This window comes from Ovis aries, chromosome 2 (genome assembly GCF_016772045.2).
Source record: "Ovis aries strain OAR_USU_Benz2616 breed Rambouillet chromosome 2, ARS-UI_Ramb_v3.0, whole genome shotgun sequence".
NCBI classification, from domain to species: Eukaryota; Metazoa; Chordata; class Mammalia; order Artiodactyla; family Bovidae; genus Ovis; species Ovis aries.
Window position 1 is genome coordinate 15,653,636 of NC_056055.1, and position 72,089 is coordinate 15,725,724.

The window sequence follows — 72,089 nt, forward strand, 5'->3', positions numbered from 1 at the left end:
GTTCACGTATTTTGTCCATGCTGTCAGTAATTTTGTCTTATAATTCTGAAAGAGGGCTCTGTGTAGCAAGGATATAAACTTTTCACTTGTTACATATTGTACATATACTGCGGATATTTTCCCCAATATTTGGTGTTTCCTCCTTTAATTTCATTTATAGGATTTGTTCTTATACAAATGAATTTTAAATGTTTATATAGTTAAAAAAATCTATCCATTATAAACTTTGTATTTTTGCAAAGTATTTAGGAAATCTTTTTCCATTTCAAAATTATAAAAATGTTTATATATTTTTCTAATATGGTTACATTTGTTATCTTTAAATATTTGAATCACTTGGAGTTCATTTTGTATCAGTTAAGGCTCCAGTCGTGTGTGTGTGTGTGTGTGTGTGTGTACTTTTTTTTTCCAGAATGGCAGCCAGTAGTTCCAGCACCATTTATTGAAGGATGTATACTTGACCTGATTATTTGTCTATTTTTTGGGTAATACAGTTGAATAGTAAGGTTCACTATCAGAAGGCTCTCCCTGGCCTTCCAGCTGGCAGATTGACCCCAAGCCACCAGAGTGGAGATATGTACTAGTAGGAGGCTCAGTTGCGGCAAAAAGTGAACAGGTGAGTGCTGGAATTACAAGCACAGGAGGGAGGTGAGGAGTGAGGACTGACTGCCCTCGTTCCCTCCCGCTGGTCCCCAATATTCACTTCATCTAGCTGTCTTTCTGCATCTGTAAGCTTCAGCAACTGTCAGGGGAGGGAATAATTAATCCCGGTAGCTAATCCTGGAGAGTCTGGAATCAGGTTACTGTATTTAAATCCTGACTTCACCACTTCCACCAACCTTGTGATCACTACTTCCACCAACCTTGTGATCTCGAGCAAGTGTCTTCATATTTCTGGTCTTCAGTTTACCCCGAGAAGTGGGGATCATAGTAACACCTATTGCAGAGCACATGGAGGAGGTTTTAAGGAACTAAATCATATGCAGCTCTTAGGTCGGTGACTGGCACAGAATAAACTCACAGAGTCAACATTGTTATCAGTTAATTTTTAAGGAAAGTCGTGACCATCTAGTGGAACAAGACATTAGTCCTCCCTTGGCCTGGGTCTGAGCCTGAGCAGAGCAGTTAGAGGAGTAGGTGGAACTTTCAAGCCAATGGGAAGGTTTTCAGGTCAAATGGTTGAAGGCACTGGTCTAGACGATGTTTTCTTTAGGGAGCCTCTATTCTTTAAGGCATTCTTATGCAATGAAGCTTACAAATGAAGGACTAGCGTATTAATTAATGTTGCCATGGTTTGGGGCTTCCCTGGTGGCTCTGATGGTAAAGAATCCACCTGCAATGCAAGAGATCTGGGTTTGATCCCTGGGTTGAGAAGATCCCCTGGAGAAGGGAATGGCAACCCACTCCAATTTTCTTGCCTGGAAAATTCCATGGACAGAGGAGCCTGGTGGGCTACAGTCCATGGGGTCGCACAGAGTCAGACACAACTGAAGGGACTTAGCAGCAGCAGCAGCAGCTAATTAGTTTATAAAGTTTTGGTCAGAAGTGGAGCCACTGGTGTTTGTCTTTCCTTCTCATATTTTTCAGAGAATGAGATAATAGCTATAGTTGATTGATTCCCTCATAGGCAGACCTTTAACAATTATTTCATATAATACTCTGTAATATATCCAAGGTTGTCATTATCATCCCCAAGGTCAAGAAGAGGAAAGGGAGCTTCCTCCAAGTGAGGAGGTAACTTGCACGCAGTTGTCGTAACTAAGAACCAAGATTCAACCCAGGTCTCTCTAACTCCAGGACTCAAGCTCTAAACTCAATGAAGAACACATGGATACTGAGCTGGAATTTTGGAAGCTGGGAAGTCCAGCTTGGCAGATGGGAGAAATTACTTTCTGAAGGATTTAGTGCCTTCTATTTATTTACAAAATGGTCATGCCTGGAAGGACTTCGGAAGGAATCTATCCAGAGTCTTCATCGTACAGATGGAAAACCTGGAGCCCACAGCAGGATGCGTCTGAGCTGATTACACATGGAGCTCTCCTCTGAGCCTTGGTCTCCTCACTCTGTACAGCAACCTCCATGTAACCTTCATGTGGCCTCAAGATAGAAGGGGTATCATGCTTGGTGCTACACAGACTGCTTATCATCCTGGCCCAAAGAAGCTTGCCAATCATCAAGGGAGAAAATTCATGCCGACAAATAACAGTCAAAAAATGAAGATCATGGCATCTAGTCCCATCACTTCATGGCAAATAGATGGGGAAAAAGTGGAAACGGTGAAAGATATTGTTTTCTTGGGCTTCAAAGTCACTGGAGATGGTGACTGCAGCCATGAAATTAAAAGATGCTTGCTCCTTGGAAGAAAAGCTATGACCAACCTAGACAGCATATTAAAAGGCAGAGACATCACTTTGCTGACAAAGGTCTGTGTTGTCAAGGCTATGTTTTTTCCAGTAGTCATGTATGGTTGTTAGAATTGGACCATAAAGAAGGCTGAGTGCTGAAGAATTGATGTTTTTGAACTGTGATATTGTAGAAGACTCTTAAGAGTCCCTTGAACAGCAAGAAGATCAAACCAAACAATCCTAAAGGAAATCAGTTATGAATATTCATTGGATGGACTGATGCTGAAGCTGAAGCTCCAATACTTTGGCCACCTGATGTAAAGAACTGACTTATTGGAAAAGACCCTGATGCTGGGAAAGATTGAAGGCAGAAGGAGAAGGGCAAGACAGAGGATGAGATGGTTGGATGGTATCACGGTCTCAATGGACATGAGTTTAAGCAAGCTCCGGGAGATGGTAAAGGACAGGGGAGCCTGGCATGCTGCAGTCCTTGGGGTCGTAAACAGCTGGACACAGCTTAGCGAATGAACAACAACAACAACAAGTAAAAAGGTGAAAAGCACTTTGGGGTCTTTGGAGCACTTTGTCCCTCTGACCAGAATCAGGAAAGACTTCTTGGAGGAGTTTGCATAAGAGCTGGGTCTGCAGTAGAAATGACAGGAAGGGCACTCCAGATGGAGAAGGGACTGCTAGTAATGAAAGCTAACATTTATTGAGCCGCAGCATGCAGACTCCATGATAAACACTTTATACTTATTAATTCCTTTAAATCCCACAGGACACTATAAGGTGGGTACCATAATTATCCCCATTTTAGAGAAAGGGAAATTAAGACACATAAAGGATAAATAGCTTGTCCATGGACATATGACTAGGAACTGGGAGGCTCCAAGATGAGAATACTAGCCGGAGTGACTCCTCATTTCTTGATGCCTGAAGGGAGGACCCAGGGAGGAGCACTGGGAAGTGGACACAGGATGAAGGAGTAGGATATCGGTTCTTTTTCTAGGACAAGTCAACTTCTAATTGACCCTTGGGTTTTCCTACCATCTAGGGACTTCCTGAGATAGGCAAGGCGTACTCAGTTAATGAGAATCAGGAATCCAGACCCACTGGCCTCTCTGGACCTTCCCGAAGCTACCAAGACTGAGCTCAGAGACTCTGGTCGAAGGCCACAGAAGCCATCTGGCTCATTCTAGGGCCACAATGTCCAAGAACCCATCCTGACCGATCTTTTACCAGCTCCAGGGGTTTTCCCAATGCCAACCATGGCTGTGGCTCAGACCCCCTGGAGACAGCGAGGTTTGGAGATAAGAGCACAGAATACAGCCAAAGCCCAAGTCCAGCACTGAGAGCTGTGTGACCAGCTCTGACCCTGGCTGGATTTCCGGGAGCATCTAGCAGGGGGGATCAGCCTGACTTCCAGGCTTCTTGGGAGGAATCTATGAAAACACACTGATGAGGGCGTGCACAATGCCTGGCTCCCAAAAGTGCTCAGGCAATGCTAACTTCTTGCCCTTGTCCTTGAAGCTCCTCATCTTCTTGGAGCAGGCTAAAAATTGGATAGACTCACCCCATTCCTCAGTTTCTTGTTGTCCCTTAAAACAGATCCACAGGCCCTTGGAATGCTGACAATATGACTGCTAATCACTAGAATCAGGAGACCACAGACACTGACATGGGAGGTACCGAAGGTCTCAGCACCTTTGTACACTCCCCCGTCAGCATCTCCTGCTCCAAAGTGGCAGCAACCTTCCTTGGACGGCACCCACTTCTTCAAGGCCAGAGTGGCTTTCTTCAACTCCCTTCCACCCCAGACCTTCTCAAGTTACCATTAGAGTTCCATTCATCATGAACTGCTCATGAACACCTATCCAAGATTCTTGACATGAGCTAACTCAGAGTCAAATGGGAAAGCAACAGCGGTGTCCATAGACAGATGACGGATAAACGAAACATGCTATATACATACAATGGACTGTTAGCCTTAAAAAAAAAAGAATGAAATTCTGACACATGCTCTAATACAGATGAACCTGTATGAAGACAGCAGACTCCGTGGAATAACCCTAATGCAAGAGGACAGATATTATATGATTTCACTTACGTGTGGCACCTAGAGTAGTCAAATTCATAGAGGTAGAAAGAAGTTACCAGGGGCTGAGAAGAGGGGAGGATGGGGAGTTAGTGTTTAATGGGTACAAAGTTTCAGTCTGAGAAGATGAGAAAGACCTGGAGATGGAAGGTGATGATTTCAAAACAAGGTAGATGCGCTTAATGCTCTTGAACTGCTCACTTAGGAATGGTTAACATAGTTTGACATCAATAAATAAACACTCACAACATCCTTTAAAAAGTGGCTAAAGTGGAAGTTTTATGTTTTATATATGCTGTGCTGTGCTTAGTCTCTCAGTCATGTCCGACTCTGCAATCCCATGGACTGTAGCCCGCCAGGCTCCTCTGTCCATGGGGATTCTCCAGGCAGAATACTGGAGTGGGTTGCCATGGCTTTCTCCAGGGGATCTTCCCAACCCAGGGATCAAACCCAGGTCTCCTGAATTGCAGGCAGATCCTTTACCATCTGAGCCACCAAGGAAGTGTCAGCCTGCAGGTACAGGAAAAGTAGAGTCATTCATTCATTCATTCATTCAACAAATAACTTCTAAGCCCTTATCGGGCGCCAAATGCTGAGAGGTATGGGTATAGATATGAGAACACAGACAGAGTGAAGGAAGCAGCCTGGAGTCCTGCTCTTGCGTAGCTGACAGCTGTGACATTCTAGGGAGACCATAAGAAAGATAACCAAGACAAAGAAAACATATGTCAGATGGTGACAAGGCCGCAAGCTTGGCAAGGGGAATAGAGATTTCCAGGTGCGGGAAGGAAAGATCGCAGTATTTTAAGGGCCTGTTTTGCTGAGAAGTCAGTACCTGAGCAATGACTTAAATTGAGAAACTGCTATTTGGGTGCCTGGAAGAACATTCTGGAGACAGGATAGTGCAGGTGCAGAAGACCCGAGCAGGGAGGATGCCAGGAGTTTTGGAGGAGCTCCTAGGAAGCCAGAGTTGGAAGGGAGATTTTTGCAGGTGGGGAGCAGGAGACGAGGTCAAGAAGAAAACAAGGAGCTGGATTGTCTCAGGCCTCGTAGAGGATGGCAAAGACTTAATGAGACATAACGGTTGATTCCTGCGCTGTTCAGTGGGGAAGGGGCCTCACCAATGCATTTTTAGCCTTCTTCTCACAATAGCAGGATGCTTTTTTAAATTATTATTATAGTTCCTTAATCTGTAAGTGAGCAAGTGAGTGAAGTCACTCAGTTGTGTCCAACTCTTTGCAACTCCATGGACTGTAGCCTACCAGTCTCCTCCGTCCATGGGATTTTCCAGGCAAGACTACTGGAGTGGGTTGCCATTTCCTTCTCCAGGAGATCTTCCCGACCCAGGGATTGAACCCAGGTCTCCCGCATTGTAGGCAGACGCTTTACCGTCTGAGCTACCAGGGAAGTCCTACAATGGCAGGATGGATGCATGGGGCTGTCATGAGCCTGCTTGAATTCCTTGCCCACAAGGTAACTTTCTGGTCATACCCTGGCTTCCCACAGACAGGTCCTCTAGGGCGAGAGACTGCTGGCAGCCAGGGTGTTGTCCTCACTGTGACACCTCTACTTTTCATTGTAAATTGACATAATGTATGGTGTGGTACGGATGGTATGGTACGGTATGGTACAGTACGGTACGGTATGGTGTAAACCAATATGATACAATGCTGCAGCTGCTGCTGTTTTGTCACGCAGTCATGTCCAACTCTTTGCAACCACATGGACTATAGCCCACCAGACTCCTCTGTCCATGGGGGTTCCCAGGTAAGAATACTGGAGTGGGTTTTATGATATAATACACTACCATATCTCAGAGCTTGTATAACATGACTCCAGCCCCCAGAGTTGAAGCCACCCTTGTAGGTGGACTAATCCAGTCTCTAAACCGACCAGGCTCCTGAACTAGGTCCCACGGTCACAGTGTCCTCTCCACGACCGTGCCACTTGGTGAGGCTGCTCAACAGCCAGTCAGCTGCCCTTCTCTTAGCGCTGTCCTGATCTCACCACTCAACTTTTGACCCAAACCACTGAGCCTCAGTTTACTCAGTTGTAGAATGGGCATGATACTTTCAACCTCCAAGGGTGGCTGTAGGAACTGAACGAGATAAAAACCTCTGAGAGCCAGCAAGTCTCCTGGCTTCCCCTCTCACCCTCCCTTCCCTGACACTCATCCCTCTTTTGTTGGGGCACTCTCAGCAGGGTCTCTCCAGCCTCCCAGCTTTCATCCTCATGCCTATCGGTGCATTGTAGACAAGTAGGATGCTTCAGACTCCCTGCACATCTCCCTCTGGTTAGAACGCCCTTCCTCTTCTCTGCCTGATGAGCAGCCAGAGGTCCTTCAAGCTCTAGCTGCAATGCCACCTCTCCTTTAAAGCCTTCCCAGGCTCTTTCTGGGGCTTCTCAGGTGATGCTTGTGCTAAAGAACCCACCTGCCAAAGCAGGAGATGTAAGAGACGTGGGTTCAATCTCTGGGTCGGGAGGATCCCCTGGAATAGAAAGTAGCAATCCATTCCAGTATTCTTGCCTGGAAAAATCCCATGGACAGGGAAGCCTCGTGGGCTACAGTCCATAGGATCACAGAGTCAGACACAACTGAAGAGAATTAGCACGCAGGCCCCCAGGCTCTTTTTGTTCTTCCTGCCTGGTTGATTCTTCCGTCTGCTTACAGCACCCAATGCTTTACTCTATCACAGCACTTACTGCTGCACTGGTTTAACTACCTGGGTTGTTGGCATTATTTTTTTAATCTAAACTAAAGCTCGAGCTCCCTGTTGACAAAGAGGGATCATCTTCTCTTACACCATGTTTCATTAAGTTTTGCCTGCCAACAAATTTTTAGATTCACCATTATTTTGTGTACCATTAAGAAAGAAAAATATGCACCACTTACGTCTTGACACCTTGGCTTCTTGGGATTTGTATTTTATGCATCATGAAAGAATTCTTCTGAACTTACTTAGAAATAGTGTAGATATCATTTATCACTTCTGTGCATATCACATGTATTTGTCATGAAATCGATTGGTTAAGGTATTACCACTTGCATTATGACTAATAAGTGTCCAATAGCAACTGTAAGAGCCATTGAGTGTAACACCTACCCCAGTTTTAAAGATGCAAAAAAATGAAAGAAAAAAACACATGCTACAGATGTGAGAGTTGGACCATAAAGAAGGCTGAGCATTGAAGAACTGATGCCTTCAAACTGTGGTGCTGGAAAAGTCTCTTGAGAGTCCCTTGGGCAGCAAGGGTATCAAACTAGTCAATCCTAAAGGGAAGCAACCCTGAATATTCATTGGAGAACTGATGCTTAAGCTGAAGCTCCAAGACTTTGGCCACGAGAAGCAAAGAGCAAACTCATTGGAAAAGACCCTGATGCTGGGAAAGACTGAGGGCAGGAGAAGGGGGCGAAACAGGATGAGATGTTTGGTTGGCATCACAGACTCAGTGGACTTGAGTCTGAGCAAACTCCAGCAGGTAATAAAGGACAGGAAGGCCTGGCCTGCTGCAGTCTATGGGGTCGCAAAGAGTCGGACATGACTTAGGGACTGAACGACAGCAAAAAACTTGAAATACAGATTATCCCTTTCTCCTAGACTAGTGTCTGGCACCCAGCTGATGTTCAATCAATGTGTGTAGGTTTGCTATAGCTTTGTGACATGATTCAGGCCAATCTACAGCAACAGTGGTCATGTCTATGCAGCCCTGGACCTCTCAAGTGTCCAGGGCTTCTGGAAGGACAGGCTGGCACCAAAGTGTACCAGAGCTCATTTGAGGAGGAGTTGGAGGCAGGGGAACCTCTGAATAGTTCCTGGTTTCCCTGTGGATGATTGGACCAGGAATGGAGTGTTGCTGGGCAGAGAGGAGGTGGACATGAAGGCCTTCAAACCCCCAGAAGTTCAACAGGGTCAGGCTGAGACTATGAACTTTGGAGCACAAAACCTTAGCTGATAGAAATATTTTTATCTATATATAAAGTTCGGACCCCGTGTCCAGAAACAACAATAAATCTTAGGCTCTTCCTATCTCCTGCTGCCCCACTCTCAGTGATATACAAGCTGGAAAAGATTTTTATTTTTGGATAGTGAGAGACAAGGCAACAGAAAGTTATAACCTAAAGAAAGTAATAACATGTTCTGGCCAGAAATGCCCCACTGTGTCTCCATGTGAATGTCATTGTGTTTGAACAAGTTGAACTGAATTTTATCTGCTGATTTTGAATGTGCAATGCACAGGCACATACAGAAATTACATGAGGGAAGAACAGAAAGACCCCTATTGCTTGGCATCATATTTTAAGCTTAGACAAACTTGGAAGGCTGTTCTCAAGCCTCTGACATTTGGCTGCCCCGAGTCTCACTCTGTGCACAGAGGAGATTGTCAAAACTCAGGTGGGTGCAGTCAGTCCACATGCTTGATGTCACAGAGAATAGGAGAGCCAGGAGGAGGAGGTTTGACTGTGTCCTGGGAAGAGACCCAGAGGCATAGGCAGAACCATCCCATGCCTGCTGGGGGACTGGGTTTCTAGTGTAAAATGGGGCCTGTGAAGCCTCCCCTCTGGGCAGAGTTCACCAGGCATTTAATAACCCATGTGGCCGGAGGACTGCAGAGAGTTCCAGGGGGCCCCCACGGCACCTGGAGTCAATCCTTTAGTTGCTGGATCACAGGAAGGACCAGGGGACAGTGTGGTGGGGGACACTAAGGACAACTGCTATTTATTTACAATATTGATAAAATATTGCAACAAGCAACTGGACTGTCTCTGTGTGTGTCATATGAAGAGCACCCTATCGGTGAACTTTCTGCGAAGATGAAATGAAATCAGCAGGTGAATGAATGAGTAAGTAAATGAATGAATGAGTGATTGGGCACCATGCCCTGTGCTTGTGAATCGAGACTCCAGTTCTCTCATCCAGTAAATATTAATTGAATGTCCATAGCGTGCAGTTTTCATGTCAGATGCTGAGGATGAAAAGCTGATTCAGAAAGAACCCTTCTTTGGAAAGTCCTTCTTGAGGCAATAAGTGATGGGTGGGAAGGGCATCTCTTGTGGCACGAACAGTATAAGCAAAGACACAGAGGCAAATGCAAAAAAGAGCAAATCAAGCAAGCAAGCAAATAAAAAGCACCTTATCTTGTTCTGGAAGCAACAATCTGTCATCGTGATCAGTATAAAGTTTGAGGCCAGAAGCAGTAAGAGATAGGGCTCTTGGAAGCATAAATAATGGCCAGTCTTGGGAGGGGTGAACACTGCTATGTGGGAGTGTCAGGGATGAGCGGCAGCAGGTCACTTTCACACTGAAATAATCACTGCACAGCAGTGTGGGGCCTGGCCTCCAAGGGCTAAGGCTGGAGGCAGGGAGGCCAGAAGGGAGCCACTGCAACAATCCAGGTAAATGAAGTGGCAAAATAAAAATGGGGAGGAGAAACTGAAAATATTAAGTTTGGTGTATTTTTTTCTTTTAAGTTGAAGAGTGAGAGAAAGAAATGGGGCCAAAACTTGATCAGCAAACCTAGGGTTGAAAAGAAAGTGACATATGACCAAAATATAGTCAATCCTTTATGATAACTTGGTATGGAGTGTGATCTATCAAACTATCCAATTATTATGTTGAAAACCTAATATGGGTTATTCCTGGCGGCTCAGCTGTAAAGTATCCACCAGCAATGCAGGAGATGTGGGTTCCATCCCTGGGTGGGGAATATCCCCTGGAGGAGGAAATGGCAACCCACTCCAGTATTCTTGCCTGGGAAATCCCATGGACAGAGGAGCCTGGTGGGCTACAGTTGCAAAAGAATAGGTTACAACTTAGGACTAAACCATCACCACCACCCACACCTAATATGCTATTATAATGTTGTATGTTATATAATAAACATTGAAACATAATAGTATAAGTTAACTATACTTCAATTTTAAAAAAAGAAGAAGAAAGAAAAGAAACACTTGGAGGGTACATAAAGTAAGACAGGGTTCACAGAGAAGGAGTAGCCGAGGGAATTCCCAGGTTCCTGCACTGAAGACCCAAAGGTGATAGTGTCCCCAAGACCAGAACCGAGGAACAAGTGGGTCTGAGGCGAAGACATGAGAGAGAGTCAAGGTGGAGGAATCTAGAAGGTCCAAGAGGAGGGCTTTGGTGAGCAGGCTTTCCCACAGGCTTTCCCACAGGTTTTCACAAGGTCTGCTTTGACTCACACTCTCCGAGCCTCAGGACAAGAAACAGAAGTCTATGGATTCCAGTCACTTCACCATCATCCTCGAGCTGACATTTTGTATTTTAAAAAGTTGGCTAAGGATTCTGCCCAGCATGTCTTTTTTTTCTCCCTTGATTATTGAGATGTAGCCTACATACAGAGGAGTGCATGAATCAGAAGTATACACTTAGACAGGAGGATGGGGTGGGAGGGAAGTTCAAGAGAGAGGCGTCATATCTCTGATTCATGCAGATACCTGGCAGAAACACACACAATACTGTAAAGCAATTGTTCTCCAGTTAAAAATAAATAATTTTTTAAAGCTAAAAAAAAGTATCCATCTCAACAAGCATGTCATTTGGATTGTATTAAAGAGCTTAAAAATACTCACAAGTGCACACACACAAAGACATATATGAAAATAGAAGCCAGTCTCCTCTCTAAGAATTTTCATTCCAGAGGGAAGGACTCTGCAGTTAATGGGCATGCAAACACCATTAAGCCCAAACACCCTACTTCATATGGAATGCAAGACCCTCTGGCATCTGACCCCTGCCCCCTTCCCCTCCCTCACTTGTTGCCACCACCACCACCATCCCCTCCCCAAATTAAGCTCTGGCCTCACTAAGCCTCAGTGTCCCGGATCCCAACCCCTCATCCATCCATCCACACCCACTAGGATTCTCCTGCCTTTCCCACTTACTCAGGGTCTAGCCAGCAAATTCTCTCCTGGGCTTTCAGGCCCTTCCAACGTCTGAAGGCCTCCTCCACTAGTCTCCTATTTCCGTCCCTATTGCAGTTCATTTCCACTGATACTTTTTTTTTTCTCCCTAAATTCTATCAGTACAATTCCAAGGCTGTATCTCCAGACTGACGTTGAACATACCTTAACTCTGTTTGGATGCTGTTACCATCATTGAGCTCTCAAAAGAAACAAGAAAAAAGTCTGTTTTGAAATAGACTCACAGCCTTAGAGAATGAATTTATGGTTACCAGGGGGGATGGTGGGAGAGAAGAATAGATTGAGAGTTTGGGGCTGACATGTACACACTGCTAGATTTAAAATAGATAACCAACAAGGACCTACTATAGAGCACAGGGAACTCTGTTCAATATTCTATAATAACCTAAATGGAAAAAGAATTTGAAAAAGAATAGATACATGTATATGTGTAACTGAATCACTTTGCTGTACACCTAAAACTAACACGACATTGTTAATGCTGATTAACATAACCGATTGTTAACATAACATAATGCTGATTAACATACAGTCCAACACAAAATAAAAACTTCTTTAAAAAAAAGTCTATTTTGACTTGTGGTTGCCAAGGAAAGAGGAGTGAGGAGAGAAGGACTGGGGGTTGGGGATTAGCAGATGTAAAGTGTATTATGTATAGGATGGATAAAAAGGTCCTAATGTATATCACAGGGAACTATATTTAGTATCCTGTGATGGAGCATGATGGAAAAAAATATGAAAAAAGAATGTATACATAGGTATAACTGAATCACTTTGCTGTACAGCAGAAATTAACATGACATTGTAAGTCAACTATAGATGAATAAAATAATTTTTTTAATGTCTCTTTTGAAGAAAGCAAGAAAGGAAAGAAGACAAGGATGGAGGGAGGGGAGAGGGAGGAAGGGAAGAAAGAGAGAAGGAAAGGAAACAAAGGAATGAGGAAGGAAAGAATATACAAGAGAATTCACTTTTATTCTCAGTTCAGAGCCTGGCAAAAAATGTGTTGGCTATGAAAGACCAGGAATCAGAGGCCCGGGCTGGAGTTTGAACTTTACAACTGACCAACTGTGGACGATGCACAAGTCAGTTCACCCCTCTTCCTGATTCCTTCCACTTTGCAAATGTCCGTGATCCTCAAGCCAGGAATTTAAAATCATAATAAACAGTATGTTTAGTGATCTCATTTGTCTGCTGCCACCATTCCTCATTCGGTCTCCACTCGTGTGAACAGAGACTGATGCAAAACATATTTCATTTTTACCCCCTGAAATATAAAACTGGGACAAAGAGGGAGAGAAACAAGAGATGCTGAATTCTTTCTACACGCAACACAATAAAGTCGAATAATACACGTTTAGTCATCCCACAGGGAGCCAGATCAACAGCTTGGTTGGCGACACTGTGCTGGCCCCTGTCTCTTCACAAGGGCAGGAAATGTGTACATTCTCAAGGGCCAACTGGTCAACCACCCCCCCCCACCCCCCCCCACCCCCCGCGTCAGTCATTCTCTTTAATGACGCTCCTCCATCAGACCCCATTCTCTCGAAGACAATTCATTTTATGAAACGGCCGCAGCTGCCATTAGAAGTGGGCGAATCCAGGCATGTGTTTGGGTTCGAGATCTGTCTTGAGTGATGTTTCAAATACTTTAGGTTTGGCAGAAGCCAAGACACATTCTGTCAAGTTCTTTTTCCCCTTCGTTTCTTAAGCCCGTGTGGATTCGAGAGAAATGTGGCCATCTGATTCTCATTCGTTTTTGCCTAACTCAACAACAAAAATTGTCTCAGAAGAACTAGAAAATGTCCAAGTGGCAAATACAACCTCTTTCACGGAAGCCTTCTCAGGATCTCTGTCAGTCCACCCCGACAGCTTGACATTCTCCAAACAGGCCAAGCATTTTCACTTCTTTGTGCCAGTTGCACGTGCTCCCTTTCACCCTCTCCTCTGCTCATCGACTCCTGCTCCCCAAGTCCCATGCAAAGACATCTCCTTCATGAAGGTTTTCTCCACCGTCCAACTTGTAGACACTCCCACGGTCCCCTGAACTCCTGCAGGACTTCACCTGGAGCCCAAAGACCCTCTATTCTGTGCTGCTTCATGTTACAGTGGTTGTTGAACCACGTGAATCAAGCCCTCACTGATGTTGTCCTGGACGTCAAGCTCTCAACCTTAATTAAAGGCCTTCACAAGAAAAGGCAGACAAGGACTGGCATTTGTGGGAAAGCTGTTGCCAAAAACATTAATTATTGTGTCTATCAATGTCCCTAGGTGGGCTTCCAGGTGAGAAGTGAACTTGAGGCTTAAGGACCAGAAATAACAATGGGCTTCTTCCTCTATGATAATGAGAGCTGTGTTCCCTTTTTCTCCTGGCTGCCAGGAAGCTAAGAAGCAGCTCCGATGTTTGTTCATAGCAACTGTATCTCATGCCAACTTCCTTTTTTTTTTCTTTGTGGACTTCATTTTCAATTTCTACATTATTAACGTATAAAGGAAAAGAAAATCTATCGTCCACCATCCATCACTTCAAAGTCTCCGTAGAGTGGCCAAGTGAAAATAATAAAGAGCTATTTGTGATGGTTTCATCTAGAAAATAGCTCTAATGCTTACAGAAGGTTTAGCTTTTAGTTTTAGGTTGTTAGGTTGGGCCCTTTTTACCAGGTGCAGTCAGTCAGTCAGTTCAGTCTCCCAGTCGTGTCTGACTCTTTGCACACCAGCCCTCCCTGTCCATCACCAACTCCTGGAGTTCACTCAAACTCACGGCCATCGAGTCTGTGATGCCATCCAGCCATCTCATCCTCTGTCGTCCCCTTCTCCTTCTGCCCCCAGTCCCCCCCAGTATTAGGGTCTTTTCCAATGAGTCAACTCTTCGCATGAGGTGGCCAAAGTTTTGGAGTTTCAGCTTTAGCATCAGTCCTTCCAATGAACACCCAGGACTGATCTCCTTTAGAATGGACTGGTTGGATCTCCTTGCAGTCCAAGGGACTCTCAAGAGTCTTCTCCAACACCACAGCTCAAAAGCATCAAGTCTTCAGCGCTCAGCTTTCTTTACAGTCCAACTCTCACATTCATGCATGACCACTGGAAAAACCATAGCCTTGACTAGACGGACCTTTGTTGGCAAAGTAATGTCTCTGCTTTTGAATAGGCTATCTAGGTTGGTCATAACTTTCCTTCCAAGGAGTAAGCATCTTTTAATTTCATTGCTGCAGTCACCATCTACAGTGATTTTGGAGCCCCCCAAAATAAAGTCAACCACTGTTTCCACTGTTTCCCCATCTATTTCCCATGAAGTGATGGGACCAGATGCCATGATCTTTGTTTTCTGAATGTTGAGCTTTAAGTCAACTTTTTCACTCTTCTCTTTCACTTTCATCAAGAGGCTTTTTAGCTCCTCTTCACTTTCTGCCATAAGAGTGGTGTCATCTGCATATCTGAGGTTATTGATAGTAGTTAATAAAAAATCAATTTTTAACTTAAAATTAATTGTTAAAAACATAATCATTTATAATTCTGACTCCCCCAGAACACAGCCCATGTCATTCATCTCCTCTGACTTCTCCTTCACATCAGAGCACTCTGTATGTAACCAGCATCCACCAAATATCTGACAAGGAACAAAGTTCTCCCAAGTGAATTTCTGAAGCCAAAGAGAAAGCCCTGGACTCTGTATCTCTAGATTCTCCTGGTTTCGAAGCCCAGCTCTGGCTGACCACAAAGCCTTGAGACAGACAGTTACTTGGATCCATCTGAGCCTGTTTTCTCATTTGTAAAATGAGGCTTCAACTACTTCTGTTTCAGGATTGTTTTGAGGACTGACTGGGAGATGAGCTGCTTAATATCGCTAATTCCCTTCCTTTTATGTACAGGCACTCCTGGGCAAGAAAAACAACATTGTATGTTTTAAACAAGAAACTGGCCACCAGAAGTTGCATTGTTGGGGAACACAAGAGGAGATTATGTGGGCAGTTGTCATTAGCTGGATAATGCATGCACTTCAGTTCAGTTCAGTTGCCCAGTCGTGTCTGACTCTTTGCGACCCCATGGACTGCAGCACGCCAGGCCTCCCTGTCCATCACCAACTGCTAGAGTTTACTCAAACTCATGTCCATTGAGTCAGTGATGTCATCCAACCATCTCATCCTCTGTCGTCCCCTTTTCCTCCTGCCTTCAATCTTTCCCAGCATCAGGGTCTTTTCAGATGAGTCAATTCTTCACATCAGGTGGCCAAAGTACTGGAGTTTCAGCTTCAACATCAGTCCTTCCAATGAACACTCAGGACTGATCTCCTTTAGGATGGACTGGTTGGATCTCCTTATAGTTCAAGGGACTCTCAAGAGTCTTCTCCAACACCACTTCAGAAACACAGAAATGGGAAAAAATGAGATACAAAAGAGAAGCCAAGCCTATGGGCTTCTTCCAAAGGAGGAAGTGGCCTTTACTTGCTAATCATAGAAATCAACAATTTAGACAGAAGAGATTCTGCTCAACCATTAAATGACAGACAGAAGTGACAGAAGAAATAAATAATCTTTTGGTTTTTAACATCTAAATTGCTCTGATAAATGTCAAGGGCCTACTGTATAGCACAGGGAACTATATTCAATATCCTGTGACAAACCATAAGGAAAGAACATGGAAAAGAATGTATGTATATGTATAACTGAATCACTTTGTTGTATAGCAGAAACTAACACAACATTATAAATCAACTAAACTTCAATAAAATAATTATTTTTATAATACTAAGAAAAAAGAAAGAAATTGCTGTAGAGTTGTGGTACAATGGTTTTCATCAAAATGGAATACAAGTACCATTGACGGGATTCAAGATGATTTTATATGGCATGAGAGAAGCATTTATCCTTTTAATCATGTGTTTGTTGTATATTGTGTTATAGAACATTGAGCTAGTACAGCCAAACTGTGATATTATACAAATTATTATGGAGTGCATTTTCAAGTTTTACAATATTTTCTAAATAAGTGGATGTACAGAAAAATACTGAACGTGTCAAGGCTGACAGAACATATCTATGCTAAACAATTTTAACATAGTTCTAGAATTACTGGAAGTGTTCAGTTCAGTTCAGTTCAGTCGCTCAGTCATGTCTGACTCTTTGAGACCCCATGAGTTGCAGCGTGCCAGGCCTCCCTGTCCATCGCCAACTCCTGGAGTTCACTCAGACTCACGGCCATCGAGTCAATGATGCCATCCAGCCATCTCATCCTCTGTCGTCCCCTTCTCCTCCTGCCCCCAATCCCTCCCAGCATCAGAGTCTTCTCCAATGAGTCAACTCTTCGCATGAGGTGGCCAAAGTACTGGAGTTTCAGCTTCAGCATCATTCGAAGTGTGGAAAATACAACTTTAACCTGTGGGTTTTCTTGAGCAGCTATTTGGGCCCCTCAATTTTTGCCCCCAAATGACTTTCCAAATGTTACCAGTCTCATCTACCCTCTCCACTTTGACTCCACTGGACTTCACACCAGTCCATCTACAGACCCTGCAGTCTCCCACCTCCACATCTTTCTCTGCCTCAGTGTGCCTTCTCTTCGCTCCCTGGCAGGGCAGCCTCAAGCAGAATCAGCCTCTGTCTCCTCTGGGCTCCCCTGCAATCTTGTGCACAACCCTTGCTGTTGCAACACTCAGCGCTTTGTTTTACAGTTTCTTTCAGGGGTGGTCCTAGGCAGTGTCTTGGGTTTTTAAAATTATTTTTTCCTTTATTGCAACATGATTGATGTGCCATATTATGTCAGTTTCAGGTGATTTGACATTTGCATACATTATGAAGTGATCACGATAAGTCTGGTACCGTCTGTCCTCATACAAAGTTATTACAATAGTATTGACCGTATTCCTTATGCTGTATATTACATCCCTGTGGCTTATTTATTGATATAACTGGACGTTTGTCCCTCTTAATGTCTTTCACCTATTTTCCCCAACACGCCCCTCCGGCTTTCTGTATCCGTGAGTCTTTTCAACTTGTTTTGCTTTGTGTTTTAGACTCCACATAGGCTATACCGTTTGTGCCCTGAGACCCTGGCCCAGAACACTAAATAACTCAAAAAATCAATAACTTAGAAATATCATTGAGCTATGCTAGGTTCAGAAATTCAAAGGCATAAGTGCTTGTAATTGTCAGGGATCATGGTCCACAGGAGGACATGACTTTCCTGTCCCCACTGTACTCCTTGTATACCCCAGCTAGGCCAGTTTCCTTTTAAAAGCTTTCCTGTCCCATGCCTCCTCTTTCATAGCAGTGTTTGCACTTTGCTATTATTTTTCCTTGTTATTTGATTAACATCTTTTCCCAACAATAGACTATAACCTTCCTATGGGCAGGATCACATATACCTTTGTTCACCATTAGCCTTCTTCTTTTTTTTAATACTTATTTATTTGGCTGTGTTGGGTCTTAGTTGCTGCATGTGGGACCTTTGTTTCATAATGTGGGGTCTATCACAGCAGTACATGAACTATAAGTGGGCTCAGCAGTTGTGGCCCGTAGGCTTAGTTGCCCAGAGGCATGTGAGATCTTAGTTCTCTGACCACAGATCAAACCCGTATCCCCTGCATTGCAAAGAGGATTCTGAGCCACTGGACCACCAGGGAAGTCCTCCACTGGGCTTTTTCAGTCAAAGCCCAGCACTGAGGCAGACACATAGCTGCCGCTCCCTACACATCAACTGAATGAATGAATGAATGAATGAGCATTTCTCCCTACATACACACACACATACACACACACACAGAGAGGTTTCTAGCACCTACACTGTTGTATAGATCACTGAGTAGGCAGATGGGTGACATAAAGACCAGTGTAAATCCTACTGTTTGTTTTTCAGACAGGTTACAGAGGAAACACAATGTTTGCCAACTAGACGGGGAGAAATTCAAATGGTAAACGGAGCGTTCTCATTCACAGGGCTCCATGAGGGCTTGACAAACAACATGAGCCAAAATAAATGTGTCGAAAGTATACTCCAGCAAAAGAGTATTGATCGTGTCTTTTTAAGAATTTTCCCAGCAAGAAGAAAAACTGTAAGGACAGGACTTTGAAGAGGACCCAGGCAATTAGGGAATATGGTCTCTGCGCTGACAACGTCTCAGAAATGGGAGGACACTGGGGCCACAGGGAAAAAGCAGAAGAAAGAATCGATGTCCTATTAAAATGAAGGCAAAGCCACTCCAAGAATTGCTTTTATCCAAACTGACAACAGATTTTCTAAAAGGATCAAAGTTACTTGACCAGCACAGTTTTGAGCAGAGTTGTGTGGAGGGTGAAGAAGAAATGTCTCAGCTTTGCGAGCCACCAGATTTACTGCTTTTTTTCCTTCTTATCTGAGAATATCTCAGCTGAGACCATCCAGAAAAAGTCAAGAACGGACCCCACCATCGCAATTAATCCTGATACTTCAGAGCCACAGGGGCCTTACTCTGCTCACTCTCTCACGTGCAGCTAAAGAGCCCAACATGCAGACAGAGCCAGTGACTGACCTCAGCCCACGTGCGTGCATAGCAGGGCCTGGACTGATGAGTGAGTGAGTGAGTGAGTGAAAGCTGCTCAGTCGTGTCTGACCCTGCGACCCCATGGACTGTGGACTGCCAGGCTCTTCTGTCCATGGGATTTTCTAGGCAAGAATACTGGAATGGGTTGCCATTCCCTTCTCCAGGGGATCTTCTCAACCCAGGATTCAAACATGGGTCTCCTGCATTGCAGGCAGATTCTTTACCCTCTGAGCCACCAGGGAAGCCTGTGGACTAGAGGGCCAGCCCATCAGTTTTGTGGTCAGGCTCAGGTCCCTCCCTATCCTGTTCTGTGACTACCCCAGACCAAACACCAAGCCTGCACCTGCCCCAACCCTCGTGACTGGCTGTGAAAATCTGCTTTAAGATCAGCCAGTTGGGGGCCAGGTGTTAGCTCATCTGTGGTCTTTGCTGCAGTGCTTTTTCTATCCCAGGACATCCCCACTCAGTGCCACCATGTAAACAAGCAGTGAGCCTCTTGGTAGTATCTTCTCTTAAATAACTACCAGTTTCAGGCAACCTAATCAGATCCCAGCAGTCTAGAATACGAGACAACATATGTTGATTGGTCCTGGAGCTCCTTGAGGGCAGGAACCATGTTTTACTTATCGGTGCAGCCCCAGTGCCCAGGCTAGCGTGTGGCTCATGGCAAGATAGCAAAACGGGAGGATGCCCCCAAATCGCACAGAATCTGAAATTGAAGCCAGTGAGAACCACATTAGAATCCTTGGCCAGAAACTTACAAAGATGCCTAACCTCTGTGGACTTCAATTTTCTCATTCATAAACTAACACGTAAAATGCTAAATACCTAACAGAATTGCTACAAGGACAGAAGATGATGTGTGTAAGTGTGCAGAGCATCAAGCCACGGGATGCTCTGTCAGTAGTCCTTACAATGACGTCCTTCATCATTGTAGGTGCAAGGAAAGGATGAAGTAAGGCAAATTGTAATTGGTTCTTTTCTAGGAGACAAGCAAGGAATAAAGAAAAGGAACCAACAAATGAGTTACTCACCCTGTGAGTGGTCAGACTTTCCTCCGCTATTTATTGTCAGAGCTCAGGGCCCTGCTTTAAAGCCAGCCCTGCCTCATCCCAGCTTCTGCTTCATCTCCACTGAAGTCATAACGCTGGGCTCACTCTCTGTCTATTGACACAGAGAGCCTGTGAGTCACAAATTCAACAGGATGACTTTGCTGCTGTGTGATTGACTGGAAAATGTTCCCTCATTTGAAGGACTTTTTTTTTTTTTTTTCAAGCAAATGGACATGCTTATTTTTGCAACATGGAGTGCAAGCTCTCTATTTATTTGACATTGGTCTCTGTGACATTCCAGCTGGCCAAGGGAGGACGCAGGACATTCACAACCTGCCTTGCAAAGTGACACATATTTTTCCCTCTCCTTCTCCTTCTCCCTTCCTGCCGACTAGTATATCTAAAGCAAACAGTCCCAGCACAATAGTTAGATTGCACTTCAATTTGGTGTTTACTTGACATTTACACATGGGCCATGCTGGACAGCTCAGTCATTTCATTCCAGAGGGAACCTGGCCAGCAAGCATTGGGATCCACTTGTGCTCAACCCCTAGCAACACAAGCCCTGAACCAGCTAGATGATGTCTTGAGAGGTGCTTGTGCTGCTGGGTTTTACTCTTACACGGGGATGCAGAAGATGTGGTTTCGATCCCTGGGTCAGGAAGATCCCCTGGAGGAAGAAATGGCAACCCACTCCCTCCTTCTTGCCTGGAAAATCCCATGGACACAGAAGCCTGGCAGGCTATAGTCCATGCAGTGACACACAGACACACAGACACACAGACACACACACACACACACACACACACACACACACACCCCTGGGGTGAGGTGTCAGAATGTCTTCAGTCATCCCGGGAAACATCTCCATGATCCATTTAGGGCAGATGGGTCTTGCTGATACCACCCTTCCTCGCTTTAAACCCAGCACACACTTTGCCTCCTCATTCACTCTAAGACAAATGTAATCTAGTTCCCTGTGCTAAATCTTCTTAGGACTGGGCACAGGTTACTCATTTGATTAACTTCATCTCCCGTTTGTTCATTTCTTCCTCTGCAGAGTGAAATGAATAATACCTACCTCACAGGATTACAGAGGGCCCAACATAGGCAGGGTACCTGGGGTAGGTGCGAGTGCTTAGAAAGTGCACTGAGGCACTTCCCTGGTAGTCTGGTGGTTAACACTCCGCCTGCCAATGCAGGGAACAAGAGTTCGATCCCTGGTCTGGGACGATTTCACAGGCCATGGAGGAACTAAGCCCATGCACCACAACCACTGAACCCATGCTCTAGGGCCTGCAGCTGAAACTACTCAGCCCACGTGCCACAACTACTGAAGCCCACGCGCCTAGAGCCCGCGCTCCACAAGAGACGCCATCTGCAGCGAGAAGCCTGAGTACCGCAACAAGGACCCAGCACAGACAAAAATTAATTCATTAAAGTTTTAAAAAATTTAAAAAGAAAGCACACTGAAAATGTTGGTTCTCATCCCCTACTGAGGTCCACACTGCTGGTTGCAGAAGGGAAAGGGGCTCAGGGAAGGGCAAGTTTTAGGGGTTCCTGTCAGTGTAGTTTGATGCAAGCAAGGAGCTGGGACTTGGCTGGGAGTCATGCCACGTGTTCTGTGTCCCACCTCTGCCAGTGTGTGGCACGAGCATCACCTCTGCTCCCTAGGCCTCTGACTCCGTACGTGCAAAGTGGAAGCCTCCGATTGCATTCTAACATTGTCTGATTTCCACACCCTCAAAGTCTGGAAGCAATCCAAACCAACTGCCCTACAAGGTTGACTAGCCTCAAAGCTGACATATGTAGATGCCTGGATTTCAAAGGAGTAGCAGGGAACTGTACTCAATATTTTGTAATAACCTATAAGGAAAAGGATCTGACAAAGAATATATATGTATATAACTGAATCACTTTGTTGTATACCTGAAACTAACATAACATGATAAATCATCTATACTTCAATTAAAAATAAATAAATAAAAGCAAACGAACTTATTTTACAAGCAGACACAGACTCACTGTCTTGGAAAACAAATTTACGATTACCAAAGGGGAAACGTGAAATGAGGGTAGGGATAAATTAGGAATCTGGGAATAACATATATACACACTACTATAGGTAAAATAAATAATCAACAAGTACCTACTGTATAGCAGAGGAAACTCTACTCAATATTTTGTAATAACCTATATGGGAAAGAATCTGAAAAAGAATGGACACATGTATATGCATGACTGAATTATTTTGCCGTACACCTGAAACAAACACAACATTATAAATCAACTGTACTCTAATATGGAGAAGGCAATGGCACCCCACTCCAGTACTCTTGCCTGGAGAATCCCATGGATGGAGGAGCCTGGTAGGCTGCAGTCCATGGGGTCGCTAAGAGTCGGACACAACTGAGCGACTTCACTTTCACTTTTCACTTTCATGCACTGGAGAAGGAAATGGCAACCCACTCCAGTGTTCTTGCCTGGAGAATCCCAGGGGCGGGGGAGCCTGGTGGGCTGCCGTCTATGGGGTCGCACAGAGTCGGACACGACTGAAGCGACTTAGCAGCAGCAGCAGCAGCAGCATACCCTAATATAAAATAAAAGTTAAATTGTAAAAACAATAACAAACAAAAAAGCATAATAATAAATCAAAGAGTAGCAAGAGAGTAAGATGCCAATACTCGGTGCTGGGCAGCAGGTCACATTGTCATGTAGCCTGCCCTTTTGTCATCCTTGTTTCTTTCTGTCCTCAGCTGTGCCAGGCTTCCCCTCATCCGAGTTCTTTTAGATCAATTTGTCCAGCAAATAAAGTTCTAACCCTTGGTTCAAGTTGGGGGAAAAGTAGTCACACTGTTGTATGGGGTAGGCGAGGAATCTTAGGGCTTGATCGACTGGATGGATTAGTAGGTGGATGGATGTAATACACCTTGCTAATGGGAATGGAAATGCTGATGGGAATGTAAATTGATGGAAACATAACTTTTGGGGGAGCTATTTGATAATGAGTAATAATATCAACCTAGTAAAGCAATCGCTATAAATCGAGCCTAATGAAACAAGCACATTTGTCTAAGATTGCAAAAGGAAGTTCTGGAATAGTGAAAAATTGAAACAATCTACATGACCATCAAAAGGCAATTGATTAAATACCAATATTAGGAACTACTATGATATGTTTAAAAATAAGAGGTATATCTATGTATTAACATGTACAGCTATGGTAAATTGCTAAGTGAAAACAAAAGCAAATTTGCAAAACTGTATGCAAATGGTAATTGGTATTTTAAAAATAAATTTTACTACTTTTATATATGCATAAAAATCTTGAAACTTTGTATACCTTACTGTTAACCACAGTCATATCTGGATAGGTACAATGTGAATTCATTTTTCTTGAATCTGCATTTATTGATTGATTTTGTGAGTAAGCACGCATTAATTTTTAAAATCAGAAAAAAAACCTTCAAAAAATGAAACAGAAGGAGCAAAAGGTTTTTTAAGAATCAAACATGGTGTATTAAGTGTTTTCTGATGCTCCTTCTGACACCCCATTTAAGTGACAGTAAAGAATTAAAAGACAAAACCTATAAGGACAAAGACCGTGGGAGCTGGGAAGCCACCAAAATATAGCCACAAACTTAGATCAGAGGAAGTAGAAAACCAGGCAGATTGATTTCAAGGTGCAGGACCCTTGGAGGGCTCAGGAAGTAGAGGCACCAAGGTGTTACTCAGAAGTAGGGAGCATCTGGGGATGGAAACGGGATTACTGATTGAAAGCCTATATAAGTAGTTGCTGGGAAATCCATTCATCTATCCATCTATCCATCCACCTATTCATCCATCCATCCATCCAATCAATCAAGCCCTAAGATTTCTCCCCTACCCCATATAACAGTGTGACTACTTTCCCCCCAACTCGAACCAAAGGTTAGAACTTTATTTGCTGGAGAAATTGATCTAAAAAAACTCTGGATGAAGGGAAGCCTGGCACAGCTGAAGACAGAAAGAAACAAGGATGACAAAAGGGCAGGCCATATAAGAAGTGATACCCCAGGCCTCTTTCCCCATGTGGACTCCAAGAACACTGGCTTCCTCACTCACTTAGCTGTACAAGCCTGGGCTAGTCACTTTGCCCACTCGACTTAGTTTCTTAAACTGTAAAATGGAGTTCACTTATTAAACAAATGTGTGTTGAGCACCTATTACAGGCCAGCAAACTGCATTACATTCTGGAATAACAGTAAGTCGGTCAGGGTCCTTATCTCTTGAAGCCTGCATTCCAGTGCATCAGTGGCACTGCTAACCTCAGAAAGTTTATCAGTGGGGATAACTATGTTAGTTTCCATTGCTAGAGTGGAGAACCTAACACCAGCGGTGCCTTTCACACCCGATGTCTTGGTGTTCATAACAGCTTTGTGAGGTAGGTGCACTCACAGCCCCATTTCACAGGCATGGAAAATAGAGGGCAGCTAGATAACACACCCAAAGCCATCCAACTAAATAAGAGGTAACTCAAGGTCTAGGAATCCAAATTCTTGGGTGGAAGTCCCAGCCATCTTCCCCAGCATGTTTGCACTTTCATCACAAGTCATTCTTTCATCTCCCATAAGACAAGGACTTCTGTCCAAGACCCCTCCTTTACTGAGTTGAAGCAAGAGGGGGCAAAGAATCAAACTTAGATAATGACACTCTAATCCACATTCACATAGACTAAAGAGTCTGTCATGTCTTTAAAGAAACTCAAAGGAGTTTCTATTTTAATAGAAAACTGAGTTTGCTGAATGAAACACAGAACACTGAAATTCAGCAGTTCAGTGTTTCCCATAAACACCTGACTCTGAGAACTCTGTTGGGTGCAGCAACCCGAGGGCTTCCCAGGTGGTGCAGCGGTAAAGAACCCACCTGCCAGTGCAGGATACACAGGTTCGATCCCTGGGTTGGGAATATCCTCTGGAGTAAGAAATGGCAACCCACTCTAGTATTCTTGCCTGGGAAATCCCATGGACAGAGGAGCCTGGAAGGCTACAGTCCATGGGGGTCGTAAAGAGTGAAGACATGACTGAGCGAGTGCGCACAACAACAATAATCTGAAAAATTCATCAGTAACTGACAGCATAGACTGAGTGAGTCTCTGAATAGTTTAATTTGTTAAATCTCTATTATAATGCTGGGAATTCCTATAAGGTGAGGTAACTATTCTAGGGCTTTTTCTTTCAAGACGCTTCTGATCATCCCTGGATCTAAGAAAAGCCTGTGTCTAGATTTGAGCTAGTGACTTTGAAAAACACATCAAGCACACTAAGAGATATACGAGTGCTGCCAGAAATTTATTTTGACCTTTGTTAAAAAAAAAAAAAATACTGACACTGGCCATCCTCCCAGCACTCTTCGCACCAGCCAGGACATTAAAATTGATTAACAAACACAATGTCTGTGAGAAAGAGTCAGCTGCAGGATAATCAAATGTATTGTTATTATTATTTTTTTAATAATTTCTTTGGCCAGGAGTACATAATATCAAATTGGCAAAAATAACTTATCCTCTTGTCCAGCCCACAAACTGAGAAGAAAATTCAGCACAGAATTGTTTCTTGTTTGCATTTCTCAGGGTGTGAAGCATTCGTTTTCAAACCCTCAAAATCTCTACACTTTCCATAGTGCAAAAGATTGCCCTCCCCCTCAAAAAAAAAATTGCCCTCCATTCGGATTTAAACCAGGGAATCTTGTTTTCCTCAGAAGGGCGATATTGTATTAGTCTAAGAATCTAAAGTTTAGAGACTTTTTCCCTCAAAGTTGTATTGAGATACAATTGCCATACAGCCCACGAAGGCTTCTAAATTAAGGAGACAGAATCTTCTAGAGTATAATAGGCTTTTCAGGCGGCGCTAGTGGTAAAGAACCCAACTGGCCATGCAGGAGACATGAGACTTGGGTTTGATCCCTGGGTCAGGAAGATCCCCTGAAGGAGGGCATGGCAACCCACTCCAGTAGTCTTGCCTGGAGAATCCCAGGAACAGAGGAGCCTGGCGGACTATGGTCCATGGGGTTGCAAATAAGTGGACATAACTGAAGCTACTTAGCATGCAGAGTATAATAATATTCTGCTTCTCTTTTCAACGCCAATTCTACATGAGGAAATTGTTTATCGGGCCGGGAAAATTTGGTGAACCAAGTCAAGGAGAAAATTCCAGCAAAGGTTTTCTCTGCTGATTTGCCTTTGTGGGTTCATTTACGCCTTTTTCTTTTTTTTTCTTGGCATGCGGGATCTTAATTCCCTGACCAGAGATTGAATCCGTGCCCTCCGCATTTGGATAACAGAGTCTTAACCACTGGACCACCAGGGAAGTCCCTGATTCGTTTACTTTTAAGTGCTAGATTTATTTCCAAAAGCACACAGTAGCAGAGAATTCTTCTTGTGGCCTTAAAAACAATCATAGTTGATAAAAGATGGTAAATGTTAGACCCTAATTATTTGTTAAGAGAAATAGTACTACTAGGCACCTTGCTCTTAAAAGATATTACTTGCTGCACTTAGGCATTTAAAAATAACCTAAAAAGAGATTTTGGTTTTTTGTTTGTTTGCATTCTCTTAATATATCAGAACAAGCTGAAGACACTGAAAGGCTGAATTTAACATATTGCTGTCAAAATAGCTCAAGTCTTTTAAGATAATCCCATTAAGTGCAGATTTCTTTTTAAATAGCTTAAACCCAGCCTCACATTTTTGGGCTAAGAATGTAGCTTAAGTGATCAAACCTAAAGGTTCATGAAAATGATTTTAATTAAATTTCTGAGAATTGATTTTTAAATGTCTGTGATTCATTTTCTGCTCTAAAAACTTCAAAACCCAGTGTTTGGGTTTTGAAAGGCAATGGATTTGGCTCCAGAAGAGTGGCCGCTTTCTCTGTTTGGTTTTGGTTTGGCTTTTGGTTATTTGTTTTTGTGTTTTCTAGTTTGCTTTATTACAATGCCTTGGGCCGAGCTGTTCCCTCGACTTTTGTCCAACTGCTTTGAGAGGACATAATTATGAAGGACTTTATTTTTTCTGTCCTTCATAGAATTTTTCAAAGAAGAGAAACGGGTGGAGGAAGAGAAGGGACTGGAAAGCAGAGGGCTGAGGCAGTGAACTCTCCACCAGAGACAAGTTACTGACAAGATAAGGGCAGGGCCAAGGCAGGCTCCCAGATGAGTCCTTTCATCAGGGCAGTTTTGCTGGCTCTCTTCATGCTACAGCGAACCCTCACTGGGCATTTGTCCTAAAGATGCCCCAGCAGAACAGGACCCACAAACAAGTAACCAGATCATCGCAGTCCACTGGGAAATGGCATGGCAGAGAGGCCACATGGCTTCATTAGAGCTCAGAGGAAAGAGGATGACTCCAGACAAGGACTCACAGACCAAGGGACAATTAAGAGGCACTAGGGAGTCTGAGCCTGATGAGAGCCTGAGGGGAGAAAAGGCGTTTCAGACAGGAAAAACAGATGAGGAAAATACACATTGTGTATTCACAGACTTGAGAGAACATCCAGTTAAAGTTGAGGGAGGGTGGAGTCAGTCTCTGGAGATGCTCCTGTTAGCTTGTCTAGGGCCAGTATGAGTTTGCTACTTTAGGCTAAGGAGTTTGGTGTTGCTCTTTTAGGCCAAGGAGGGTAGTTGGGCAGAAGTGATTTGAACAAAATGGATTAAATCTAATTCCAGGGAGACTATGATTTTTTTTTTTTTTTTTTTTTGGCGGCAAGGAATGTGGGATCTAAGCTCCCTGACTAGGGATTGAACCTGTGCCCCTGCAATGGAAGCATGAAGTTTTAACTGCTGGACTGACTGCCAAGTCCCTCCAGGGAGGCTATGGAGGAGGTGGAAGAAGAGGACAGCAGTTTGGAGGCTTACAAGAACAATTAAAAGTGACAGATGAGCCCATGGGCAACTAAGACCTCATGCAGCCAAATAAAAAAAGAAAAATGTATACATATGTATAAATGAATCACTTTGCTGTACAACAAAATACATTGCAAATTAACTATACTTCAACAGAGTAGATTAAAAAACCTTTTTTCTAAAATTAAAAAAAATAAAAGTGATAGATGAGGAGGGCTTGAACCAAGGCAGCACACCCTGACAGTAGGAAAAAAATGACTGAGATATTTAGGAATAGAAAGGGCTGAACTCTGTGCAGATGCCTGAATGCCCAGGTCAAAGAAAATGAGGCATGAGTTGAGGGAAATAAGAGCTTGGGAAGCTGGGGAAGAGTGATGAAATAAAGCGGGGGAAAAATGATAAGAGTCTGAGTGGATTAAGGTTCTTGACCATGAAGGGGATTAATGAGTATAGAGTTGAGACTTAAAGGGAAGACAGGCTCTCTGTTGATGGACTGCTGACAAAAGTACATTATTTATTCATTCAAGAAACACTTAAAGAGTACTACAGTATCACTGTACTAGAACTTGGGAATATGGTAATGAAAAAACAACAGCTCCTGTCCTCATGAAGTTGAAGGTGCCCTGGAGAATCCTGGTGATAGAAACACATACCTGTATTGGTGTTAAGTCCTACACTAAACACCTTACTTGGATGATCCCGTTTATAATCCTTATTATTTTCAGCAGTAGATACTATTAATATACCCATTTTGTAGAAGAAAAAACAGAGAAAGTGAGGTCAAGGAACTTGCCCAGCTAGAAAGCAGCAGAACCAGAACAGAAACCCAGGAAATCTACTGTTACAGCTCACTTTCTTAACCTCTGCACAAGACTGAGGTGAAAATGAGGCTGGGAGTTTACCAGGACACGAGAGTCACTCAGAGGCTGGGAAAAGATCTGCCACGCTGAGAAAATGGCAAGACCTTTTCCCAGTCATTTATCTGTAGGGATTTCATTTCAAAGCGATGGATACTTCAAAGCATCTCTTACTTTCACCTTCTGAAAAAAACAGCTTTTCCTGAATCCTGTGGCATTTACATACAAGCTAGGGTGCTGTCAGATGCCCAGATTCTGGTGCCCAGCTCTGGGTGCCAGGTCCTTCCCTTGAAACACTGATGTAGCCTCTTCAATCTATCACACTCCTCTGTGGCTCCACATTAATCCCTTAGCACTAGTCGTTTCCATCACATCTTCTGCCAACTAATGCAGTTTGTGCTGGAGGAAAAAAAAAAAATCTATTTTATAACTCCAAGGACATTAATAATTAACTTCCATACCACAAAACTTGTAATATCAGTTTGCTGAAATAAAGTCACCAGTAAGTATTTAATTCTTCTTTCAAGGGTGTCTTCCATTATTATTTCAGAGTGCAATTTAGTCATCAAACATTTACTCAGCCTCATGTTTATAAATTATATAGGCCAGGGATTTAACTCTTCTGGACCTACCTGTTCTGAAAAGAGGCATGGTCATAACCCTGATGTCACGCCAGGCACCTGCCTTGAAAGGAGATGACTTGTGAACTTGAAGTTCCTTACCTCTTTTAGAAATGCTGGAGCAAATCTAGAGAGTTCCCTTTATGATGCAATCAGAGGAATAACCAGAAAGCTGCCTGCCACAAAGAGGCACTGGCTTTCCTCCTCCAGAAGGCTGTTAGGAAAGTTTGCCTTTTTTAATTGAGTTTCAGAATCCTGTCTTGATTATATGACATAATAATAGTGGCTTTCCTATTCATCTGTGTAATATTGTTTTCTCACTGTGGTGGTTACTTTTGTTGAAGGGGAAGGCCTACTGCCTTAGATAAATAAGAGAAAAGCAGAAAGCTCCTCACGGCACTGGTTCCCCAACTAGAAAATGCCAAGTCCTGACTTACACATCAAGAGGGTGAGGGTTGCCAATCAAGGACTTATCCAAGTTCAATGCAGTTTAAGAATCTTGGCTTTGATGGTAAAGTGGATTAACTTTTCCGTGTATCTTCAAGCCCCAGTATCCCAAGAAATGTTTGCCATCACAATGAAAGCTACGGAGGAGGAGGTTGCAGGTATTTCTTTCTTGGTTCCTCCTTTTGAAAAAGGCAATATTTTCAGAGTTAAAGTAAACTGGCTGGCTCCTATGGGGGTGGGGTTGAAACTCTCCAGGCCGCGGGAGGAGGGTCGGGGGTTTCCCTGCGAAAACCTGCCCTCCCCTCCGGTTACAGGCCCTGGCAGCCATTGGCCAAAGACCGGCTGGGGGATCCGCAAGGGCTTCCAACTCTCCGAACCGAGCGGGATTCCTGGCCTTGGCATAAAGGGCTGAGTGGATTCATTCGGGGCGCGATGCATTCCAAGAATGCTTCTGTGGTTGGCAAGGAGTAGGAAAATCAAGGATAACAAATATTCTAAGGAAATCTAATAGGTACCAGGAGCGTAGGACTCAAATAAACAGGTGACTTAAAGTACGAAGTAACTGGATCTCAGTGAGGGTGACCGCACACTGCCCAGGGCTGGGGCATCTCCTTTTTCTCTCCTGGGCTGACACCCGGCCGCCTTTACAGACAAGGGGGCTTGGTGCAGAGGGCGGGCGGAGCCCAAGGCGCGCCTGAATCCAAACAAAACACCTCGCAAGCCTACGTTTAGAAAGCGATACCGAACACCACACTCACGTTTAAAAAAAAAAAAAAAAAGGGCACTGTTTGCAGAGAAGATGACGGCGAAAACATTTCCCGGCTGGAAAATTACTGATCACAAACTAAGGGGGAGTGGGGGTGGGGAGGCCGAGTTATAAGACTGAAATAACGATTGCCGTTTCCTCTTCTCTTCCTGGTGGGCAGGGACGGCTGCTGCGAGCTGCGTGGGCCCTTTTCCAGAACCCGGGTCCCACCGCATAGTTCCACTTTCTGGCACGGGGCCACTTTCCAGCTGAGCCCCTTTCGGTAGGTCTGACTGCTCTAGAGCCTGAGCCAAGGGAACGAGTTGCCGTTTGACCTTTACCTCGCCACTTCACCTCTTTATGACTCAGTTTTCTCATCCATAAAGTGGAGAGTTGCGTGCTTTGCAAAGTGCTTTGAGATTCCCGGTTGAAAGGTGTCCCCGCACCTCACGCCCCTCCCCTCTCTCCCCACTTCACATAGCGAAATCTCTTTCAGTCCCTTCCTCGCTCCTTCAGCTATCAAAACCGTAGCTCTATTTCCCATTCCGGCCTCTTTCCGCCCTTTTCAGAAGGGGAACACCTCTCTCGCTTTCTCAGTCTCCAGGTCCTCGCCACGCACTGGAGGGCACCCACCTCCCTTCTACTCCCAACCCCCGGGCAGACGAGCCCAAGAAGGACCATGCGAGGCCAGGCCAAATGCCCGCACTGGCGCTCGGGGACTACAGCAGGGCTCCTGCGTGCGTATGACGGACCCGAGCTGGATGAGTCACGCGGATAATCGCGCTCTTCTCCAGTGCGCAGACTGCGCGGCAAGCGCGCACCGGAGCGGGGGTGGGGTTGCGCTACCGTCCCCCTCTCCCCTACCGACCCCTCTTGGCCGCGAGCTTCGAACTCAAGGAGCGACCCATGGCGACGCCGACTGTCCCAGTCGCCCGGGGACCGGACCTGCGCCCCGTACCCAAATCCCCGCGCCCGGCCCGCTGCCGGCACCGCCGCCGGCGTCAGCGCGGCTCCTGCCCGCCAGCTGCCGGGCTGGCGTCACAGCCCGCCGGGCCCCGCCTGCGCCCCTCCCTCCTCCCCGCCCCCACGTGCGCTGAGTTTGTTTATTTAGCTGCCATGGCAACGTGCGGGGGGGCTGCTGGAGGGAGGGGAGAAGAAAGGGAGGGGCGGGGCCTGGCGGCGGGCCCCAGCGCGCAGCGGGTAGGAGGCGGGGGGAGGGCGGGAGCGGAGAAGTTATAAGTAAGGAGCGCGCGGCGGCCGCCGGCAGTTCCCCGGCCTCAGAGAGCGAGCGCGGCTGCGGGCGCGCGGGGAGCAGAGGCGGTGGCGGGCGGCGGCGGCACCGGGAGCCGCCAAGTGCCCCTCCCCGCCCCTCCGGCCCCCCACCCACCCACCCACCCGCCCGCGGCCAGCGCCCATGGCCGCGCGCGCCTTGCGCAGCCCCCCGGACTCCGCGCCTCGCGCCGCCGCCCAGTCCGCAGATCCGCGCCACCGCATCCAGTCTCACCTGGCGGCGCCGCCCGCCCGCCACCCCGGCCACAGCCCCAGCGCTCACGGCGATAGCCGCGGCGACCGCGACAGCGGTGGGGGACGCTGCTGAGTCGAAGAGAGCGCAGCCTGGCCACCGGACCTACTTAACTCGCCTTGCTGATTGTCTATTTTTACGAGTTTACAACTTTTCTAAGAACTTTCGTATACAAAGGAACTTTTTTTTTTAAGGCATCTCCCTTTTATATTTAATCCAAAGAAGAAGGATCTCGGGCAATTTGGGGTTTTGGGTTTTGGCTTCGTTTCTAAGTTTTTTTCCTCTTCGTTGGCTTTGGGGTTTGGGTACCCCTTCTGCTTCGGACTCCCGAGGACCTTTTGGGCCCCCACATTAATGAGGTAGGTGCGGCGCGGGGCGCAGGGAGGGGTGAGGGCGGATGGGACGCGCCAGAGCGGCGGTCGAGAGTGGCCCCTGACTTCTGCCTCTGCTCCCCACCCGGTCCGAAGGCAGCCACCTGGCGAGTCTGACATGGCTGTCAGCGACGCGCTGCTCCCGTCCTTCTCCACGTTCGCGTCCGGCCCGGCGGGAAGGGAGAAGACACTGCGTCCAGCAGGTGCCCCGAATAACGTGAGTGTCGGCCTGGGCCTTTGGGGCCTTCCGGTGGGCTTCTGTGGGTGGGATGGGGACGGGCGGAGCCCTGGGGTCACCGAGCACCACTAGACGACGGGCAGGAGTGGCCCCGCACGGGCTCCTCCGCAGGCTACCCGGGATGGCTTCAGCGCCCTTGGCTTAGCTGTACATGCGTGTGGTCCCGAAGCGGTGGAGCCGCCGGGGGCGCACACCGGGTCCGCACACGTCCCGGAGCGCGCGAGCGGCAGGGCGGGCGCGCGGGCCACCGGGCGGGAGGTGTCTCTGTCCCCAGACACTGGCTGGGCCAGAGTGAGCTTGGCGCGTAGGCGTCCCCGTGGCGAGGGCGCACCAAGAGAACCTCGGTGTCCCAATTCTGGGGACGGCGGGAGCGTCCCCGGGATCCGGCGGGGGAGGGACCCAGGCTGGCGAGCCTCGGCGCTCGCTCACACGCAATCGGGCAGACACAACCTAACATCCTCCATATATCCACGCACCGCCTTTCCCCAGACCCGGGTGTGGGCCATGATTGCAGCACTGGCATCCACAGACCCCGGGGCCTTTCCTGCCCATCCGGTCCCCGTGTCTAGGCGGGGTAGGCGCGGCGGGCCCACCACTAACATCGAGTGGCAGTTAGGGACAGCACTGACTGTCTGTCTCGCGTCCTGTCCCCACAGCGCTGGCGGGAGGAGCTCTCCCACATGAAGCGACTTCCCCCGGTGCTTCCCGGCCGCCCCTACGACCTGGCGGCGGCGACCGTGGCCACCGACCTGGAGAGTGGAGGAGTCGGCGCGGCTTGTGGCAGCAGCAACCCGGCTCTCCTGCCCCGGAGGGAGACGGAGGAGTTCAATGATCTCCTGGACCTGGACTTTATCCTCTCCAACTCGCTGTCCCATCAGGAGTCCGTGGCCGCCACGGTGTCGTCCTCGGCATCAGCCTCTTCCTCGTCCTCCCCGTCGAGCAGCGGTCCAGCCAGTGCGCCCTCCACCTGCAGCTTCAGCTATCCAATCCGGGCCGGGGGCGACCCGGGCGTGGCGGCGCCGGGCGGCGCGGGCGGCGGCCTCCTGTATGGCCGGGAGTCTGCACCCCCTCCGACAGCTCCCTTCAACCTGGCGGACATCAACGATGTGAGCCCCTCCGGCGGCTTCGTGGCCGAGCTCCTGCGGCCCGAATTGGACCCAGTGTACATTCCGCCGCAGCAGCCGCAGCCGCCAGGTGGCGGGCTGATGGGCAAGTTCGTGTTGAAGGCGTCGCTGAGTGCCCCTGGCAGCGAGTACGGCAGCCCGTCGGTCATCAGTGTTAGCAAAGGCAGCCCAGACGGCAGCCACCCGGTGGTGGTGGCGCCCTACAGCGGCGGGCCACCACGCATGTGCCCCAAGATCAAGCAGGAGGCTGTCTCCTCGTGCACCGTCGGTCGGCCCCTAGAGGCCCACTTGGGCACTGGACCTCCTCTCAGCAATGGCCACCGGCCGCCTGCGCACGACTTTCCCTTGGGGCGGCAGCTCCCCAGCAGGACTACCCCGACCCTGGGTGCCGAGGAACTGCTGAGCAGCCGGGACTGTCATCCTGCCCTGCCGCTCCCCCCGGGCTTCCATCCCCACCCCGGGCCCAACTACCCTCCCTTCCTGCCCGACCAGATGCAGCCGCAGGTCCCACCGCTGCATTACCAAGGTCAGTCCCGGGGATTCCTAGCTGGGGCTGGAGAGCCCTGCGTGTGCCGGCCATCCGGGGCACACAGGATGACGCTGACCCCACCTTCTTCATCCCTAGAGCTCATGCCACCCGGTTCCTGCATGCCGGAGGAGCCCAAACCAAAGAGGGGAAGGCGGTCGTGGCCCCGGAAAAGGACGGCCACTCACACTTGTGATTATGCAGGCTGCGGCAAAACCTACACGAAGAGTTCTCATCTCAAGGCACACCTGCGCACCCACACAGGTAGGACGGGAAGCCGTGGAGGTGGGGTGGGGGCACCCGGTGTCCAGCCTCAACACTCCTCAGGGCCTCCCTTGGGATGTGGGGTGCAGTCTATCTCCTCCATCTCCTGGATCACAGGAGAGAACAGCAAACTGGCGCCTACTATTTTGCCCAGGAGCCTTTTGCTGGGCGGATGGTATCAGTGCTTGAAAGTGCAGTTTTGTTAGGCCTTTGAAAGGCAGGGAGATTCCAGGCTGCAGGTGGGCCTCTTCTAGCTTGAGCAGAGCATTGCCCTTGTAATCAAGAAATTATGCCTTGCTGTGCAAAATCATGATAAGTTTTTTAAGCAGTTTTGTATTCTCCACTATTTTTATTGGTTGTTCCCTTCCCAGGGTTCACCCCTCCCCCTCTTTAGTCCTAACAATTAGGTTTTATTTAAATCTCAAGGACTTAATGGTTAGGCTTGCTGAGATTCTGATTTAAGATTGTCACGACAGAGAATCTGTGTAAGTAGGCACAGAAGGTCACTAAAGTATAGCTTTCATAAATAATATTGGTACAGGAAAAGTAGTATTCTCCTGTCACTTTTTAGAACCAGTTGTAGTGGGATAGGATATTATTGCTTGGTTTGGGTTAGGAGAGACACCCTAACAGTCATAATTTCTAAATCCATTTCCTGCCCCATCTTTGCTCAAAAGAATGAAAACATTAGTCCAACAGAAGTATAGTTTTAAGTGGTTTTTGTGTTTTCTGTGATTATCTAATTTCCCTTTAAAAAAGCAAAAAAAAAACAAACCCATAAAATTCCTGTTTCTGATCTGAAATGTAATACAGCCTTGAGAAGGTATAAAGACATTTCCTGGATCCTTTCAGAATGGGGTACTTGAGTTGGTTTGATGTCTGGCCTCCAAGTTCTTAAAATTTCATCCTTCAGGAATAGCTTCCAACAAGTTTATTTTTCTTTTCTAGGTGAGAAACCTTACCACTGTGACTGGGATGGCTGTGGGTGGAAGTTTGCCCGCTCAGATGAACTGACCAGGCACTATCGCAAACACACTGGGCACCGCCCCTTCCAGTGCCAGAAATGCGACCGGGCATTCTCGAGGTCGGACCACCTCGCCTTACATATGAAGAGGCACTTTTAAATCCCCAAACAGTGGATGTGACCCACACTGCCAGAAGAGAATTCAGTATTTTTTACCTTTCACACTGTCTTCCCGGTGAGGGGAGGAACCCAGCTGGAAAGCACTACAATCATGGTCAAGTTCCCAACAAGTCAACTTATGAATGGATAATCAGGAGACACAAGGAAACCAAAAGACAAACTCAAGGAAAAAAAAAAAAAAAACAAACAGATGGGGTCTGTGACTGGATCTTCTATCATTCCAATTCTAAATCCAACTTGAATATATATATATATTCCTGGACTTACAAAACGCCAAGGGGGTGACTGGAAGTTGTGGATATCAGGGTATAAATTAGATCTGAGAGTTGGGGGGAGGGAAGACCAGAACCCCTTGAGGAGTGTTTTAATGCAATATAAGCATAAAGATCACCTTGTATTCTGTTTGCCTTCTAAAAGCCATTATGACGATCTTAGAAGAGGAAGAAATTCAGGTACAGAAACTGGTGTTTAATAGCCTAAACGATGGTGCTTGGTAAGTCTTGGTTCTAAAGGTACCAAATGAGGCCAAAGTTCTCAAACTGCTGCATACTTTGACAAGGAAAATCTATTTTTGTCTTCCGATCTACATTTATGACCTAAGTCAGGTAAATACACCTGGTTTACTTTAATCTTTTTATGCAGACAGTCTGTTATGCACTGTGGTTTCAGATGTGCAATAATTTGTACAATGGTTTATTCCCAAGTATGCCTTAAGCAGAACAAATGTTTTTTTCTATATAGTTCCTTGCCTTAATAAATATGTAATATAAATTTAAGCAAACTTCTATTTTGTATATTTGTAAACTACAAAGTAAAAAAATGAACATTTTGTGGAGTTTGTATTTTGCATACTCAAGGTGAGAATTAAGTTTTAAATAAACCTATAATATTTTATCTGAGCATTGTTTTTGTTTTGCGTTGTTTTTCCCCGGGAAAAGCACATAACAGAAACTGCAGTTTAAACCCAGTGGGTAAGGCACAGGAAAGGCACCTCCAAAAAGCACCCCTTTTTATCTCAACAGATTAAAAGAAGACTTTTAAAAGACTACTTAGCTATACAATGAGTACTGTCTAATGTTGTGGGGTGAAAGCTCTGAGGATTTATGTTCATAGGATTAAACTTACCTAGTTCAGGTTTCTCTTTCAAATGTTCATTTAAAGATACAGGAAAGCAGTTTCCCTACCTGACTGAACTTCCAGGTAGAAACAGCTCAGTCATTCTTCAGCTTGCTCAGTTTACTATGAGAGTAGTCATTAAACATCCATGTTTCAGTTTCACATTTTAAAAGATCTTTATGGTTTGGTCTTTAAAATCAAATGAAAATGTGAAAGTCTCTCTTTCCCAGGCCTGGCCTTGCACTCGGAACAATTTGTATAACAAAAGAACCTCCCCACAGCGGACAATATCAAGAACAGTTCCACAGTGCCCTCATGAGGATTAAAGGATTCACTTAGGTTTTGTGTGTAACAGATACATTACTTCTAGAGCACCACAAGAGGGTAAAACCAGAGTTTCTAGCAAATTTTTAAAACTTCATCAGTCCTCAGATAAGCCAGCCCCATTGTTTCAGTCGATTGAAACAAAAGAGGCAAAGACGACGCAGTCACAAAACCAAGGGTAATGTAAATTTGAGTACATTTTAAACCATGTTTTTGTAAGTTGGTAGCATGTTTCTTGAATTATTAAAGCTTAAAACTTTTTTTACGGTGGATACCCCAGAATCTGAAGTTCGTTTGTGGCTGTCACAGAATGGAAAAATAGCATTTGTGACTCTTGTTGACATTATGTATTTGTAATGGTGATGTGGGTGACTAATTAACATTGTCAAGCGGACAGAAGCTGACTGGCATTTTCTTTAGACTGCTTATTACCTGTCCATTATAGCTGGTGTTCAGAGGTGTGTTGGCACTGTGGGTACATTTTATAAATGGAATGAAAAACAGAAATTCATAAGAGGCTCATGGTGGATCAACACAAAGTATTTTCCTTGGCTTTTTAAGAGTCCAGCATGGCTGGAAAACGTGGCATGTGTCTTAGCTTAAAAGAAAACAGGTGCATCAATAGGATGGAATTTTATGTGGCCAAGAACATATTCAAAGCATATTTAATGACATGGAAAAATGCTCATGGTATGTTAAGTGGAAAAAGCAGGATATAAGACTATAAACAGAATGATTCCAATTGTGTAAGTTCAAATGTGTGCATTGAAGGAGAAGAAACAAAATTAACAGTAAAGACCGGAAGGAAACATCAAGATACTAATACTGGTTTTCTTGGGTTAAATTTTTTAGTTTCCAGCTATTCCAAAATAAGTACCTATTTTAAATGGAGAAACTTTTTAAAAAAGGGTATAGGTGCAACTATTTAGGCTTTATTTTTAAAAGAGCAATTAAAGTTATTTAAACAGAAAGTCTACATTCTGTTACCCTTTTCTTTGTATTAAATTATGGCTCCTGCTCTTGGAAGCCACCTTTCTCTTATACAGAGGTTTCTGGCACGTCGTTTGTGCATGAAAAGTGTTTATCAAAAGCTTGTTTTACCATTTTCCTGGTTACTAAGTGCCTATCATCTCAGGTAGAAGAAACACCATAAAACATAAAACATATTAAATATGTTTAAATTTTCTTATGTCAAAGGGAGGAAATATTGCATTAACTTTTTCTAACCTGAAGAAGAAAGCTTCGGTATCTAAAGTGAGATTTTCTAAAAATGTAACAGAACCAAACTATTCAAGATGCACGAATAGCTAAACTATTTACTTTAGTACCTATCAGTTCTGGGCTCCTAGGTGTACTGTCATTACTGCATTACAGAGCCGTTTATACTGTATAATAAAGAGCACCCAATAATTGAGATGCCTGCTTATTACATTTTCCTCATGACATTTAATTTTATATGTCCTAGATTTTAACTTGTGTGTGTGCGCGCACACAGACACACACACACAGGATTAACAATAGTGTTTCCTATACATCAACAGACTTTCAGTCTCTTCCCTTCCAACAAAATGCCTCTTCCAGCAAAATAATTCTTTGAATCTGAGAACCTGTTTGACTCCTACAATCTTGTTTGGGTTTGTTAAAACGGGAAACTTCACCATCTCAAGCAGGACAGTCAGGGATTAATGCTTTCTTTTAAAAAAAACTGTCCCCAGTTTTTAGAAATAAGCAATGTTGTTTCAGATTTGGAGAATCACAATTTTTACATATAAGGAAGTTGAAGTGAGACAGTCTTTAAGCCATGGAAGCAAGTCTGCAGGGAAAATATTAAAACAAGCAGTGGTGGGACCCATTGTACTTTGATCTATGGGAATATCTAAATTTAGTAGCCTATGTAGCCACCTGTTCCATTATATGTTCTGGCTTCTGAAGCTCCATTCAGCATAATGCCACACACTCAGAAGTGAATTTATAGTCCTTAGTCTCTTTCTCCCCACCTTCGCCTTTCTCCCTGTCTTGTGAAACACACAGACACCATCCAGACCTACCCAAACCTTTTTTGTGTGTTTATCCTTTTGCCCTTGTATTTATTATTATGTATTAACCTTTTATCTGTTTTATTTCGTCTTTGCTAAGCACATTTTACACACTATTGTATAGTGACATGTTTTTACACCACGAAGCTGAAACTATTTCTGCTTCCTAAAAGTTGTTTAGGAAACTCATTCACTGTTCACATGCAGAGCACTCAGTAATATTTCATACAAAACTACCAAGAATTCTCTACATATCGAACGCTGTGGAATATATCATGGAATGTTCTATATTCCGTGAAAATGTAAAAAATAGTACTGTTCTAATCAGAATGCTTTTGATTGCATTTGATTGTATAATATCTTTCTTTTTCCCTCCACATTAAGTGAAACTAAAATGCAGGTTGAGAACAGACACCCTTTGGAAAGCTTTAACTTAGACCAAAAAAAATAAATTTTAAGCAAATTTCTCACCATCTCCTAAAAAACTAATAAATTCTTAAATCTTTCTGAAGTACTTAGGGGTTCAACGCCCTGGTCACAGTCAAAATGCAAAGGAAACCATCTGCCAAAATGTTAGCATAAACACATAAAATTTTTCAGGCTGCCCTCTCGGCCACCATAGGCAGCTGACTTAGTTGCGGGGGAGGTAGGGCATGGTGTAGGAATATCAGTCAAGTTGCTTCTCTGGAAACACACACATCCGGAGCCCATCTTTCTAATTGTTTTCCCCGATGCCTGTGCTATAATATCACTTTTTTGAACTGTTTCAGTCTTCTCAACACCCTAAATGAGTCAGCATGTTGCAACGCGTCCTCCCAAATGTCATTCGCCACTTGTTCTTAAAGGAAAAGGAGGAAATAAATAGAATTCTAATTTAGTAACAACGACAGGAAATAAATTCACACTTCTAGAATCCTTCTGACATTTGGGTATGCCGACTAGAACATTTCTCATTGATACAACACAATAATTATTATGTTCCAGAGTCTGAGGGCCATTTGCCATCCTTTTTTGTTTCTTTCCACGTGTATGTTACATGTTATCATCTAAACAGAAAAAGAAAGGAGAAACAGCTGTTTATGGAGTGACAGATCAATAGATGGGTGGATGAAGCTACAGGTAGAGATTCAACAATTATCTAAAATCAAATAGGGAAAATAGTCAAGGATGTCCAGTCCAAGGTATCTGAGGCCGAGAGGTTGAGTGGAGTTACAACACATGTCTCAGCTATAATATTTGCATCTGTACTCCTGGGTACTTGATCAACATATTACTGAATGGTGACCAGATTATCAAGGCACAAAGCAAATGCACTCACACTCTCTACCTGCATTGTTGTTGTTGTTTAGTCACTAAATCATGTCCAACTCTTTGCAGCCTCATGGACTGTTACCCGCTGGGTTCCTCTGTCCATGGGATTTCTCAGGCAAGAACACTGGAGAGGGTTGCCATTTCCCTCTCCAGGGGGATTGAACTTGCATCTCCTGCATTGGCAGGTGGATTCTTTACCACTGGGCCACCAGGGAAGTCCTACTCTACCTGCATGACCTCTTAAAGAAGCTAAAATGGATAAGCCACTTTACGGGGAAATTGAAGGAACTCTAGATACACTTGCTGAAAGCCAACGAGAAGTGTGAATTTGTGAAAACCATAAGCAGAGTCTCTTTGTCATGACACATGGAAGGAATTTTTCAGTAAAGACAAGCATACACCTTTTCTGATCCTGGTCACTTTTGCTGATATATATATATATAGTCACCTCTTATTTCTGCACAACTGTCTGAGTTGTCTGAAACATTTACATGCTCCATCACCTCAAATAATCCTCAGAACAAAAGGCAGGGGTGGGTTTCCCTCTCTCATCCCCATTTTATGGATGAAGAAACCAAGGTTTCCTTTACAGGTTAGTGTTTTATTTTTGTTTCTCATTCTCGCTGACATGCTCAAAGCATTTCTTTTCTAATGCTTTTGTCCTCAATCTGCTGGGCTGTTAGGGCTACAGGCAAAATGGATACACCCCAATTCAGAAGGATTTACTAACATCCAGGTTCTTCCAGTAATCCTGTTGAGGAGTCAAAAGCCCCAGACTTTCTGTCTCCCAGTTAACATGAAACTGCCTTTGTCAAGGTAGACAAGATGGGGAAGTTTCCTACAGAAGTTTCTGGAGCGGATCACTCTGCCACGAATATGATTTATACTTTTAGTGTGAGGTGGAAGAACAGCACCTGTGTCTGTCTCAGCAAACAGCTTTCCCGGTCAAACAGATCTGGTCAAGCCCCTTCTCTACTCATTACCTTCCCAATGTCCTTAGGACCTAGTGGGTAAAGATTTAAATTGTGGCCCCCTCTACTTGTCAAGCTTCATCTCCTTAAGTGTCCAATCACACTGTAAGTGTACCAGCCAGGCAAAACTACTCTGGACCACTCAGTGCACGATGCTTCAGCCTTTGAGCCTTTGCTGGCAGACGCTGGCCTCTGCTGCTTCTCAAAAGACCCATATTCCCCTGACAAGCACTCGTATATCCTTCAAAGGTAATTCTTAAAAAGCCCTCTCACCCCTTCAGTCTAGATCTTTCTTTAAAATCATTTCCTTATAAGTCACAAAATTTTATACATACCACTAAATATAAAATAGATAACCAACAAGACCCTCTCTATATCACTTTTTATTTCTATCTTATAAAAACCTGTAACGGAAAAGAATCTGTAAAAGAAAAAATACTATATATATCTTCGAGTCATGAGTAATTTGTTGTATATCTGAAACTAACACAGCATTGTAAATCATCTATATTTCAATAAAAACTTAAAAAAAAAAAAAGATTGTATGGGCTTGGCTCCGCCAGCAGACATGAGCTCCTGAAGGGCACTGGAGCTTATGTGCCCTTGAATACCTGTAGTTACTGGATTTCATTGAATACAACTAATCATTTATTGATTATTTAGCCCCAAATACCGGCATTTCTTTTTAAAGGACTCCTCCTTGCTGGGTGTTTTTAAGTACTGATTCTGTAAAGAATGTTGTTCATGGCTGGATGGGAGAGGGGTGGTGTTGATGTGTATTAGGGGAGGCAGATGGGTTCAGGTGACCCACTGGAAGTAGTTAGGAAACTACTGGGCATGGCCTTCAGGAAGCCAGAATTTGGGAAAAGGAAGTATTTTTTTCTTCCCTTGGGATACCCATTGTGCCTCCTCTCAAGGGTGAAAATATAAGCGAACTGTGAACACACGACAAACAAACATTTAAAAGCTTTAAGAAGCTACTTTCCATTCTAGGATCCCGGATGGGCCAGCCTGCCCAAATAAGGGAGGATCACCTATTCTTCTTCAGGTTTGTTGTTCTTCAAGCTTGAGACTCTCCTTGCTGCCTGGATGACAGTAATTTTCTTACTTCTGAACATGTCTAAACTGTTCTAGAAAACTGACTCTAGAAAACAGTGCATAGAATTGACAAATGTTCCTCCCTGCCTTTGAGGCATTGTTACTACCTCGCGGAGGAATGAATAACAGACTGTGAGCACTGAAAGCTATAAAACTACACAGGCGGTCTGAGCAGGAAAGGGTCTTCAAGCCCCTTCAACTCAAGGAGAGAACTGAGGCCAGGATAAAAGACTGGAACTTGCCCAAGTGTCTCCCACATCAAGTGTCTCACTTAAAAAGCCACGAGCTGATGGCTCCAGCCTGAGAACCCAAGGGGACATTAGAGGAGGAGGCAGATTTTTTTTTTTTTTTTACAATATATACATCATTTTTTAAAAAGGAAAGTCTCAATTCAATGTGATATTGTGCTCTGATGTCCCAAAATTGTTTCATTATTCTTTGTTGTGGTTCTATAGTATTGCGTTACCAGCTAAGATGGGGACTATTCACTTATCACCATGCTCCTCACTGGAGAACATAGGAACCATTTCCTAAAAGTATAAAAATATAATTCTGACTTGTTCTGCTTTCTGTTTCCATGCAACTTCATTCAAACATATATAATCTGTTCAACACCTACCTTACCAGCAATGGTGCAAAAAGTGATGGAACCAAAAATGAATTAGTACATATAAATGTGCATGTCTACAGATATTTTTTCCTAATGTAATTGCTGTATTCACATTGTAACCCAGTAAAAATTGTTTACCTTCCTTGGAAAAGTGATTGGATAGTTAGTTCTCTGAGAGACTTAACTACATTGACTACAACCACATGAGCCATTTTTTCCCTACAATTTTCTTGATTGCTTATTATTTTAGATACCTCCAACTTGTTTATCAGGCACATGTTAAAGCATGTTGAAACGCGTTATTCAGGTTCAGCATGAAGGATTTGGCATTATTCAACAAAATATCATAAACTTCTGTTGAAGTGAATGATTCCAGCAAAATGGAGCTTCATCTGCAAATCCAGGTCCCTTCGGTTTCTAAAGTTTGGAGACTGTATATCTAGACCAGGGGAACAACCTGATTTTGCTCTAAGCACAATTAATTTTATGATTATGCAGCATAACTGACTTCATAGGCTCTCTTGGTGCCTGGTGCCAAAGCTTGTAGAAACAGGGGAGGCTTTGCCTAAGGGATTCTTTGCATTAAAGACTTTGTTAGGCAAAGCCAGCCTGGCATGGGAGTCTGATTTGCAATTTGTGTCTTTGTAAAAGGATTAGAAGATCCCTATTGTTTAGTGTTTGGATCTCAATTTGCATTTAGAAGCACATGACCTCTTCTAGGTTTAGAGTTTTTTATTTTCATTTTCTTGTTCTGATATACAATCAATACTGCCTGTGAAAAAACTGATAATACGGCACAGCCAAATGTTTGCACTGATTAAGTCAGATCAGTTTTCTCTATGAATGGTGGAGTCTACTCAGGCTCCAGCAATACTGAGCCAGTGATCTATTTAGCAACTGACAAATAACTCATAGGAATAGGTACAGACAATTTCATTTATTATTTCCTTAATTAGAATGTGTGGCATTTTGGGCTTTTTAAAGAAATCTTTCTAAAGCACTACAGAGGGCTGATGAGACAGTAAATCTACAAAAAGAACAGAAAGGGGAAAAAAAAAAAAAGCCTCTGACCACCTTAGGACCTATTTGAACACTTCCGTCCAATGTCCTCCTTTATAAAGAAAGGTTTGAGAAAAATTATTGTAGGTTTGCGATAACAAAATTCTCAGCTGTACGTGATATTTAACTACCTGTCCTTTGGTAAACAATTTTTAACTAACATTTGCTTTGACAATGTTCCCAGATTGGCCACACAGAACTTGGAACAGAAATTGCGTGATGAGGAACAATTTCTTAGATGCTAAGTTTAGGACACATGGTTTATTTGTTTGTTTGTTTTCTTTTTAACTCTTTGGTTTCTCCATCCTTGGTCTTTGCCATTGACCACAAAAAAACATTTCTTGCATGTTTGGAGGAAGGTCCTGGGAACCTGGAGTTGCTGGTTGAGTGAGCAGGAAGTAGATAGAAAGCATTCACGTTCAGGGAGTACCCATGGTATGCCAAGGACTTGGCTCAATGTTTACTGTTTTATGATTATGCCCATTTTGTAGTAGAGAAGACGAAGGCCCAGAGGAGGCGAGTGACTCACCCAAGGTCACACAGCTGTGATGGGAAGTTAGATCTACCCGATTGCTAAGCTCAGGCTTTTTCTGCCACATCACACCACCTCCCAGGTAAACTCAAGCTAACTTCATTTGGAGGTTTTTCTGTTCCTCACCTCCGTGGAATGTGTGTTTTTAAAACTAAACAGGGGTTAATTTGGTGTACAGGAAGCTATAAGGACAAGACTAACCTAATCTACTCTTCTTTCTAATAGACACAAGTAATCTTATCTGTCATTCCATTAAAAATACACCACATTCTTCTGTGCTCCAGTTTGGATAATGACTCGAGAAAAGGCAGTCCGTTTCTGTATCACGGCACCCCCACAGCTTCTATAAAATCATCAAAAGTAAGCCATGCTTTTTTCCTGGGTATTTCATTCACTGATTCCAAAAGTACTTGACACATGTCTTCAATCTGTTAGAATAAAGACTAGCATTTGACAGTTAGGCCAGTTGGAGGCTAGCCTAAGAGAGTATCTTGTGCGGAAGATCTTACACTCCGTGCCCCCCCTCCCCCCCAATGGAGAATGCCCAACAGGAAGTCAGCCAAAAGGAGCGGCACAGAGGAGGGCTGTACTTTGAGCCCACATTTCTCAGCCACGTCCCATGGGAAACACTCTCACCGCCATCTTCCAAAATGCTCTGCTAACATTCTCCTAATGCTCCCAATATCTGAAGATAATCCCTTTTCCCCTAACCGGGATCTCAACCTAAAATAGATCTGGGTCTGTGCCTCGGGGCATGGACGGATGACTCATAGAGCCATTTCTGATCTCGGAAGCAGGGGAGGCTCTGCAGAGCAGGGAGCACAGTCTGGGAGCTGGTTAATATGCAAGGAACACATGGCCGTCAGAGCCAGGAGGAGTTCCAAGAAACGTGTCACCTGAAGAAGCAGAGTCCCCACCTAGAAGCTGAGGCCCCCAAGTTTCCACATTTAACGTTGCTGTAGAATCTCATTCCTGTCTAGGACTGTTTAGACCCTCATCCTCAGTCTACATCAGGCCATAGACTGACTTGCTCAGGAAAACCCAGAGGTCCCTGAACCTTAAGTGTAGGTGGTAAATGGACAGATTTTTCATGTGAGAGTATGATTCAGCATTAGCGGAAGCAGAAAGAAAAAGAGTCCCTCCTAAAAAAATGTACTGATGGAACTTCCCTGGAGGTCGAGTGGTTAATATCGTGCTTCCACTGAAGGAGGCACAGGTTCCACCCCTGACTGGGGGACTAAGATTTCACATGCTGTAAGATTTCACATGCAGCACAGTCTAAATAAATAAATAAACGAATAGATATTTCAAAATTTTTAAAAATTCTTAAAAACGTAAAACGTGCTGATTTGACACGTTTCCTACATTTGAGTTTGGTTTTATTTTTCTCCTTTAGCTCATTCTTATTATCTGAACTAGGTTTGCATCCAAATCTTTCTGTCCAACAGCACAGTGTAGGTTAAGTAAGTCCTAGGGCAGCTTAGGCTTCCCAGGTGGTACAGGGGTAAAGAAAATGCCTGCCAGTGCAGGAGATGCTATAGTAGGGAAGAGCCTCTGGAGGAGGAAATCCCAACTCACTCCAGTATTCTTGCTTGGGAAATCTCATGGACAGAGAAGGCTGGCAGGCTACAGTCCATGAGGTCGCAAAAGAATCAGTCACAAGTTAGTGACTAAACAACACAAAACCATTTATTAAGGAGGGCATGTAACATCCTCATACTCAGTATTTGACATGTATTTTGCTCATTTGGTCTCCTCAATAACCCTTATGAGGCAGACATAATCATTCATCTCATTTCAAGGCTGAGGGATCTGAGGCCAAGAAAGTTTAGGGAACTTGCCTAGAATCATGAAACCAGTGAGGAGTGAAGCTGGAATTAAACTTCATTCCACCCAGTCCCAAGTTCTCAAGCCATATGCTCTTTAGATGCAGAAGAATGCTCAGAAGTTAACTGGAAGGGAAGACACCTATACAGTGCAATCCAACTTGATAAAAACATAACTACCTTTATGTGTTTTGCATTGTTTATATTTGCATTGGGAAAGTTCTAGAAGGACCACTCAAATGTCAATTCCTTGGAGCAACCTTCCCTGGCCGTACTAAAAGAACCCTCCCACTCTGTCCCTGGTATTTTTTATCTTTTATTGTGCTGGATTTTTCCACAGGGCACCAAGCATTAGCTGAGGTGTATCATATACTAGATACATGTATTGTCTAGCTCCCCTGTAGAAGGAGGGGTAACAATGCCTAACAAACTGCTTGGCACACAGTAAATGCTTAATAAGTATTTGTTGACTGGAGCAAATGTACTAAACCCTTAATGTTGATTTTTTTCCCCTTTCTCTTGCTGTCAAACAGAAACAATTTAAATTCTTCTTTTTTTTTTTTTTTACAATTTAGATTCTTGATCTTAGATGATTCTTTTTTTTTTTTTAATGTTTCCTCCGAAATTCTATAAGGAAAAAAGAAAAAGAACATATGTATCCCTGCGACTGATTCATGTTGATGTTTGTTAGAAGGAAACACAATATCGTAAAGCAATTATCCTTCAATTAAAAATAAATAATTTTTTTTTTTTTTTAAGATAAAGAAGCTGGTTCCACCTAAGGACAAGAACCTAGATCAGTTTACTTGAAGATGCAAAAGGATCTCCTCCTTGCAGGACATATACCTTAAGAACAGAAAGTTCCTAGAAGAGGAAACCATTGGAAATCCACTTAGGGTAACTTGCCTTGAGTCAAAAAAGGCTCATTAATGTTTCAACTGCTAATCCATTTAGTGTCCTATTCACCCTGATGACTTCTAGGGGCATGCCTCTGGTGGTTTTAGAAAGATAACCCTTCCAATCACTAGGTTCAATTGAGCGGCAGGGAAAGACAATAGACTGCAGAGGAAGGGGCTGATTGAAGTGTTTGGGATGAATGGAAGACTGCCTATCAGGACCATGAGAAAATGAAAGGAACATCTGAAATGAGCTGATATGAGTTGGGCAGGTTTTATCCCAATAATAAACTCTCCTTTCTCCTCTCAAAAGGATTAGGCCTCTCGTGAATGGGAGTGTCTTGTCTTCAAGTCCCACGGCCTTGATCTTCTTTTGTACTGTTCAATTCACTTTAAAACCACTGGTGGTATTTGTTTAATTTTTTTTTTTTTTCCATTCCTAGCCATGTCCTTCTGAAGGAGGACTTTTACACCATCAGCAGCTTCAAGATCCATCAACAAGTCAGGAGCACAATATCCTTGAATTCCGGGCAGGGGAGGGGGCTGCTTTGGCTCACTTCCTTCCTTCTTCCCCAAACAGAATCCAGCTCCTATATAAAATTCATAAATTCTTGGCAGGAAAGAAATCCTCCCATTGGAAGGAACAGATGTTCTACGAGTAACTTTTGCCATCATAACTCTGTTCCTAATATCATACTTTTAAAGTGCGGGGGGATGTTAACTTTTTTTTTTTTAAATGTCAACATGTTCTGGGCAGCTTTTCCATCTCCATCTGTGGCATACACATCACCAACCCTCCCACCGACCTTTTTTAAATTTCCAGAAACTAGTTGGGAATTGGAAAGATATTAAAAAGTGAAAGTGGAAAATTCAATTCAAGAAGTATGCTAATGTATAACCTAATGCAAAGTAACATGATATTTCCCTCCCAGTTGTAAATCTCAGAAACATTCTTTTCCTTGTCCTCTTAGAACTTGGAGGGGTCTGCAAGACCTTTAACAGGCAGAATGACCAATTAAATTCAGGGGTGATTACTGGTAACAGAATTCCTTGAGAGTAACCTATTCATAACCCCTTCTAAAGAAAGCCTCAATTGGTGCTTCAAATTCAAGAGGCTACCAGGCCATTTTCACTTAGTTATCACCTCGTTAAACTGCCCACCTTAAATACCCATATCCCAGGTGACCTCGGAGAAGGGTCAAGGTCAGTGGATGCCTCTTACCTCGCCTGCATATAACTTTGGAAAGCATGACCCCGCCTTGGTGGGGTTCCCTCGCCAGGGACAGTGATTCCCACTTGCAGCTGCTTTGGCGAGGGCCAGAGCGCCTGCTGGCTGTGGCCTGGCCTCAAATACTCCTGCGTACGTTTCGGTTCAAAGTCAGAATTCGGTGAGCAGGCTGGGTGGGGGGTGAAATCTGCAGGGCAGAGGGAGAGAAAGGTGACAGCTTGGGCGGGGTGGGGAAGCAGCGGCCCGATAGTCAAATGCGCGGAGGATCCTCCCGGAGTCCCAGCTCTTGGTCTGGGTTTCCTCTCCTCCGTCTGATCGGAGCCAGTGGAGTCCAAATCCCCCGAACCCCAGCGGGGCCCGGGCCGAGCCTGCCGCGTCCACCCCGGAAGACGCGGTCCCTGAAACTTTTCTGTGCCCAAGTGGAGGTGTAAGTGAGAGCGCGCAGGGCGCGGGGGGTTGTCTCTGGGGCCCGGATCGGCGTTCTCTGCATCCCGGCGGGAAGGTTGGTCTGTGCTTAGGGGCCAGCAGGTAGCGGGGGCCGAGGCGGGGGCGAGAGCCCGGGCGCCGGGAGCTGGAGGCGGGCGCAGTGCCGCGCGCGGTCTGCAGTGCCCCCAGCCGGCCGGCCCGGCTGAGGACCGCTGGCGGCCGCAGGGCCGGGTGCCGAGCCGCACCTCTGCGTGCGAGACGCATCACTCTTCGTCCCTGCGGAGGCTGACCCAGTATTACGAAATTTACCATCAGTTCGAGGTGGATTTTCAGTCTGGTTCTGTCACTTACTGGCTTCTTGCCCCCGGGAGCTCTGGACATCTGCCTCTCTTTGGCTAACATGGATAATACCCCAGACAAAGTTGATGAAATAGTTGAGAACGCGCCGTCAAGTGCCTGGTATATAGTAAGTGAAGTGAAAGTCGCTCAGTCGTGTCCGACTCTGCGACTCCATGGACTGTAGCCTGCCAGGCTCTTCTGTCCCAGGAATTCTCCAGGCCAGAATACTGGAATGGGTAGCCTTTCCCTTCTCCAGGCGGTCTTACCAACCCAGGGATCGAACCCAGGTCTCCTGCATTGCAGGCGGTTTCTTTACCAGCTGAGCCCCCAGGGAAGCCCAAGAATACTGGAGTGGGTAGCCTATCCCTTCTCCAGCGGATCTTCCCAACCCAGGAGTCTAACCCAGATCTTTTGCATTGCAGGTGAATTTTTTACCAGCTGAGCTACTAGGGAAGCCATATAGATACTATATAGTATAGTATATGTATATAAGATATGGGTATATATAGTAAGTACTCATTAAATGGTGACCCTCACCACCACCACCGTCATCATCATCATTAGCTGGCTAGGCTTTGGAAGGGAGTCTCACCGAAGTCTCTGTTGTTCAATGGTGGGTCTGAGGGGAGGACAGGGAGAGATGGTTTCTGCCTCCCCTCTGAAGTGGAAAAGGAACCTAAGCACCCAGCTGGGGTCCCGCCTTCCTGTGCCTTAGACTCCACCTCTAGCTGCGGACTCAGCCATCCCCTCTTTGAACTAATATTCTCATTACAAAACTAATAACTCATCTCCAACTCAAGAGTTGTTGCAAGACAAGAAATGCAGAGCTCCTGATACATAATTGATGCTCAGGAAAGTCCCCTCCCACCCCTGTGGCCCCCAGCCAGCAGGTCCCAGAACACCTGTATAGGCAGCACATAGCAGGCACCTTTCCCCTTTGCACTGGCAGTCAGCAGACCCAGGGTCCCTCTCCTAACAGGAGGGAGGTGCTCAGTGCAAGCCCCGCCCACCTAGCTGTCAGTCAGTGTGCCATTGATTGAGTCCTTACTCTGTACCTCTTCGATCCCCATCTGACCCGGGACAGCTTGGGGCTGCAGGAGACTTTAACTCTGAGGTCCTTCTACTTCACCTCCCCTGGGGTCTCCTCTCCCCTGGATCCCTTCTGGAAATTAGTAGTGTTGGAAATAGTAAGAACACACACTCCTGATGTTGCAGTAATGGAATGTATAGTCAGAGGACCTGGCTGTCAAGAGCAGCTCTACCAGTTCCTGTCTTTATCTCGCAACCTCTCTGAACCTCAGTTAATTCATCTTTTAAAACGGAGGCAATAATACCTTCTGGGGTGACGAGTGTGAGGGTCAATGTGTACGTGTGTATAAGAGCACCAAGCACACAGTAAGTAGTCAGTAAATACTAACTTTTATTTGTTTCAAGCATAAGGCAGGTGCCCAGTGAATATTAGTTGGACTAAACTGAGCTTTCCCCTTGGCTGTGTTCTATACCTGGGAAAGCTTCCATTCAAACTTTCTCCCTGTCCTTGGCCTTTGTCAAATGTCATGTCCTGTAACTTGCTGCTCGTGACCTTTTTCTAGAGGTTGGTACTTTGCATATAGGAAGAGTAATGGATCTCTTCAGAGTTCAAAACCTAGTATTACCTCTTTCAAACCTGTTCTGCGATACTTACTTGAAAAGTTTGCCGAGATAAAATTCAACATGGAGACTTCATATTTTTGTTTTGTTTTTCATGACCAGTGTGTCTTTTATCTGAGGGCAGAGGGTTTGTTGTTGTCTAGTCACTAAGTCATAACTGACTCTTTTTCTACCCCGGACTGTATCTCGCCAGACTCCACTGTCCATGGGGTTTTCCGAGCAAGAATACTGGAGCAGGTTGCCATTTCCTTCTGCAGGGAATCTTCCCACCCCAGAGATTGAACCTTATGTCCTGTGTCTCCCGCATTAGCAGGCAGGTTCTTTACCACTGAGTTACCAGGGAAGCCCAATGGGGGAGATGCATAGAGCATTATTTTAAAGTCCTAAATGAGCATTTGTGTAACCATGTTTTCTGCCAGCAATTCACATGTGGTTGATTTTGTGGGTGTGTGATAGGATATCAGCAACTTCGGGGTCCTGTCCCTTCTCTAGCCCTTGATTAGGACAAACTCTGAATGGGAAAATAAACAGTGTCCAATCTTAAATGGGCCTTTACAGTCTCAGGGTGTTTGTGTGTCCGTTACATGCATGTAATCCTCAGGACAGCCCATTTTCAAGATGAGCCTCATTGAGGCAGATGGCTGACTCAGTGCTCCTTTCCATGTCGCAGACTGGCCTCTGAGTCCTGCCTCATCTCCACACTGCTCTCTCAGGCTATTACACATGGGGCTTTTTTCACTGGCCATTTGAACAAGCATTGTTAAAGACTCTAGAAATGCTAGGATGTGAGTTTTATTAATACAGAGCACTAAACAAATTAGAGAGTTTCCCATATTATGACAAGGTATGCAACAACTGTTACTTTACCAAAACTATTCATTATGGGGCCATTTGTTTAAAGGTTACCCTGGTGGCTTGGGGACACTGCCTTTTGCTCTCTGACTCACAGGAAGCAAAAATAAGTTACTATCAGGTGATGGTCATACTTAGAAACTGAACTAAAAATTAGAAGGTTTGTCATCCTTGGGAGCAAGGCAGTTGGCTTCACTTTTCAAACTGGTAAGTGTTAGGCGGTTCAAAATTAAAGATTTTCTTTGTGTCATATTTGGTTTAAAAAAAAAAATCTGTTGAAATATTTGCCGACTAATTCCAGTGTGTCAATTTCTGTGCTTGGCCATACTCAAAGGATATTCTGTGGTCTCCGGCATCCAGTATTTCACAGGTGGGTAGCAGGGATGCATACGTGATGTGCATCTAATAGTCACCTTATCATAATCACAATAGCTGCTTCCTGGGTTTATGAGGCCAGGCCAGGTGAGAAGCACAGGTGAGACGCAGTTGCTGAGACACCCCCACCCCTCCAACCCAAGGCAGGCTCTTCCAAACATAGAGGTTGAATGAGTCAAATTTTTAGACAAAGAAATCGAGGCTCTGAAAAGAGAAGAGGTTTGCTGGTTCACAGCATACCCAGGATTCAAATTCAAAGATTTAATTCAAAGCAACTTTGTTATTTCCCTTTTAGCCCAAGGCAACTCCTCAAAGAACCTTTGAAGAGCCTTGTCTTTAACCAGTCTGTGTATACGGTTGTCCAGGTGTTCACTGGCTCTTTGGCTTGCGAGATTTCTCGATCATGTCAAATGCATTCCCCCATCTTCCACTCTATTTCAGTTTTCCATGGAGAATTATGCCTTCCTGTCTATTTGTATTTATTCTCAAAGTGAATATGCAATGACTTCCTTCACTCCCTTCCGAAAGGATGAATTTTATTTAGCCCGCAAATATATCAGGGATCTCAAGTGCTCTGAGGACAAAACAAGTTTTTTTTTTATGCATTTGTTTCTTGTTTGGCTTCATTGAGGTATACTTGTATACCAGAAAAACTGCATTTTTTTAATGTATACAATTTGATGAGTTTGGACATAAGCATACACCCATGATTCTACCTCCACAGTGAAAATAAGAACCGTATCCACTACCTCCTGAGATTTCCTCGTATCCCTTTGTGTGTGTGTGTGTGTGTGTGTGCTTGTTGTTGTAATAAGAACACTAAACGTGAGATCTACCCTCTTAACAAATGTTTAAGTATGAGACACTGTATTATTAATTATAGGCACTATGTTGTATAACAGAACTCTAGAACTTACTCATCTTGCATAACTGAAATTTTATACTCACTGAGCAATGATTCCCTCTTTCCTCCTCCCCCAGCCCTTGGCAACCACCAACCTGTTTTCTGCTTCTATGAGTTTGACTATTTGGACACCTCATATAAGTGGAATCAAGTAGTACTTGTCCTCCTGTGACTGGCTTACTTCACTTAGCAGAATGTCCTCCAGGTTCATCCATTTTGTCACCAATGATAAGGTTTCCTTTTTATTTTTAAAGTTGAATATTATTCCATCAATGTTTTCTTTATCCATTCACCTGTTGATGGACACGGGGTTATTTCCATATCTTGACCACTGTGAATAATGCTACAGTGAATGTGACTGTAGATACCTCTTCAAAATCCTGATTTCAGTTCTTTGAGATTTATATCAACAACTGGGATGCTTGGGTCGTATGGTAGTTTGTTTGTTTGTTTTTTAATATGGTAGTTTTATTTTTAATATTTTGAGGAAACTCTGTACTGTTTTCCTATTAATTGTACCATTTTACATTCTCATCAATAGTATACAAGGGTTCTGATTTCCTCACATCCTTACCAACATTTATTATCTTTTTTAAAAATAATAGCCAATCCTAACAAGTGTCAGGTAACACCTCATTGTGACTCCCATTTGTATTTATCAAGTTTGAGTAGTGATGCTGAGCATCTTTTCATATACCTAGTGACTATATGTCAGAGAAGGCAATGGCACCCCACTCCAGTACTCTTGCCTGGAAAATCCCATGGGCGGAGGAGCCTGGTAGGCTGCAGCCCGGGGTCTCGAAGAGTCGGACACGACTGAGCGACTTCACTTTCACTTTTCACTTTCATGCATTGGAGAAGGAAACGGCAACCCACTCCAGTGCTCTTGCCTGGAGAGTCCCAGGGACAGTGGAGCCTGGTAGGCTGCCATCTCTGGGGTCGCACAGAGTCGGACACGACTGAAGCGACTTAGCAGCAGCAGCAGCAGCAGTGACCATATGTATGTCTTCTTTGAAGATCTCTATTCAAGTCTTCTGCTCATTTAAAAAATTGGACTATTTAGGTTTTCTTGCTACTGGGTTTTATGAGTTCCTTGTATATTTTGGATGTTTACTCCTTATCAGATAAATATATTTTCTCCTTTTTCACCCTGTTGACCATTTCCTTTACTGTGCAGAAGTTTTTAATGATGTAATCATGATGTAGTTCCATGTATCTCTTGTTGCCTGAGCTTTTTAAGGTCACACCCGAGAAATCACTGCCAAGGCCAATGTCAGGAAGCTTTTCCTCTATGTTTTCTTCTAGGAGTATATGGTTTCAGGTCTTACATTTAAGCCTTTAGTCCATTTTGAGTTGATTTTTTGTGTATGGTGTCATATAGGGGCTCTGTTTCATTTTGCATGTTGCTATCCAGAAGGACTGATGCTGAAACAGAAGCTCCAATTCTTTGCCCACCCGATGTGAAGAGCCGACTCATTGGAAAAAAGCCTGACACTGGGAAAGAATGAGGGCAGGAGGAGAAGGGGCAACAGAGGATGAGATGGTCAGGTGGCATTTTTGACTCAATAGACACGAGTTTGAGCAAACTCTGGGAGATAGTGAAGGACAGGGAAGCCTGGCATGCTGCAATCCACAGAGTCACAAAGACTCAGACACAACTTAGAGACTGAACAACAACAACAAAAATACAAAGTTAGTTTTCCCAACATCATTTGTTGAAAAAACTGTCCTTTCCCCATTGTGTATTCTTAGCAACCTTGTCGAAGATCAGCTAATTGTGTATGCACAAATATATTTCTGGGCTCTGTTTTATTCTGTTGGTCTATATGTCTGCCTTAATGCAGCTTCCATACAGTTTTAATTATTATACCTTTGTACTATACTTTGAAATTAGAAAGTATAAAAACTCCAGCTCTGTTTTTCTCAAGATTACCATTCTGGGTATTTGTGGTTCCATTGAATTTTAGAATTTTTTTAAAATTTCTGTTAAAAACACCACTGGGATTTTGATGGGGACAGCATTGAATCTGCAGATCACTTTGAATAGTATGGAAATTTAATCAATACTGTGGCTCAGATCATGAACTCCTTATTGCCAAATTCAAACTTAATTGAAGAAAGTGGGGAAAACCACTAGACCATTCAGGTATGACCTAAATCAAATCCCTTATGATTATACACTGGAAGTGAGAAATAGATTTAAGGGACTAGATCTGATAGATAGAATGCCTGATGAATTATGGAAGGAGGTTCATGATATTGTACAGGAGACAGGGATCAAGACGATCCCCAAGAAAAAGAAATGCAAGAAGAGCAAAATGGCTGTCTAGGGGGCCTTACAAATAGCTGTGAAAAGAAGGAAAATGAAAGGCAAAAGAGAAAAGGAAAGATATAAGTATCTGAATGCAGGGTTCCAAAGAATAGCAAAGAGAGATAAGAAAGCCTTCCTCAGCGATCAGTGCAAAGAAATAGAGGAAAACAATAGAATGGGAAAGACTAGAGATCTCTTCAAGAAAATTAGAGATACCAAGGGAACATTTCATGTAAAGGACAGAAATGGTAGGGACCTAACAGAAGCAGAAGATATTAAGAAGAGGAGGCAAGAATATACAGAAAATGAAAGTGAAGTTGCTCAGTCGTGTCTGACTCTTTGCAACCCTGTGGACTGTAGCCTGGTAGGCTCCTCTGTCCATGGGATTCTCCAGGCAAGAATACTGGAGTGAGTTGCCATTTCCTTCTCCAGGGGATCTTCCCAACTGAGGGATTGAACCCAAGTCTCCTGCATTGCAGGCAGACACTTTATCCTCTGAGCCACCAGGGAAGCCCCTAAGAATACACAGAAGAACTGTACAAAAAAGATCTTCACGACCCAGATAATCATGATGGTGTGATCACTCACCTAGAGCCAGACATCCCAGAATGTGAAGTCAAGTGGGCCTTAGGAAGCATCATTATGAACAAAGCTAGTGGAGGTGATGGAATTCCAGTTGAGCTATTTCAAATTCTAAAAGCTGATGCCGTGAAAGTGCTGCACTCAATATGCCAGCAAATTTGGAAAACTCAACAATGGCCACAGGACTGTAAAAGTCAGTTTCCATTCCAATCCCAAAGAAAAGCAATGCCAAAGAATGCTCAGACTACCACACAATTGCACTCATCTCACACGCTAGTAAAAATGGCAACCCACTCCGGTGTTCTTGCCTGGAGAATCCCAGAGACAGTGGGCCCCCGTCCATGGGGTCGCACGGAGTCGGACACGACTGAAGCGACTTAGCAGCAGCAGCAGCACACGCTAGTAAAGTAACGCTCAAAATTCTCCAAGCCAGGAGTCAGCAATACGTAATCTGTGAACTTCCAGATGTTCAAGTTGGTTTTAGAAAAGGCAGAGGAACTAGAGATCAAATTGCCAACATCCGCTGGATCACCGAAAAAGCAAGAGAGTTCCAGAAAACATCTATTTCTGCTTTACCTTGACAATGCCAAAGCCTTTGACTGTGTGGATCACAATAAACTGTGGAAAACTCTGAAAGAGATGGAAATACCAGACCACCTGACCTGCCGCTTGAGAAATCTATATGCAGGTCAGGAAGCAACAGTTAGAACTAGACATGGAACAACAGACTGGTTCCAAATAGGAAAAGGAGTATGTCAACGTTGTATACTGTCACCCTGCTTATTTAACTTGTATGCAGAGTACATCATGAGAAACGCTGGGCTGGAGGAAGCACAAGCTGGAATCAAGATTACTGGGAGAAATATCAATAACCTCAGATATGCAGATGACACTACCCTCATGGCAGAAAGTGAAGAACTAAAGAGCCTCTTGATGAAAGTCAAACAGGAGAGTGAAACAGTTGGCTTAAAGCTCAACATTCAGAAAACTAAGATCATGGCATCCGGTCCCATTATTTCCTAGCAAATAGATGGGGAAACAGTGGAAACAGTGGCTGACTTTATTTGGGGGGGACTCCAAAATCACTGCAGATGATGATTGCAGCCATGAAATTAAAAGACACTTACTCCTTGGAAGGAAAGTTATGACCAACCTAGAGAGCATATTCAAAAGCAGAGACATTACCTTGTCAACAAAGGTCTGTCTAGTCAAGGCTATGGTTTTTCCAGTAGTCATATATGGATGTGAGAGTTGGACTATAAAGAAAGCTGAGCACCGAAGAATTGATGCTTTTGAACTGTGTTGGAGAAGACTCTTGAGAGTCCCTTGGACTGCAAGGAGATCCAACCAGTCCATCCTAAAGGAGATCAGCCCTGGGTGTTCATTGGAAAGACTGATGTTGAAGCTGATACTCCAATACGTTAGCCACCTGTTGCAAAGAGCTGACTCATCTGAAAAGACCCTGATGCTGGGAAAGATTGAGGGCAGGAGGAGAGGGGGATGACACAGGATGAGATGGTTGGATAGCATCACCAACTTAATGGACATGAGTTTGGGTAAACTCCAGGAGTTGTTGATGGACAGGGATGCCTGGTGTGCTGCGGCTCATCGGGTCGCAAAGAGTTGGACACAACGGAGTGACTGAACTGAAGTCTTTCAATTTATAAATATAAGATTTCTTTCCATTTTTTCCTTTTTTGTCTTCTTCCATTAGTGTTTTATAGTTTCCAGTGTGCAAGTCTTTTACCTTCTTCGTAAGTTAATTCTTAAGTTTTTTTTTAATTTAATTTTTTTAGTTTTTTTTCTTTTTTATGCTATTGTAAGGGAAATTGTTTTCTTAATTTTTCTTTCAGATAGTTTGTTGTTACTGAACAAAACACAGTTGATTTTTGTATGTTGGTTTTCTTTTTTCCTTTTTTTTTTTTTTGGTATGTTGATTTTCTCCTCTGCAACTGACTTAATTAGTTCTAACAGTTTTTGTAGTGAAGTTTTTAAGGATTTCTATTTATGGAATCTGTCATCTGCAAAGAGACATTTTACCTCTTCCTTTTATATTTGGATGACTTTTATTCCTTTTTTGTTTCTTCTTTTTTTCCCTAATTGCTCTGATTAGGACACTAAGTACTATGTTAAATAGAAATGACTAACAGTGGGCATCCTTGTCTTATTCCTGATCTTGGAGGAAAAGCTTTCAGTTTTTCCACTGTTAAGTATGATGTTAGCTGTAGGTTTATCTGCCTCTCATTATGTCGAGGTACATTCCTTCTATACGTAGTTTATTGAGTATTTTTATCATGAAAAAGTATTGATTTTTTTCAAATGCTTTTACATCTATTGAGATGATTGTATACTTTAATCTCTCATTCTGTTAATATGGTTTATCACACTTACTGATCTGCATATATTGAAGCATTCTTACACCCCAAGGATAAATTCCACTTGATTTCAGTACATGATCATTTTAATAAGGTTGGATTGGTGCTACTATTTCATTGTGGATTTTTGCATCTATGTTTGTTAGGAATATTGGCTTGTAATATTCTTTTCTTGTTGTATCCTTATCTGACTTTGATATCAAAGTAATCCTGGCCTTGAACAATGAATTTGGGAGTGTCTCCTCTTTTTCAGTTTCTTGAAAGTGTTTGAGAAATATTGGCATTAAGTCCTTTACTATTTTGTAGAATTCACCAGTGAGGCCATTTGATCCTGGGCTTTTCTTTTATAAGAGGTTTTCGATTACTGCTTCAGTCTTCTTAGTTATTATTGATTTGATCACATTTCCTATTTCTTCATGAGTTAGTCTTGGCAGGCTGTATGTTTCAAGGAATTTGTGTATTTATTCCAGGTTATCCAATTTGTTGGCATGTTCAAGTAGTTGCTCATGATCCTTTGTATTTCTGTATCATCAGTTGTAATATTATCTATTTTATGTCTATTTTTTGTTTCTATTTTTTAAAATTTGAATCTTCTCTCTTTTTTTGCTTATCTAGCTAAAGATTTGTCAGTTTTGTTTATCTTTTCAAAACATCAGCTCTTAGTTTTGTTGATCTCTTCTAATTGTTTTTTTATACCTTGTTTCCTTTATTTCTGCTCTAATTTTTATGATCTCCTTCCTTCTGCCAACTTTGGGCTACAGAGTCTGTGCTCCACAACAAGGGACGTCACTGCCATGAGAAGCCCCATGCACCTCAACTAAAGAGTAAACCCCCACTCACTGCAACAAGAGAAAGCCCAAGCACATCAAAAAAGACTCAGGATGCCAAAAATAAAATGTTTAAAAAAGCATTAGCAGAGGAAAATATTAATAAAGAAACTAATATAAATTGAAGGCCTTCTATCATTTAACTCTCACAAGTCCCTGGAAAGGAGGTATTATTCCAGTTCTAAAACTTGGGAAACTGAGGCTTAGGGAGCCTAACAAGCCTGAGATTCTAGTCTCTGCTTTATATCATAATCACCCTGAGAATTTTAAGCAAATATGGACCCCTGGGCTTCCTGGTGCCAAAGAGCATGAACTTTCCTAAAGGTGGGACCTGCTCTCCTGTTCTGTAGGCAAACCTACACCAGTCATTCCAGTTACTGTGGCTCAGATTCTATTCCACTATCCTTCAGTTATTAATGTTAGAATGGAGAAGATGGGAGAATCAGGGACACTACCATTCTTACCCCTATTTGCCTTTTGCAACCATGTGAATCTGGCATTTCGCAAACCCAAACACAAGAGAAACTTGACTTAACCTGGATTCATTGCTGTATCAGCGTCTAGAACAGTGCCTGGCATGTAATGGGTGCTTAATACATATTTGGAAAGAATGGGTGAATGACTAAGGACATCAGTGTAGGAGAAAGGTGATTCAGCGCGTTGTCACGCTGATCAAATCAAGTCCTCTCGCTACTGTGCCACACCCTAGGCCACACCTAGAAGGGTGTTCCTTCCTAAAATTAGCCCCCTACTGCTGACTATTGCTGATGGAGGCAACTACTGAATATAAAGGGGATCTGATACACATGAGGTCATATGAAAACTTTAGGATTTGCAGCAGTAACCATTGTCCTGTTCTGCCATTTTAGAAATACTGTTGAAACCAGCAAGTGGCTTTCAGGTTTGTCCAGGCAACATAGTTGTTAGGGCTTTCTTTGCAGAACGCCAAGCAGGCTGATTATCATAAATATGTCCCTTTATGACTTCCCTGGTGGTGCAGAGGTTAAAGCGTCTGCCTGCAATGTGGGAGACCTGGGTTCGATCCCTGGGTCGGGAAGATCCCCTGGAGAAGGAAATGGCAACCCACTCCAGTATTCTTGCCTGGAGAATCCCATGGATGGAGGAGCTTGGTGGGCTACAGTCCATGGGTCGCAAAGAGTCGAACTCGACTGAGCAACTTCACTTTCACTTTCTTTATGCCTGGTCACATATTATCTGCCTGCTTGGGTAGCAGAATAAAAAAGAAAGGTGGCAGAACAAGGACCTCCTGTATAGCACACGGGGCTCTGCCCACTGTTGTGTGCCAGCCTGGATGGGAGGGGCATTCGGGAGAAAACAGGTACGTGTGTGGCTGAGCCCCTTCACTGTTCACCCGCAAGTACCACAGTGCTGTTAATCCGCTATACCCCAACACAAAGTCAAAAGTTTGAAGTTTGGGGGAAGAAAAGGCAGGCCTGGGTCAGATCTCCTCTTAGTCAGAATAGCCATAGAACCTGTGGTCACCGAAGCCCTCTGAATCTTATGCTCATGCTTTTCTATACGGGCAGGAAGAGGGGAAAAAGGAGAAAACCAGGGGTGAGTATTGGTGCACGCCCGGCTGTTGTGGCGTGCACTTTGGAGCATATTTGAGAAGCCCTACCTGAGCCTCTCCGACTCCTCCAAAACACTGGCCTTCAAAAGCCCCCGGTGCTCACTCTCTTCCTCATGGTTAACGAAATTCAGCACTGGAAGCACAGACTCAAGCACAGACACATTTACTGGCTGAGGATGGGGCCTCGGCTGAGTTACTTAACCTGGCTGAGCCTTAGTTTCATCGTCTGTAAAAAGGGGAAGACAATAGGGCTTATTAACGTAAGACTGTTAATAAGAATTAAATGGGATAATGCAGTGTCTGTCTCATAGCATGCATTCCATGAGTGCTGGCTATTTTAATCATTGTTATTAACTGGGTCACATTTCCTGGGTGTTGGGAGAATGAATGCAAGCTGAGGTTCCGTTACTAAATAATGCTGGTAAAGCCATCTCTAAGAAGAGATTGCTGGAGTTAAATGCGTCAGGCCTCTGACGTTTGATGGTTTCTGGCTCTAGCTCATTTACTCTCTGGTCCCATGACCTCAGGGTCTAAGGCAGGCCCTCCTCATCTTTAGCCCTTAGTGCCCCACTGACCACCCCAAAACACATCATTAAAGGAACCGGCCTAGGTCTCTAACCATGCTGAGCATGTTCTCTGCTACAACTGGAAGGACCTCATTGAAAAATTCTTCATTTCTCTTCTATCCTATTCCAATTCCTTGCCCAGAAAGCAGAAAAGAATCCAAATTAACCTTACCATGACAAGTTGCAACTTCCAAAGACGAAATCTGGCACCTTGAGACAAGAGTAGTACAGTTAAAATAAAACATAAATTGACTGACAAAACTTGAATTATTATTTATTATTATAGCAGCCTCAGTCCTGTATGTAAATATATGAAATTGATTGCTGAAGCTGAATGGAGCTGGATGTCCCCAGTCTTAGGAAATATGCACTGAAGTACTTAGGGGTAAAAGGCCATCGTGCTTGAAACCTAATCTGAAACAATAAAATCTTAACAATAGATGAATCTGGGTAAAGGGTATATGAGGTTGACTGGTACTTTTTTTATGTACAACTTTTGTAAGTTGGAACTTATTTCCAGATAAAAATTAAAAAATAAAAACCTAATAAAGGGGATATAACATACAACATGGCACATATGTGTGTTATTTATGAAAGTTGTTAGAGTAAATCTTGAGTTCTCATCACAAGAAAAAACTTTTTTTTCTATTTCTTCAATTTTGTATCTATATGAAAAAATTTTTTGTATTTGTGTAAGAGGATGATTGCTCACCAAGCTCATTGTGATAATCATTTCATGATATATGTAAGTCAAATCATGCTGTACAACTTAAACATACAGTGCTGTATGTCAATTATATCTCAATAAAACTGGAAGAAAAACAAAAGCAAACAAAATCTAGTAAGGGGACAAGGAATACCTGAAGATTTTGTTAATCCTTTCCCAACTAACCCAAGTGCTCTGAAGCAAACAGGTAAGGTTCTGGAGTAAAGATTTCCCAGCAAACACAACTTCATTATAAAATACTGAGGTTGAGGAGTATGCAAATACTATTCAAGCCAATCACCAGATGGGCGTTTATGTAATATCTTCTATTTCTGTCACAAGTAGTTCAGGTATGGTTTAATGAACCTCTAGGGGCTCACACAGTAAATGGCTTGTTCAAGATCACCCAGACAGTGACCCTGGCTTTGAGTCTGGAGACACATGTCTCAAGATCCATTTCCCTTTTCTTCTCCCCTCTCCCACCATAAGCCAGCATGGGCCAGCCTTGTGGGAATTTACTGTTTCCAGGGCACAGTACATACCAACGTGAGATCTTGCATCTAAATCATGTATAAGGAGGCTTCCTTGGTGGTCTCGTGGCTAAGACTCCACGCTCCATATGGATGGGGGCCCATGTTTGATCCCTGCTCAGGGAACTAGATCCCACAGGCCACAGCTAAGACCATGTGCAGCCAAGTAAATATATAAATAAATATTTTTTTAAAGATCGTGTATGAGGCTGTAGGAACAGCTATAACAATAAGGGCATCACTACAGAAGGATTCACATGGAATCCAGTTCAGCCACAAAAGAGGCTCTGTGAACTTCTGGCAAGAACTCCACAGATAATCTGCAATTGAAAGGAAACCCCTAGATGTTGGATTAGTGGTGTGTTTCAAAAGCATATAAATATGAGAAGAGGGGTAGGCTAGTGTTTATTTCCACATTTACTATTTTCTCTCTTATCTTTCCAGGTGGCACTAGTAGTGAAGAACTCACCTGCCAATGCAGGAGACATAAGAGACCCTGGTTTGACCCCTGGGACCTGAAGGTTCCCTGGAGGAAGGCATGGCAACCCACTCCAGTATTCTTGCCTGGGAAATCCCATGGACAGAGGAGCCTGGTGGGCTACATTCCATAGGGTTGCAAAAGAGTCAGACATGATTTAACGACTGAACAGCAGCATTTAATAAATTACATAATATATTCAACACTTTGTTATAAAATAGGTTTTGTGTTAGGTGATTTTGCCCAACTGTAGGCTAATGGAAGTGTTCTTAGCACACATTTAAGGTAGGCTAGGCAAAGCTATGATGTTTAAGAGTATTGAGTGTATTTTCAACTTATCGTGGGTTTGTTGGGGCGTAACCCCATCGTGAGTCAAGGAAGCTCTGTAGACAGGCTGAGAGAAATCCATCTCTTGTATAAAAAGGCACTTACTTCCCCTCCATAATCAGATGTGCTAGATGAATCTACTACTGCACAGCCAGATAACAGATGAGGGAAAGTGTCTCCTATGATCTGCCAAATAACATATGAGAACAAAAGGCTGGAATTAGAATATCAGCATTTTGCCACCCCCAGTGAATTAATACATCTAGGCATTGGCATCAATGTCTGCTAACATCAAAAAAAGAACAGAGAACTCTGCTCAAATCTTGTAACAACCCATATGGGAAAAGAACTTGAAAAAAAAGGATATATATATGTGTGTGTGTGTGTGTGTATAAAACAATCACTTTGCTGTACACCTGATGGTAACATAACATTGTAAGTCAACTATACTCCAATATATAATAAGGTAAAAATTAAATTTTAAAAAGGAATGGGAATGAGACAGTGTGTGTCCTCTGATGAAAGAATGCAGTGACACCTATAGGCTTGCCAGAGGGATCACCTCGGTGGCTGATCAAGCCTTGAGTCCAACTGTCGCTTTGCAGGGAATTCAGGGGACAGAGAGAAATGCTGAGCTGCATCCAGAGCATGCAACCCACCAAATCCAGATGAGAAACTTTACATGTCAACCTGTCACGATCTTCAGTGTACAAAGTGCCTGGAAAGGAAAGGATAAAGGGGAAACCCATAGATTAAATGGACTTCAGAGATACAGCAAGTTGTTTTTTTAAAAGAAAGAACTTCTATAATGTTTAGATATGCCTCAGCGGATGATAAATTCAAGGAAGTAACTCATGTATGGATCGTAACATCTTTTTCTTATTTTTTGGCCAGCCTGTGAGATTTTCATTCCCTGACCAGGACCCTTGGCAGCAAAAGCTCAGAGTCTTAACCATTGGACTTCCAGGGAATTCTTGGAAGTAACTACTCTAGAAATCAAGAATTGTGGTTACTTTGGAGGGAGGCCTGGGGCGATGAATGGAATGAGACAGGTGGAAGGCAACTGGGGGTTCCTGGCCAAGCTCTTCTTTTTGACTCAGGTGAAGTTTTGAAAGATGCCCGGCTTTATAATAATTCACTAAGTTGCAAGTGTGGTTCACTGTTGCTGAGCTTTATTTTACAGGTAAAAATATCAGAGGCCGCACTCTACAGTTTATGCACAGCAGTCTTCAAGCTTTGGTACCCAAAGCAACAGTCAAGGAGTCAATGACTGCGATCCTTCAAAACCTTCACCATTTCACAGGTGCCATCTTTTCACACAGCATCAACCAGGAAGGAGACCTTGTAGCCCAACACAGGAGGAATAACAAAAGACATTTGAAATGAGATGGACTTAGGCTAAGGCCTGCTGTCTGCACTTTTAACTTGTTGCCTTCTACTTTATAGCTCCACTGTTGTGTAAATTCCCCAATCCCAAGGAGCTTCAATTTCCTTGTGTATCAAATCAGGATAAAGTATAGTGAGGATTAGATGTGTGTGCAGTAGTATACAGTAGATGCTCAAGTGATGCTATTACTAAAATTATTCCTACGAGTCAAAGAAGAAGTTGTCGAGGCTCTAGGACCCGGGAAGTTTGTGTCAGTCCACTGCCATGCTGGGTCGTCATTCTAATTATTCTCACACTTGCTCTAAGGCCAGTGGTCTATTCTCCTCCTCCTGTGCTCTTCCTGATCCAGGAGGACAGACCCACACAGGGAATCCCAGGGTCACACCTGGGAGCATCTGACCCTTGGGGTGTCCTTCCCTGGAGATATGATGTAGGAAATCCATGAGTCACTCTGTCAGTGACAAAGTCAATGGCAAAAACTTGACTTTCCCCACCTGGGAGGTGTGGGCTTATCAACAGGAAGCCTCCTGCTTGCCAGGTTCCATCTTCAGAAAACACTGCTGAGGCCACCAGGACCTGTCCACCATCCTGACACCCAGGATGTCAGCTGGGTGACATACTCCTACTCCAGGGGATAGTTGGAAGTGTCTGGAGATTTCTGTTGCTGTTGTCATAACTGAGAAGAGGCTACCAGCAGCTAGTGGGAAGAGACTAGGGAGGGTGAACATTTCACAGCTCTTCATAGCAAAGAATTATTGGGTCCAAGGTGTCAACAGGGCCAAGGTTGAGAAACCTGATCTAGAGGGAGCCGGGCAAGGGGACTGCAATCTGCAACCTCTAGGGCCTGCCTGGGCACCTTGGCATGTGCCCATTGTATAGACAGAATGCTTGAGGCTATGAGAGGTTACAGTGAAAGTGAAAGTGTTGGTCCCTCAGTCATGTCTGACTCTTTGTGGCGCCATGGGCTGTTGCTTGCCAAGCTCCTTTGTCCATGGAATTCTCCAGGCAAGAATACTGGAGTAGGTTGCCATTTCCTTCTCCAGGGGATCTTTCCCACCCAGGGATGGAACCCAGGTCTCTTGCATTGCAGGCAGATTCTTTACCATCTGAGCCACCAGGGAAGACCCAGTGAGAGGTTATAGGACTTGCCCCAAATGGTTTTCAGACACTAAGGTTCATTCTGTGTTTAAAGACCTATCTCAGAACGTCCTGATAATTGGGGTTTGTGGGAACCCTTTAAAATAAGACTTTCAAAGAACAACGTGAGCCACAAAAAGAGGGTGATGGTTTCCCCCTGTTTTGTGAGTTGCTCATAGCACAGACTTTCAGTGGTTGATCATTCCTGACTCTGAGAATCAGTCCTGCTCCTTGGCCAAGCATACAAGCCCTCTCACATCCAGGCCCCATTCAGCCCTCCGATCTCACATCACAGTCCTCTCACCTTGGGCTCACTCTTTCAGAGTGTCCTCCACACCCCACATTGTTACGGCCATGCCTTTGTTCACGTTTGCCAAATGTGGTAGGTACTCATTCTGCCAGATGATTTCAGGGGGATGAAAGAATGACCACTTTTCACTTGAACATTAGATTTTCATTTTAATATGTATTAGAAAAAAAGAACCTAAAAAGCAACCCCACAATAGTGTGTATCCTTTTTTTTTTTCAATTGTTTACATTTTTAAATTGAGGTATGGTGACTTGGGCTTTCCAGGTGGCGCTAGTGGTAAGGAACCTGCCTGGTAAAGAACCACTGTAGGAGACACAAGTTCTATCCCTTACTGGGGAAGAACCTCTGAAGGAGCGCATGGCAACCCATTCCAGTATTCTTGCCCAGAGAGTCCCATGGACAGAAGAGCCTGGCAGGTTACAGTCCATAGGCTTGCAAAGAGTCGGACACAACTGAAGCAACTTAGCACACATACATACTTGACTTACAATATTATATTAGTTTCAAGTGTGCAACATGGTGACTCAATACACCACACAAAGTATTATAATATTATTGACTATATACCCTGTACTGTATATGACATCCCTGTGACTTATTTATTTTATATCTGGTAATTTGTACCTCTCAATCCCCTTCACCTACTCCATCCATCCCCCACCATTCACCCCACCCCCGCCCACCTCCCGTCCCCAGCAGGCAGTAGTTGGTTTTCTGTATCTGTGAGTCCGTTTCATTCGTGTTTTGTTTTTTAGGTTCCACATATAAGTGAAAACATATAGTATTTTTGTCTTTCTCTGTTTGACTTATCTCACTTAGCACAATACCCTCCAGGTCCATCCATGTTGCTCCAAATGGCAAGACTCATTTTTTTTTTTACTTCTGGACAAATACAGGACAGTTCTTTATTAGGACAGATTAAGAAGACTTATCCTTTTTTATGACTGAGTAATATTCCACTGTGTGTGTATGTGGTGTGTGTGTATGTGGTGTGTGTGTGTATGTGATATGTGTCTGTATGTGGTGCGTGTGTATGTGGTGTGTGTGTATGTGGTGTGCGTGTGTATGTGGTGTGCGTATGTGGTGTGCGTGTATGTGGTGTGTGTGTGTATGTGGTGTGTGTATGTGGTGTGCGTGTGTATGTGGTGTGTGTGTATGTGGTGTGCGTGTGTATGTGGTGTGCGTGTGTATGTGGTGTGTGTGTATGTGGTGTGTGTGTGTGTGGTGTGTGTGTGTGGTGTGTGTGTGGTGTGTGTGTGTGTGGTGTGTGTGTATGTGGTGTGTGTGTATGTGGTGTGCGTGTGTATGTGGTGTGTGTGTGTGGTGTGTGTGTATGTGGTGTGTGTGTATGTGGTGTGTGTGTATGTGGTATGCGTATGTATGTGGTGTGTGTGTATGTGGTGTGCGTGTGTGTGGTGTGTGTGTGGTGTGTGTGTGTGGTGTGTGTGTATGTGGTGTGCGTGTGTATGTGGTGTGTGGTGTGTGTGTGGTGTGTGTGTGTGGTGTGTGTGTGTGGTGTGTGTGTATGTGGTGTGTGTGTATGTGGTGTGTGTGTGTATGTGGTGTGCGTGTGTATGTGGTGTGTGTGTGTGGTGTGTGTGTATGTGGTGTGTGTGTATGTGGTGTGTGTGTATGTGGTATGCGTATGTATGTGGTGTGTGTGTATGTGGTGTGCGTGTGTGTGGTGTGTGTGTGGTGTGTGTGTGTGGTGTGTGTGTATGTGGTGTGCGTGTGTATGTGGTGTGTGGTGTGTGTGTGGTGTGTGTGTGTGGTGTGTGTGTGTGGTGTGTGTGTATGTGGTGTGTGTGTATGTGGTGTGTGTGTGTATGTGGTGTGTGTGTGTATGTGGTGTGCGTGTGTATGTGGTGTGCGTGTGTATGTGGTGTGTGGTGTGTGTGGTGTGTGTGTGTGGTGTGTGTGTGTGGTGTGTGTGTATGTGGTGTGTGTGTATGTGGTGTGTGTGTATGTGGTGTGTGTGTGTGGTGTGTGTGTGTGTGGTGTGTGTGGTGTGCGTGTGTATGTGGTGTGTGGTGTGTGTGGTGTGTGTGTGTGGTGTGTGTGTGTGTGTGGTGTGTGTATGTGGTGTGTGTGTATGTGGTGTGTGTGTGTGTGGTGTGTGTGTGTGTGTGGTGTGTGTGGTGTGCGTGTGTATGTGGTGTGCGTGTGTATGTGGTGTGCGTGTGTATGTGGTGTGTGTGTGTGGTGTGTGTGTGTGGTGTGTGTGTGTATGTGGTGTGTGTGTATGTGGTGTGTGTGTATGTGGTGTGTGTGTGTGTGTGGTGTGTGTGTGTGGTGTGTGTGTGTGTGTGTGGTGTGTATGTGTATGCCACACCTTTATTCATTCATCTGTTAATGTGGTGTACCCCTTTAAAACAAATGCGTTCAAAGAAATAGTCAATTAAAATATTATCTAAATATTGTATAGGCGGCAGTCAGAGGAAGTACCATTCATGAAAGTGACACTGACCTGAAATATGTTTTTGCCCTTTCTCTGTCTTCATGCCTTTTTCCTGCCTGACCCTCCCCTCTCCCCAGCGGGCCTCCCTGTCTCCTCTTCCTCGGCTGGCATCCCTTGCCCAGCTGAAGCTGACCCCTCCTTGAAAACGCAGCTCAGGCTTTCATTCCTGCAGAAGCTTCTCTCACTCCCACCCACTCCTCGAGTCTAAGCTGGGTCAAGCATTTCCTCTGTGAATTCCAGGAGGTGGGACACCCAGCTCGGTGAACTCTGGAGTGAAACTGCCTGGCGCGGTGCGGGCTGGAGCGGAGGCTCTAAGGAGTCGTAGTCGTTGAACCGCGGGCACAAAGCACTTCTTTTTACCGTGAGCCTCCTGTCTGGGGTTTAGCCTGTCCTGAGAAATGAGCTCCAGACCAAAACAAAACTTTAGTAACAAGCCAGGACTTGAGAGCAATTCGACTTCAGCTCCACATCCACCCTGCACGGGCACCGCCACCATGCAGTTCTGGAGCCCGGGCCGTCACTATGGCCCGGAAGTCTCTGAACTCCGTGCTGGGAGGCCCGGATCTATTGTGTTTGGCCAAATCAGTTTTCCTCTCTGAGCTTCAGTGTCCCCATCTGTAAAGTGGGAGAGGGGAGTAAAACCCACTTCCCAAGGTGACTGGGAGTTTCGCCCTGAGTGAACAGCTGCAGAAGTACTTTGGAATAAAAGGCTTTTGAATGAATGGAAAGGGTTGTTATTTTTAAACTCATAAATGAGGACAGCCAGTGCTCTGGGGTTTTCAGTATGATGCTGTGTAACTAGAAGAACCGGATTGCATGTTCCTGCATCTGTACCTACATGCGTGCACACACGCACACACCCTGATTACCAAAGGCGGCTTTGAGGTCTCTCTGAGATCGAGCATATAGCCAGTAGCTCTCAAAGTGTGACTAGGATCCTACAGCTTGGGAGGGGAAAGTCTGAGAGGAGAGACACACGATCACGGCACTTGCTTGAGCAGCTCTTGTGAGCCAGGCCCTGGCAACAGGGAGACACAGGATGGGTCTCTGCCCTCAGTGAGCATCTCTTCTAGCAGGCAGGACCTGCTGTGAATAAGCCATTCTGTATCCAGCGATGGCAGTGGATTCACTGAACCCGGGGAACCACCAGAAGTCCCAGATATAGTCCACAAATCCGAGGGTGCCAGAGCTCCCTACAAGGCAGATGAGAAAGAGGAAAGATATGAAATGCTACCTTACTAATCATCTTTTACAAGATTCACAAAAAATACAGAATGTCTTTTATTTTCCAGAGGCATTTGGAACTGCCTAAGTGTTTGGGGAGAACAACAGATTAACAGTGAACAATTGTACTGTGCTCAGTTGCTCAATCATGTCCAGCTATTTACGACCCCATGGATGGTAGCCCGAGAGGTTTCTCTGTCCATGGAATTTTCCAGACAGAAATACTGAAGTGGGTAGCCTTTGCCTACTCCAGGGGACCTTCCCAACCCAGGGATCAAACCTGCATCTCTTGCATCTCCCGCATTGGCAGCTGGATTCTTTATTAGCGCGCCACCTGGGAAGTCTTGGCAGTGAAAGGCACAGCTAAATCTGCGCCCATCTTAAGGCTAGAGCTGTGTCTGGTGCTTTCCAGCATCACCTCAGGTGGAGCAAAGTGTTCTGCACAATGATGTAAGCTACCAGCAAATGCAGGGTCAACAAAAGCACAGTCCAACAGCCAGCAAACACTGCCTGCCAGGTGCTAGGCTGGGCCTGGGGATCGGAGGAGGGTGAGAGCCTGTATGCAGCAGAGTCAGGAAGGCAGACCGTGATGACGCCTGATGCTGGGATGGCCTCTGCCTGGGCTGGGAGCCACCAGGGAGACCTGCACCGAGGAGGCCAACCAGGCCCATGATGGGACCAGCTCCGTCCCCACCAGCTGTGACCTCCTCTGAAGCACATCCTTGGGGCCATCAACAGAGCCGCAGGAGAGCCAGGGCCTGATTCTAGGACCGTGGGTCCCTACAGTTCACGCTCTTTGAGCAACTCTAGATCAAGAACCAGTTACTCTGTATCTCCAAATGCCTGGCACAATGTAGGGACTCAGAATACTGTTGTTGAATGAAAGATTAGAAGACTATTCCATATTCATAGAAGACCACATACCTTAAACCCTGCATCTCAAGAGTTATGTGTGACTCTAATTTAGAGATCATTTATTTGAGCATTTCTGTTAGGCACCTCTGTATGCTCTTATTAAAATTATGATTAGCATTTGGAGAAAATATATAATGCATACAAAAGATGTATCCACCATATATGTAAATTATGAAATACAGCTTGAAAATGAATACCCAAGTCAAGAACAGAGCATTTCTACTGTGTCCGCCTGGGTGAGCCTTTCCTAGTGCCCTCTTGCAGACCATCAGACCTCTCATGGCCTTTCTACTGAACTTTATATTTCTTATTCCCTTTTTTTTTAATGTCTTCACTTCAAATGAAAAAGAAATAGTCTATTACTTAGTTTATTTTGTTTTCTTTGGTTTGCTCTTCATGAGAAGGTGTCCTACTCCATCAAATTTTACACAGCATGCTTTCTTTACTCCAGTAGTCATATATGGATGTGAGAGTTGGACCATAAAGAAGGATTGATGCCTTTGAACCGTGGTGTTGGTAAAGACTCTTAAGAGTCCCTTGGGGTGCAAGGAGATCAAACCTGTCAATCCTAAGGGAAATCAATCCGGAATATTTATTGGAAGGACTGATGCTGAAGCTGAGACTCCAATACTTTGGCCACTTGATGCAAAGAACTGACTCATTGGAAAAGACCCTGATGCTGGGGAAGATTGAAGGCAGGAGGAGAAGGGGGCAACAGAGGATGAGATGGTTGGATGGTTGGATGGCAAACTCAATGGGCGTGGATTTGGTAAAGGACAGGGAAACCTGGCGTGCTGCAGTCCACGGGGTCGCAAATAGTTGGACATGACTGAGCAACAGAACAACAACTCATTCATGCCCCTTGTGTTAATATATGATCATTGTTATTCATCCACTTGTGAGTGGACATTATACTTGTTTCCAGTTGTTGACCCTTATTTCCAAGGCTGCTATGAACACTGTGTGGAAATTTTCTGGTGTACACAAGCAGGCTTCATCTAGGGTATATATACCAAGAAGTGGACTGCTCAGTTGTAAGGTTCCAACTTGGCCCAGAATACTCTCAAGTCTTGCCCCTATGAGTGAGTGAGTGAGTGAAGTCGCTCAGTTGTGTCCGACTCTTTGAGACCC

The 72,089-nt window shown here is 44.4% G+C and overlaps 1 protein-coding gene across 4 annotated transcripts; it reads left to right on the plus strand.

The window, feature by feature from the left end:
* The first annotated feature begins 31,754 nt into the window (after positions 1 to 31,754).
* KLF4 (KLF transcription factor 4) lies at positions 31,755 to 35,868 on the plus strand. Of its 4 annotated transcripts, XM_027963872.3 has the most exons (5): positions 31,755 to 32,373; positions 32,482 to 32,602; positions 33,280 to 34,273; positions 34,373 to 34,537; positions 35,486 to 35,868. In XM_027963872.3, the coding sequence occupies exons 1-5, from the start codon at positions 32,369 to 32,371 to the stop codon at positions 35,659 to 35,661; spliced, it is 1,461 nt and encodes a 486-aa protein (XP_027819673.1). In that variant the 5' UTR covers positions 31,755 to 32,368; the 3' UTR covers positions 35,662 to 35,868.
* Positions 35,869 to 72,089: the final 36,221 nt, after the last annotated feature.

Coding starts and splice junctions, on each gene's coding strand:
- KLF4 (XM_027963870.3), top strand. Junction 32,603..33,279: donor CAGCAGGTGCCCCGAATAAC/GTGAGTGTCGGC, acceptor CTGTCCCCACAG/CGCTGGCGGGAGGAGCTCTC. Junction 34,538..35,485: donor ACACCTGCGCACCCACACAG/GTAGGACGGGAA, acceptor TTTCTTTTCTAG/GTGAGAAACCTTACCACTGT.